Below are 66,440 nucleotides of genomic sequence, written 5' to 3' on the forward strand. Positions count from 1 at the left end.
TAACATTCACAATTTCAGAAGCAATTACCCTCTCTACTTTACGAACTGATTTTATTTAGCAAAAGTGAAGCTACTGCAATGTTTTTAAAAACCTACTTTTGATCATTTTAACCTTAAAATGTGCTGGTGTACAAAAATAACCAAGTATAGACTCTGTAAAATGTGGTATTCTGACCTCAAGCATATCTGGTTAGAAAGAATGACAGCGCAGAGGTGTTAAAATGTTTCCTTATTCCAGCACTGCTAAGAGAGATAAAGTGAGTCCAAGGGTACTGCCTGTGGTGATGGTAGATGGGGGAGGGGATGAAAAACAAAAACAAAAAACAGAAAAGTAGTCAGAGAAAGGTCAGTATAGATTACAAACTAAACAGTTTTAAGCTTACTATTTGAAACTAAAATTCTCTATATTTCCCCTAAGTCAAGGGAAGATTTATCTGTAAATACTAAGCCAAGGTATTAGTGCAGTGTTTCTGAAACTTCGGATGCCACTTGTGTAGGGAAAGCCCTTGGCAGGCCGAGTCAGTTTGTTTATCTGCCCCGTCCGCAGATCCAGCCAATAGTGACTCCCACGGGCTGCAGTTCGCTGCTCCAGGCCAATGGGGGCTGCTGGAAGCGGTGGCCAGTTCATCCCTTGACCAGTGAACCGCAGCCTGTGGGAGTCACAACTGGCCGGACCTGCGGATGGGGCACATAAACAAACCGGCCTGGCCCACCAGGGGCTTTCCCTAAACAAGTGGCATCCCAAGTTTGGGAAACACTGTATTAGTGCATATATCGTAACTGAAGATTTGAAGCAGGAACTCCAAATTTTTACTGAAGTGGGATATATTTTTCCTTCATAAACAAGAAAAGTTAATCTGATGGATTTGTTCCAAATAGCTACTTATAATAAAGATTATTTCTTATCTACCTCAAAAACAAGAATTCAACCTGTTAAGTTACTTAAGAAGATTATCGGCATGCCAGTGAAGCTTGCTTTTAAGGGGAAAAAAAATCACCCAATTGAGAGAAGAGGCAACTCTAGCCCTAGTCTACACTACAAGTTTAGGTCAGATTTAGCAGCGTTAGATCGATTTAACCCGGCACCCGTCCACACGATGAAGCCATTTTAAAATGGACTTTTGTACTCCTCCCCAATGAGAGAATTAGCACTGAAATCAACATGCCGGGTCAAATTTGGGGTAGTTTGGACACAATTTGATGGTATTGGCCTCCAAGAGCTATCCCGGAGTGCTCCATTGTGACTGCTCTGGACAGCGGTTTCAACTCAGATGCACTAGCCAGGTACATAGCAAAAGCCCCAGGAACTTATGAATTTCATTTCCTATTTGGCTAGCATGGCAGGCTCATCAGCACGGGTGACCATGCAGTCCCAGAATCATAAAAGAGCTCCAGCATGGACCGAACAGGAGGAACTGGATCTGATCGCTGTTTGGGGAGATGAATTCGTGCTATCAGAATTCCATTCCAAAAGACGAAATGCAAAATATTTGAAAAAAAATCTCCAAGGACATGATGGACAGAGGCTACAACAGGGACCTGCAGCACTGCCGTGTGAAAATTAAGGTGCTCAGGCAAGCCTACCAAAAAACCAAAAAGAGGCAAATGGTCGCTCTGGGTGAGAGACTCAGACATGCCACTTCTAAGATGAGCTGCATGCAATTCTAAGGGGGTCCCCGCCCACTCCGCCATAAATGTCTCCCCCTTACTCTCACAGAGATTGTGGAGCACACAGCAAGCAGCAATAATAATGGGAATACTGGTTTCGCTGAGGTCTAACCAAGTCAGTAAACTTCACCAGCGAGCTTTTAAACGTCCAAATACACATTCTACCACCATTCTGCACTTGCTCAGCCTATAGTTGAACAGCTCTTGACTACTGTCCAGGGTGGCTGTCTATGGCTTCATGAGCAACGGCATTAAGGGGTAGGCTGGGTCCCCAAGAATAAACTATAGGCATTTCAGGATCCCCAACAGTTATTTTCTGGTCCTGGAAGGAAGTCCCTTCCTGCAGCTGTTCAAACAGACCAGAGTTCCTAAAGATGTGAGCATCATGTACCTTTCCTGGACATCCCACATTGATGTCGGTGAAACGTCCCTTGTGATCCACCAGTGCTTGCAGCACCATTGAAAAGTACTCCTTGTGGTTAATGTACTGGCTGCAAGGGTGGTCTGTTCCCAAGCTACAGATACGCATTCCATCTATCGCCCCACCACAGTTAGGGAATCCCATTGCAGCAAAGTCATCCACTATGACCTGCACATTTCCCAGAGTCACTACCCTTGATAGCAGCAGCTCAGTGATTGCGCTGGCTACTTGGATCACAGCAGCCCCCACAGTAGATTTACCCACTTCAAATTGATTCCCGACTGACCGCTAGCTGTCTGGTGTTGCAAGCTTCCAGAGGGCTATCGCCACTCGCTTCTCAACTGTGAGGGCTGATCTCATCTTGGTATTCTGGTGCTTCAGGGAAGGGGAAAACAAGTCACAAAGTTCCATGAAAGTGCCCTTACACATGCAAATATTTTCCAGCCCCAGGGAATCATCCCAGACCTGCAACGCTATGTGGTCCCACAAGTCTGTGCTTGTTTCCTGGGCCCAGAATCGGCGTTCCACGGCATGAACCTGCTCCATTACCACCATGATGTCCAAATTGCCAGGGCCTGTGCTTTGAGAGAAGTCTGTGTCCATGTCTTCATCACTGTCGTGATCATGCTGTCTTTGCCTCCTCGCCTACTTTTGCAGGTTCTGGTTCTGCACATACTGCAGGATAATGCATGAGGTGTTCACAATGCTCACAACAGCAGCAGTGATCTGACAGGCTCCATTCCTGCCGTAGTATTGTCTGCAGGAGAGCAGAGTTGCAGCGGAAGCGGTGGATGATGACAGATGCCATGAGAACAGATTTTTATACCAAATGACGAGAGGACCTGCGAGGTTGATTCATGGCACCACGAGAGCACAGTTGCAGCAGAAGCAGTGGAGGACAAAAAGTTAGCACTGCGCACATTTCCTGAAGAACACACATTCCCGGGAGCCCATAACGACAACAAGGAGAAATTAGGTATCAAGACACGAGGAGGAGAGCAGAGTTGCAGCAGAAGTGGTGGGCGACGACAGGATGCTATGAGAATAGATTTTTATACCGAATGACGAGAGGACTTGCAAGGTCGATCCATGGCACGAGGAGAGCAGAGTTGCAGCAGAAGCAGTGGTTGGATGATGATGGTTAGCAGTCCTACTGCACCGCCTGCTGAAAGCAGTATGGTGTCTGCACAGAAAAAAAGCGCGAAATGATAGTCTGCCTTTGCTTTCATAGAGGGAGGGGTGACTGACGACATGTACCCAAAACCACCAATCAGGCATTGAGAGCTCAACTCAGAATTCCAATGGGCAGCAGAGACTGCAGGAACTGTGGGATAGCTAACCACAGTGCAACACTCTGAAAGTCAATGCTAGTGACGGTGCTGCGGATGCACTCCAACGATTTAATGCACTTAACGGGGACTCTCACAATTGACTGTATAAAATCATTTAGTAAAAATCGACTTCTATAAATTCAACCTAATTTCATAGTGTAGACATACCCTCAGCAAACAATCCTGAAAATCAGCTAAAAGCAAGGGTTGGAAAAGACAAAACCCTTTACCAGCGAATAAACCAGAGATAACGCAGTGACTGAAACAAAGTATTCGCCCACTCACCAGTAGCAGGTAGGTTGCATGGAGAAGGAGCTAACCACCAATTTCTGAAGACTGTAGGCTTTCATTTTAACATTTCTAGCTCTTACAATTGCAAAGATATGTTTCCATATGTGAACCAATTCAATACTTGTCTTTGAATCCAGAAAACAGCAGCAAGTGAAATTCAGTAGCTTGGTCAATTTCACTGCTGATTTACAAAACCTGAAAGCAACCTAAAAATAATATGAACCACCTACCAGCTGCTTGGGAAAGTGAAGAAACAGAAGTAGTCACTAAGGCCTTATCTACACTGGCAAGTTTCCGTGCAGTAAAGCAGCTTTCTGCGGTGTAACTCCCGAGGTGTGTATCTGCCAAGCCATGCAGTGCACAGAAACTGTGCAGTTGCAGTGCTATAAAAAACACCACCTTGACGAGAAGCATACAGCTTTCTGCACCAGGAGTACAGCGCCTTGGTACCAGAGTAGACACCATGGTCGATTACACGACTGAGACTGCTCTCCAGGGGGTGTCCCACAATGCCTGTTCTCACCTCTCTGGTCATCAGTTTGAACTTTAGTGCCCTGGCCTCAAGTGACCAACAGTGAGTCCCACCCCTTAAACTGCTTGGGAATTTTGAAAGTCCCCTTCCTGTTTCCTCAGTGACACATGGAGTGGTCTCAGCGCATCTTTCCAGATGGCCAGGCCTGCTCCATGCACCAGGCGATCCCCACTTTGGAGCTATGCTGAGCTGCTGGATCTCATCAGCATTTGGGGAGAGGCTGTCCCGTCCCAGCTGCACTCCAGCTGTAGGAATTATGATAACTAAGGACAGATTTCACAATACATGACAGAAAGGGGCCATGACTAGGCCACACTGCAGTGCACAGTCAAAGTGAAGGAGCTGCGGAATGCCTACCACAAGTTGCAGGTGGCAAACCGCCACTCCAGGGCTGCGCCCACAAGCTGCCGATTCTACATACTGCTGGATGCATAATCAGTGGCAAGCCAACATTCACTGAGAAGGCCACTGTGGACACTTTGTTGGCTTGCATGCCAGTCGAGATTGGACCGAGCCACAAGGAGGAAAACTTGGAAAAGAATGTGGAGGGGGTGGGGGACCCAGAGGCAGATGACTTGGAGGTCAGAGATGCATGCAGCCAGGAGCTCCTCTCTACCCCGGAGGAGGCTAGCCAGTCACAGCTAACGGAGCTTGGCAAAGTGCAAACAGGAGAGGAGGCCCCTGGTAAGCAGCTTTGATTTCGGGAATCGCTGAAGCGAGTTGTTGGGGGCAGGAGGGCTGCAGAAAGCAGGCTTCTGTCTCTGTATGATGCGCATACCACCACATGCCTAGTCTGAGAGGCAGAACAGGATGTTGATTGACTTCCTCACTTCATGGGAATCTGCCTCAGATCTCTACGAAACTCTCACGGAGATACGGGGCAATCCATAGCTTACACTAGTGGTCCCAAACCTTTTCCGTGGGGCAGGGACCAGACGAGTAGTCGCCAAGGACCGTGGCCACCAGACAAGCAGCTGTGAATCGGCCACTGAAATGCCACTGTAAAGGAGTGTCATCAAGAGGAGTTGCAGCTGAAATTCGGCGGGATTTCGGCAGTAGCGCTTCTTGACATTGCCACATCTCGGCAGCATTTCAGGAGTTGCTTGTCTGGCGGACAGTAGGCAGGCACACATGGATGTCCCAGCGGGTGCCACAGCGCCCGCAGGCACTGTTTGGGGACCCCTGGATTATACAAACTCAATAAAAGGTTAGTACTTTAGCAGTTAAATTTTCAAAAGACTATCTGTAATTATCCTATGTTCACCATCCATCTTCATACAGTTCCAACCAGACTGCACATGTACCATCCCCACAGAATAAATAAGCATGATCTATTCCAAGGCTGCAAGAGTAAGCAGAACTCTCCCTGAAATTGTTCCTCTTGGTGGCTGGGAGTCTGCTGTGCCAGGCACCAGAACTATGAACAGGGAGCTCTGAATCCCCCACTGCTGGTGCTCAGACAACATGGAGAAGGAACTAACTTGACTGGAATGCAAAAGGATGATGAGATGGAGGGAAAGTGAAGTGAGAATGAGATAGGAGCTGTGAAAGAAGAAAATGATTAAGGGGTCAGGATGTAAGGGTCTGTGACTATTAAAGTACAATCCAGAATTGAACCCAGGATTATACTGTTTCAACAGTCCTCTGCCAATCAGCAAATACAAGGCAAAGTGTGTGGGTCACCTCCTTCCAGTCTGGTCCACAAAGAAGATTACAACCTTTAGTCCCTTAGCTTAAGTGGCAGAGGTCTGTGCTTCAGAGCCAAACTCCAAAGCTTCCAAATCCTTAATAATGACCAATTTTGGTGTCATCATCCAATCCCTGCAGGCAAAAGGTGTGTGGGGGGGAGGGGAACAGAGCTGCATTTGTGCTGACTGTTACAGATGGATTTTTCTCTTTCATTTCAATGTGTCAGCTAAAACTATTCACCAGCATTTGTTGATTTAAACCAAATCCAGCCATGCCTAAACACAGGAAAGATGTGGACAAACCGGAGAGAGTCCAGAGGAGAGCAACAAAAATGATAAAAAGGTTTAGAAAACCTGACCTATGAGGAAAGGTTAGAAAATGAGCATGTTTAGTCTTGAGAAAAGATGTCAAATTAATAACTATATTAAGGGCTGTTATTAAGGGAACTGCAATCAATTGTTCTCCATGTCCACTGAAGTTCTGACAAGAAGTAATGGGCTTAATCTGCAACAAGTGGGATTTAGGTCAGATGAAAGAAAAACTTTAAAAGGTAGTCAAGCTCTGGAATAGGATTCTAGGAGAGGTTGTGGAATTCCCATTGCCGGAGGTTGACTTGGTCCTGCCTCAGCCAGTGCTAAAACATCCTCCCCCCTTCACCACCTCATAAAAGCCTCAGCAGTTTCACAGACATTCCAGCAGAAACAACTTCTTGTTAAACAAGGAGAACCAAGTCTTCACCATTGGCTCCATCTTATGGCAAGGACTAGAAAATGGTATCACCATCAGGGAACCTATGGGATTTTCCCCAGTGAATTGGGGAGCAGGGGGAGAAGGAGAAAAGGTTAGACTTCTCAAGATCCTTTCCAGCCCTACTTTTCTGTGATGTTTTTTGCCCTCCGTTTGCTTTAAAAAAAATTAGGAAATTTCTTCCAAAAAAAATTAAAAAGCTACTTTACGACAATTTAAGTTTCCAAAGTTAGGAAATGACAGAATTAAGGTTGCCCATGCAGCCTTAATTCAGACCCCTTGTGGGTATGCCTTTTGATATATAGCCTTTAATTACATGATCACACACTTTTTTCTTCACATGACATCTGCTTAATTCAGTGCACCGGATAGGCAGTGTCCTAGAAATGAACCAGGGTTGCATACAAAATGAGGCTATTGTCTGCAGGACTTCTGCATCATTTGTTTCAGAGAAGCTGTAATGAGTGAATAAAGCAGAGGACTACAGAAAGACAAGATAGTCTCATGAAAAAATCAGTTAAATGCCACCCTGGAGAACTGACTTCTATCCCCCCTCCCAATCTCCTACAGGGTTTCTGTATGATGCTGGACAAATCACTTAAGCCTCAGGTAGTCAATAGGCGGACTGCGGGTCAAACGCAGACTGCCAGATACTTTTGAATGGACCATGAAGTCTTTTTCCATATGTTTCATCATTACTGTTATTGCTGTGTGAAAAATATTTCTCTAGAGCCTGGACCTTGACTATGCCTTGACAAAAAATAATTTGACTACCCCAACTTAAATCAGTTTATTCACAGGTAGCCACTAATTGTTTGTTCCAAATCCTAATTGTTCAATCTGACACATTTGGGGGCCTGATTTGCAGAAGAGATGACCATTCACAACTACAATGGAAGTCAACACAGCTCTGTTCTGGACATGTAATATGTCAAATTCTCTGATAAAAATCCATCCCCTGATGCTTCAAACTGGGATCCCAAAATTAGCAGGCTCTGTCTACCTTAATCCCTTTGTGCACCAGTTCCTCATCTGTAAAGTGACAGTAGAATACCAAATTACCTCACTCAAGTGTTATGAAAATAAATTAATGTTTATGAAGTAGATTGATATTACAATGATGAGCTCTGTAAGAAAAGCCAATGAGGAAATTAATTCTGTATTCAAAGCAGAGCAAGGGTGTATAATAAGTTAGACATGTGAAGACAAATCAAATGGTGAGGATAAAACCAAACATTGAATAGCTGCTACCCATGGAGTTAATTAGAACCCATTACGAGCACAGGATGAGGCAAGGGACCTCTGAAAAGATAGTCTTTAATTACATGACCACATGATATCTTAACACGTACAACAAATGGGCTGAATTAAAGTTGAAATATGCAGCATTAATTCTGTCATCTTCTAACTTTTTGAGTGGTTGACTTTACAACCTTAACATTCTTTAATATTTTTAATGTAATACTTATATTTTAATTTGAGGTGGAGGTAATAGACATATTTGCAATTCCACTTAAAGATGATCGGAATTTGAAAACTATACTGTATCCATAACTACAGTATCTCCTCAACTTGATATCTGAATACTTGAAGACTAAATCATTGTCATAAGTGGAAAAAGATTATCTGAAGAAAAACTATCAAAATACTGAAAATAATCATTTAAATATTCCTTTCCTTTAAAGGAACATAAAATATTTTGCACAAAACAATATTCTTAATTGGAAGAAGGCAAATACAAAACAAAAAGCTAAAATTTACCTTCTTTATGAAATCCAAATATAAACGGTGTACTGAACATTGATTACTGCCCTTTCAAAATTCATTTTGAAAGCAACTGTTCTTCAAATCACCTTTAAATAAAGACGGATCTGAACTATAAATTGTATTTCCTGCTACTCAGTTTCAAATTAACACTAGCACATTGTGTCATTTACTTCCATTTTATGATAAAATATCAACATGATGTGCTAACAATTGTCAAATTATAGGGATTATATACACTGGCACAATTTAATGATTTGCAAAGAGAAAGTAATGTTGTAAGTATTTTTTCCTATCTACAGAGTTTTCACCTGAAGCAAGTGTTTTGTGTTTATATATAAAATTTGTGCTCAAACTTCACTCTGGACAGAACTGTCCAAGAGACTCAGTGAAAACAAAAATTTCTAAACGTACAAAATTAACATCCATCAATCCAGATTATACACAGTGCCTATTCTAAGTACGTGGAAAATGTTTTAAATGAATCTTAATTAACAAATGTAATATATTCAGTAAAACAGACAGCAAAAAGCAAACCAGCCATGTATTTTTACTTGAAGTTGACAAGAAAGTTTCCAACTACTCATGCATCGTCACACAAGCGTTTAGATCTGGAGATTCTATTATAACAAATTTTGATCCCATGAGTAATTCCCTAACACTGCTGTGACATCAACAATGGCATTAACATTTCAACAGGAAACAGTGTCATCCTAATGCCCCTGAAAAGCAGTTTTTCTAACTTTTAACATCCCCAGGTGTTTCATAGTTATTTTGTATTACATCAAAATTGATGCAAGATTGTACAAAATATCAGAAAGCTTTGAAAACAGGAAGTGTTTCAAAAGATAACTGTAGCAGTTTCCTAAAATTAGGTGGAATTAACACATCACTTTGATAAACTTTATCATAGGATTGAAAATAAGTGTTTTAGGCAAAGTACAGTGAACACATTTTAATGCCATTACCTAAAATTTCTATAATTTGTAAAATAACTGCAAATACATTGAAAGAATTAAACTATGCTTCTCCACCTTTTAGCAGCCAAAAGGGTGTCAAAACAAGGAGCTGTTTTATAAACACATAGTGCAACATGCCTGCTCCTTTTGCTTAATTAAATCTTGCTTTTGCTTCATATGCTGCGGACAGATCAAAGTATTTTCAACTAATTTATACTCTTTGCTTTGACTTCCACCCCAGGAATTTATTTATAACGTTGTAAAAGTTACTCATTGAGGCCATGGCTACACTGGAGAGTTGCAGCGCTGGTGGTGGGTTTACAGCACTGCAACTTAGTAACTGTCCACACCTGCAAGGCACATCCAGCGCTGCAACTCCCTGGCTGCAGCGCTGGCTGTACACCTGGTCTGCCTGGGGTGTAACGACTGCAGCACTGGGGATGCAGCACGGCTTGTCAAGTGGGGGCCACCAAAAGCGCTGTTATTGGCCTCCAGGGTATTAGGAGGTTTCCCAGAATGCCTGCTCACAACAAACTGGAAGCGTGGCTGGACTCCCGGCTCCCCAGAACTGCTTTTCTAAAAAACAAACAGCTTCTGTTTGCTGGAGAAGAGGCAGGGGAATTGCTTTGGAATGGTCACAGCTGTTTGCTAGAGTAGAGAAGCCACATGGCGGAGGGGAGACAAGTGGGGGAGGGGAGTCCATGTTGGAGCAGCTGTTTATGTGGTCTGAAGGCTATTTAGGAGTGCATAATTTGCATTTAGGGAATAAGAGAGGGGTGGGGGAAGGGCTCAAAACTTTTAAATTGATTACAGGTTGGTGATGTGTATCTTCCAGTCCTTAGAACTTGCAAGGCAGGGAGCTGACAGCTCCAAAAATCCCCTCTCTCTCTCTCCCCCCCCTCCCCACAGACTCCCCCTCATCCCCCCGTTTTGAAAAGCAGGTTGCAGCCCCTCCAAGGCTGGGACAGCTGCCCACAATGCACCGCTCTCAGCAGCCTGCAAATGTGGCCAGGCTGCAGCGCTTTCCCCGCACAGCCGTAGCGCCCAGCGCTGTCCAGCTGGGAGTGCAGCCAGACCCTGCAGAAAGTGAGCGCTTCCCTGAGCTTCCCGTGTAATCCCCAGTTCCTACACCGCAGGTTACGGAGCCACGTTCTTACACGGATCCACATGAAAGGCCCAGAAAGCCCAAAGCACCGAAAGGCGCTGGACGGCGCCACGCGATGGCTCTTTAGGGAGCCCCCGGCTGGGCTCCACGCCGGGCGCACCCGGCCCAGCTGACAAAGCCACTTTCCCCGGCCGGGGACGCGGCGCACGGAGGGGACAGGGCCCGGAGCAGGGGCACGGAGGCGGCTGGCGAGACTCCGGCTCCTCCGGTCCCCGCCTGCAGCGCACACCGAGCCGGCGAGCCCGCCTCTGGGGGCAGAAGCATCGTGCTCCAAACGGCCCCGGGGACAGCAGCGCGCCGAGGCGGCGCCGGAGCCTGGCCCCGAGCGGCGGGGCAGAGACACCCCCACATCAACCCCCCCCCCCGGGCTCACCTGCGCAGCACAGCAGGAGGCTCCCGAGCAGCACGGCGAGCGGCAGCAGCTCCATGGCGGGAAAGCGCCTCGGCGTCCTCCTCACGGCCGCGCCCAGCAGGTGAACGACGGCCCGTCACTTCCGGCCGCCCACAGCCCCCCGCCCCGCCCCGCCACACACCGCACAGGCGCTGCCCCCTCCCCCGGGAAACACAGTCCAGGCAGTGCCCAGCCCCAGGCAACACGCACCTCTTCCCTCTCCCTCCAGGACACACACTCCGCACAGGCGCTGCCCTCTGCTCCGGGACACACACACAGTCCAGGCAGTGCCCAGCCCCAGGCACCGCGCACCTCTTCCCTCCCCCTCCAGGACACACACACCGCACAGGCGCTGCCCTCTGCTCCGGGACACACACACAGTCCAGGCAGTGCCCAGCCCCAGGCACCGCGCACCTCTTCCCTCCCCCTCCAGGACACACACACCGCACAGGCGCTGCCCTCTGCTCCGGGACACACACACAGTCCAGGCAGTGCCCAGCCCCAGGCACCGCGCACCTCTTCCCTCCCCCTCCAGGACACACACTCCGCACAGGCGCTGCCCCCTGCTCCGGGACACACACACACACCCACACACCCTCAGGTAACGTGCACCTCTTCCCTCCCCCTCCAGGACACACACACCACACAGGCGCTGCCCCCTGCTCCGGGACACACACACACACACAGTGCCCACCCCCAGGTAACGTGCACCTCTTCCCTCCCCCTCCAGGACACACACGCCACACAGGCGCTGCCCCCTTCTCCGACACACACACACACACACACACACACACTGCCCCCTGCTCTGGGACACACACAGTCCAGGCAGTGCCCACCCCCAGGCAACACGCACCTCTTCCCTCTCCCTCCAGGACACACACATCACACAGGCACTGCCCCCTCCCCCGGGACACACACCCCGCACGGTACACACACTGCTCCCTGCTCCGGGACACACACACAGTCCAGGCAGTGCCCAGCCCCAGGCACCGAGCACCTCTTCCCTCCGCCTCCAGGACACACACACCGCACAGGCACTGCCCCCTGCTCCGGGAGACGGACGGACGGACGCACACACACACAGCGCACCTCTTCCCTCCCCCTCCAGGACACACATACCACACAGGCGATGCCCCATCCCCCGGGGGACACACCCCGCACGGTACACGCACTGCTCCCTGCTCCGGGACAGACACAGTCCAGGCAGTGCCCGCCCCCAGGCACCGCGCACCTCTTCCCTCCCCCTCCAGGATACACACACCACACAGGCACTGCCCCCTGCTCCGGGACACACACACAGTCCGGGCAGTGCCCGCCCCCAGGCAACGCACACCTCTTCCCTCCCCCTTCAGGACACACACTCTGCACAGGCGCTACCCCCTGCTCCAGGACACACACAGACACACACACACACTGCCCCCTGCTCCGGGACACACACAGTCCAGGCAGTGCCCAGCCCCAGGCAACACGCACCTCTTCCCTCCCCCTCCAGGACACACACACCGCACAGGCACTGCCCCCTGCTCCGGGACACACACACAGTCCAGGCAGTGCCCACCCCCAGGCAACGCGCACCTCTTCCCTCCCCCTCCGAGGACACACACACCACACAGGCGCTGCCCCCTGCTCTGGGACACACAGACACACCCCACACGGTACACGCACTGCTCCAGGACACACACAGTTCAGGCAGTGCCCACCCCCAGGCAACATGCACCTCTTCCCTCCCCCTCTGGGGACACACACACAGGCGCTGCCCCTGCTCCGGGACACACACAGTCCAGGCAGTGCCCACCCCCAGGCAACGCGCACCTCTTCCCTCCCCCTCCGAGGACACACACGCTGCACAGGCACTGTCCCCCTTCCCCCATGATACATGGGCGGCTACCACCTCCCCGGCACTCCCCACCCCCAGAGCAGAGACTAGAGAGAAAGACAAGGAGGAAGCCTTGTGGCACCTTAGAGACTAACCAATAGATTTGGTCATAAGCCATCCTGGGCTAAAACCCACTTCATCAGGTGGCCGGGAAAGCTTATGTCCTAATAAATTTGTTGGTCTCTAAGGTGCCACGAGTACTCCTTGTTGTTTTTGCTGATACAGACTAACACGGCTACCACTTTTAAACTAGAGACAAAGAGTTGCTGGCACCGACCCACCAATTACTCACAGCTACACGACAGCCCCAGAACCAGCGATACACCACCCATCCTGCCCCCTGCACAGAGTTACTGGCCCCTACTGCCCAGATATGCTCCCAAAGACACCCAGCTACAGCCCCAATAGCTGCACCCTCTACTGCCCTCCTCTCCAACAGGGGCACCCGCCTCCTCCCAGCACAGTTACAGACACACATAAACACTTCCTCTCCAGTGCAGCCTGGCAACTACAGCTAATCTGCCCAGCTACTGCTCTAGTTTACCCCCTACAACTCGGTCATGCTAAATTACTCACCTAGCCCCTTCAGAGTCACGTACCCACTCACCCCTCTGGCCCTGGCTGCAGCAGAAGGGTGACTCCAACTGAAATTACTTGGGCTGTGTTAACATCAGTGTTTCCCCGCCCTCTCCGCTCCCCGTTAAAAGTTCCCACCATTATTTTGCAGCATCAGTTCAGATCCATGCTGAGAGCACTAGTGTAGTGCTGTGGTCCCCCTGTGGCATCTAAAAGGTCCTTTGAGCAGGGTTAGGTGACAGGGTCACTGGTTAAAACATGGAGCCCTATATACAGTAGTTATCATTGTTACCATCACTGAAGCAGCAGTGGTAAGAGATTTTTGCCAAAATGCCTTGGCTGAGGGGAGATCTGATAGACTGTCGCTACATGGGTAAAAACAGAAGCCATAACCAACACCTCTGGTAGCAACTGGGGAAGCTGTAGTAGAGTGTAGTGTAGACCAGTCACAGATAAACTTATCCATGTCATGTAACTCTTTTTTACCACTAGTAATGAATTGTTGGTCCCATTTTTGCCCATATAGATGATGCCATATAGGACAATCATTACCCAGTACTGTGAAATGATACTGAACAACAAACATACCTTTACAATCAGCATTTCCCCATTGACTTTCAGACATCACCAATTCCATAAATATATAGTGTATGTATTTTCCATATATAGAACAACCTCATATTTTCACTCTGAATGATTTACTTTTGATTAAAGGAAACGAGAAAATAAGAACAAACAAAAGTAAAGTTTCTGTGAAAGAGTACAACATGTGTTTCTTCTGTAATACACTTCATCTGTGCTGAACACAAAATGGCAGCTGCAATGAGTGGACAGCGACTCCTAGAAAATAAGATTTGTACTCCAGAGGAAACAAGACCATCGTAGTTACATAGCTGTATATAGTACAAGATAGAGTGAGGTGCAGTGTATGGCCCACCCATAGTCCAGTGGTCGAAGCATCTAACATATAACTGTGCTTTAATACATATTAATATTTATTGTTGATTTAACTATATCAGTTTACTTAAAGCAACATAAACACCTAGTACGGACACAGTTATTCTTATATAAAGGTGCTTCTACTGGTGTACTTTATTCACCTACAGCCAACAGGAAGGAGAATAAACTATACCAGTAGAAGCACCTTTATACTAGGGCTTGTCTACATCAGAAAGTTGCAGCGCTGGTGAGGGAGTTACAGCGCTGCAACTTAGGAGGTGTACACATCTGCAGGGCACCACCAGCGCTGCAACTCCCTGTTTGCAGCGCTGGCCGTACTCCCGTTTTGTCTCGGGTGTAGAGGATCCAGCGCTGGTGATCCAGCGCTGGTAATCAAGTATAGTCACTTACACAGCGCTTTTCTTGACCTCCGTGGAATAAGCAGGTATCCCAGCATACCTGAGGAAGCCTCTGGTAATCAAGCTGGTCTCCTTCCCCGGCTTGCTCTCGCGTTCCCCGAACCCCGAGCAAGCAGGTCTCCTTCCCTGAGGTTTGCTGGGTGGTTCCGGGAAGGCGAGAGCAAACCGGGGAAGGAGACCAGCTTCGCCGCGGTTTGCTCTCGCGTTCCGCGAACCACTCTGCAAACCGCAGGGAAGGAGACCTGCTTGCTCGGGGGTTCGGCGAACGCGAGAGCAAACCGGGGAAGGAGACCAGCTTCGCCGCGGTTTGCTCTCGCGTTCCGCGAACCCCCCTGCAAACCGCAGGGAAGGAGACCTGCTTGCTCGGGGGTTCGGCGAACGCGAGAGCAAACCGGGGAAGGAGACCAGCTTCGCCGCGGTTTGCTCTCGCGTTCCGCGAACCCCCGAGCAAGCAGGTCTCCTTCCCTGCGGTTTGCAGGGTGGTTCGCGGAACGCGAGAGCAAACCGCGGCGAAGCTGGTCTCCTTCCCCGGTTTGCTCTCGCGTTCGCCGAACCCCCGAGCAAGCAGGTCTCCTTCCCTGCGGTTTGCAGGGTGGTTCGCGGAACGCGAGAGCAAACCGCGGCGAAGCTGGTCTCCTTCCCCGGTTTGCTCTCGCCTTCCCCAAAACCCCTTGAAGCCGCCCAACAGCGCTGCAGTGTGGCCACATCTAACACCACTTGCAGCGCTGGTTGCTGTAAGTGTGGCCACTCTGCAGCGCTGGCCCTATACAGCTGTACTAATACAGCTGTAACAACCAGCGCTGCAAAATTTTAGATGTAGACATGGCCCTAGTATAACTGCATCCACACTAGGGGCTGTAGCAGTATAACTATTTCTGAGAGAAAAAAAAACCCACACCCCTAAATGAAATAGTTATGCTAGCATAAAACCTGTATGTAAACTAGGCCTTACACATCCAGGAACCACAGATTTGAATTTTGGCAGGAGTTCAATTAAAGATATTTATTCACCTTCATAAAATATTTCAACATATTATACAATTTGTTGTGTGTGAATCTTTCAGATAAGACCTTAAAAACCAAGGTCATTTCTGCCCTGGATATATATTACTAGATCTAATGGGCCACTATTCAAAAGGGTTTTCTCCTACCTGTTAGCTAACAGGGCATGTTATTCAGCCACCAGTGCAGTTGTGCCACTGTAGTTCTAGTGGAGACGGGAGAAGTAATGTCTTTTATTTGACCCATTGGCATTGGTACTCCACCTACACAAGAAGCAATCACACTCCCATCTACATAGCACTGTCTATACCGAGGGCTAGGTTGGTATATAACTATGTTCCTCAGGAGTGTTGAAAATCCTGAACAATATAGTTATGCCATCATAAATTTGTAGTGTAGACCACAGCTTTGATCACTGATGTGATCCATGAAGTCTACATTTCTGCTGGGATAATAACTGTAAGAATATGCACTGGCATATTTTGAAATGGTCAGTCACTGTAAATAAAGCTACAGCTTTTACCTGCCAAGGGTGAGTCTCTGTGTTCTTTGTAAGGTTAGAGAGGGTTAAGCGGATGCAAGTCATTTTCTCTGAGTACAGTTAACATTTACACTATAAATACGTGACAATTCACATTATCTAATACTTGTTTAGATTCCCCTTCAAGATGATCTTGCATAATTAGCATAGCCTTTTAAATCAGGATTTTTTCCCTGCAATTTATTTAATTATACAGATCAGAACTATTATCTATTCCACGAAAAAAAAATCTAGCATTAATGCAATATTAAAGCAGAGAAAGCAATAAATTAAGAGCTTAAAAGAGAGAAAATTCAGAGTTAAAGTTGAAAGCTCAACCCTCAACTTTATTCCTTTTGTTTATACAAGGGATCGGCAACATTTGGCATGCAGCCCACAAGGGTAAGCCCCCTGATGGGACGGGATGGTTTGTTTACCTGCCGCGTCCGCAGGTTTGGCTGATCATGGTTCCCACTAGCTGCAGTTTGCCGTTCCAGACCAATGGGGACTGCATGCCAAAGGTTGCCGATCCCTGGTTTATACCTTAAATATGGTTTCTCTTTGTAACATACTAAATTATCTATCAATAAAACAGATCATGTAATACAAATCAGAATTTCTAATATTTTTCAGAAATGTAACAGTTTTCAAACTTAGTCTAATTTTTCAGTCTTAGGTATTATCTATACAAAAAGGTTGCATCTCTTGAATTCAAGATTATTTAAAACGTGTCATGGTAAATCTGTATAAACATGTAATGTCGATATATTTAGCCAGTTTAACCCCTGCTTAAATTGCTTTATTTTGCATCTGTAATTTAAGCAATGGTTAAAGTGGTTTAAGTGTATGTACAGTAAGGGTTAAATTGATTTTTGTATCAATTTACTTAAACTGGTATAGATAAAACCTTTAGTGAGATCTCCAAGGCAAAACAAATTGGAAAAGAATATGTTAAGTAGTTTCTCAGAGAGTTGCAATAAAATCTTTACTAATCTAAAACACTAGAGACAAACTGAAAATCTTTGCATACGGTGGATTTCATATAAAGCATGTTTACAGTGCCTTGAAATATATTTGTTTTGTCTTGTTTTCCTCTGATTTGTTGTTCCGTTTTGTATGCACTGCAGACTACTAGACCCTACTTTAAAGGTTAATTGGACTTTAGTATCATAGACTGGGTGAGTGAAGTCTTTCTTGTATCACCTCTTGTGTCAACACAGACATTATATACCATGAAACATATGATGAAGTAATTATATGTATTACAGAAAAAGAAAATGATTCATTGTTAGATTGGAGATCCTCACCCTTATGTGGAACAAACTAGCTAGTAATTAAGTGAAATACTGTATAACATTTAGGAAATCTGAAGTCCACACTCTGTCTAGTCTCCATAGGGCCAATCCTACTCCCATTTAAGTTTATATCAACACTGCTAAAAAACTGGGTCTTAAATCAGAAAGTTTTAAGTGTAAGAGATGATGTGTCAGAAATCTACATTCTTCAAGAAATATTCTTGATTAAATGGATCTCAATAAATCACTAAAATCCATGTTGAAAAGTCATAGCTCATAACTACGATTAATTTCAAAAATCTACCAATTTATCACAAGGTGTGACACCCTGTAAATTCTGAGATTAACGAAACTGGGGAAGCAGTAGGTGTAGGTGACTATACTGCTGAAAGTGAGATAAGATCTGGTGAAACAGGAGGCCAGAAGCACTTTACTGACAAAGAAGGAACAAAGGCTCTTAGTTAGAGCCCTCTGAAGTGAACAGAAATGCTCCCTCTGAAGTCAATGCTTTGAGATTTGGATCAAAGGAGAGCATCCAGGATGGGAAGAAAAGTCACTATTGGGAAAAGGGAGACATTGGAGCAAGGAACTGTAATCTAGGAGTTGCATTTCACCAGCTCACAGCAGCTTAGCAAAATGAGGTTTTTTATTTATTTGTTTTTTGTTATGGCTGTCAGCTTGTGCTCCAGCACCTAAACTTCTATTAAAAAATTATTAAGTTTCTAGCCCAGATGATTACAAAGATCATCTTTAAAATGTGAACCAGTGCAGTGATGTCACCCTGAGTTTGCAAACAGCTTGAAACAAAACTCTGTAAGGTATGAAAGGGAAGTTACCTTTCATAACTGGAGTTCAAGAAGTGTGGTCTCTACCCGTATTCAACTACAGGTCCATATGTGCTCCATGCACCTGAGACCAGAGAATTCTAATCCGTTGGTCCATGCCTGCCTGCACCATTGCTCTCCTCATACTCTGTGCTGAAGGTTTAAGGGTGATGTCTCTCCAGTTTTTCCTGCTAACACAAATCAGAGAGGATCTGAAGCAGAGAGGGAAAGAGGGTGGATAGTGGAATACAGATAGAGAGCACACATCTCAAAGAACTCCAATTGCAGAAGGTAAGTAATTTCCTTTTTCGCTTTGAGTGCTGATCACTATGGATGTGATCTGTGAATGACTGATGATTTGACAAGCAAGTACTCAGAGAGATGGAGGGGAGGGATAGCTCAGTGGTTTGAGCATTTGCCAGCTAAACCCAGAGTTGTGAGTTCAATCCTTAAGGGGGCCACTTATGGTTCTGGTGCAAAATCAGTACTTGGTCCTGCTAGTGAAGACAGGGGACTGGACTCAATGACCTTCCAGGGTCCCTTCCAGCTCTGTGAGATAGGTATATTTCTATATATTATGTAGGTATGTTGCTGCTCACAGAACCACTTTCCCAAAGGGTGCATCAGTAGAGGCTTGGACCAAGGTATAATGTGTGAATGGAGGTCCATGTTGCTGCCTTGAAAATATCAAGGTACTTCTTGAAGTGATGCCACTGAGGCTGCCTGGCTCTCATAGAATGAGCCTATATCCCATGTGGGAGAGGAAGGTGTGCCAGCTGATAAAGTAGGATACAGACAGAGATAAACTTGGAAGTCCTTTCAGAGGAGACAGCTTGACCTAGGGCTTGTTCTGCTGTGGCATCCATAACTTTCTGATCTGTTTTGTTCTCTGTAGGTAAAATGGCAAAGTTCATCTCATGTCAAGGGAATGAAGTCTCTTTTCTATGCTGGAGGCTTGGTGCTTCAGGAAGAACACAGGTAAGTGAATAATCTTGTTTATATGGAATTCTCAGGGCCATCCAGAGGATTCAGGGGACCCCCACCAATGAATTGCCACCAAAGACCCAGCACTTCAGCAGCAGGTCCCAGGGAGGAAGGACCCCCCGCTGCAGGTCTTTGGAGCACTTTGGCAGCGGGTCCCAGAGCAGAAGGATCCCCTGCCACGGGTCTTCAGGGCACTTCAGTGGCGGGTTCCAAAGTGGAAGGACCCCCCGCCGCCAAATTGCCACCGAAGACCTGGAGCGGAAGAAGCTCCAGGAGACCGGGCCCCCACGAGAGTTTTCTGGAGCCCCTGGAGCAAGTGAAGGACCTCGTTCCACAGGCCCTGAAAAACTCTTGTGGGGGCCCCGGGCAAATTGCCCCACTTGCCCCTCACCCTCTGGGCGGTCCTGGGAATTCTGAAACAAGGGGTTAATTGGTGAGATCTTATCTTTATGAAATATTGTGTAACGTGCATCTGCCATTGGGGCTCCCACTTCACCTACATGTCTGGCCAACGTATGATGGCAAGAAGAAAGACAACCTTCATAGACAGGTAAGACATCAAGTGGCCAGGTATTAAAAAGGAGGCTTGGTAAGTGTTGAAAGTACAAAAGTAAGGTCCCATTAAGAGGTTGGTCTTCTAACTGGTGGAAAAGTTCTAATTAAGACTTTTAAGAATTCTAGAGGTGATTGAGTGAGTAAAGACTGTCCATTGGAGGGCTAATTGCCTTTGGGTGAACCCATATCAAGCTAAGGGAAAGATCCATTACTCTGAGGGGAAGGAGGTAATCCAAAGTAGCTGGAATATCTATTGTCTCGGGAGACATATGGTGCTGCTGGGCCCAGGTAGAGAAATGCTTCTACATAGGATTGCAGGAGTCCTTCCTGCTATTAGTAAGAACAGCCTGTACAGTTTTGAAACAGGATTGTTCTAGGTCCAACACCCCATCCAAATACTCAGCTGTAAAGTGAAGAACTCTGGGACTGGGATGTCAGACTGTGACAGGATCCCACTGGGTTGCCACTGAGCCCCTGACACATCAGCTTGGGCTCCCTGTACACAATACTGCTGTGACCAGCCTGACAAGCCCTCTGCCAGGCTCCAGCCTACACTTTTACCATCACACATACAGGTAGGGACACACCCTGCTGCAGTTACATACAGATGTGTGATCAGCTCTGCATGGGGATGCTTCAGCTAAGGAACTTCTCAGCTATTCAGGTACCACCTCAACCCCCTGGGGTTTAAACCCAAAATTATACTATCCTGAGCTGCACAGAGAACTGTGCAGAGAAATTTACCCCCTGTGGCAAAGTACCTGCTTCTCCTCTGCTGGCTCAGCCCCTTGCCACCTTAGAGCCACAGGCTTGGGCAAGGCAAAAGCCCTTCCCAGTCACACAGGGTCTGGCCAATCCCTTGCTCATTTTTTCTCTCCTTCTGGGGAGAGTGCAATCTGCCTTGCAGAAAGAGTTTCAGAGTCCTGCTGCAGTTACTCTACTTCTCTCCTCCCCTTGCTTCCCTGCCAGGGAGGGTTTAAAAAGGTCCCCAGCAGTTGGGGCCAGCAGAAGCTAATTAGTTCCCTGGTAACCCCTGTTCCAGCTGAGCCTTGTTCCTCCGTGGCTATCTCCCCTCAATGGATAGGGAGAGGCCTTTTAACCCCTCTGGGACTAATTGCTACCCCTCTCCTGGTAGCTAATTGTCCTGAGCTTGCCACACCCCTTACTCAGTGTGGAGTGGAAATATACAAGAGCTTTTTGCTCCGAGTTCTGACTCCCACCCACACTGCTTTTAGACAAAGCAAAAACAAATGTATTAACTACAAAAGATAGAATTTCAGTGATTATAAGGGATAGCAAACAAATCAAAGCAGATTACCTACCAAATAAACAAAACACATAAACTAAGCTTAATATACTAAAGAGATTGGATATGAATAGCAGATCCTCACCCTAAGTGATGATCCAAGCAGGCTGCAAATTCTTAAGGGGCAAGCTGCACTAACTTACAGCTTGGAATCCCCAGGTGTTTCATTCCCAGGCTAAAAATCCCTTTAGCCTGGGTCCAGCACTTCCCCCCCAGTTCTGTCTTTGTTCCTCGGGTGTTTCCAGCAGTCTTCTTGGGAAGGGAGCCAGCGAAGAACCACAATGATGTCACTCCGCTGCCTTAAGTAGCTTTGTTTCAAAGCTTTGTTTCCATGCCAGTCAATGGAAAAACACTGGTATCCCAAAACGGAGTTCAGCACCAGGTGACCAGGTCACATGTCCCTGTAGTGTCACAGCAGACATAACTCGGAGGCTGTCTGTAGTGTACTCAGGAAGGTTCCCTGGTGGGAGATAAGCTTCTTCCAAGGCCTTTTGTTTTCTCCTAATGGTTCATTAACTAGAATGGCCCTTCCCAGCCAGCCATCTAGACCAAGTCTTTTGTCTAGTGGGCATTCCCCATGTGTAAACACATTTGTAACACTGATACATAGTCATCTTCCTAACTTCAGATACAAAAATGATACATGCATACAACTAGGATAATCATATTCAGTAAATCATAATCTTTTCAATGATATCTGATATGACCTATCTTGCACAAAATACATCAGAATTATGCCATAATTATATCAATAATATCTCTATGAAGAATATGGTGTGCAGTGTCACACAGACCTTGCCATTCTCTTGAGTCAATAAGTCTGGAAAGGAATGAGTGCTAAAGAGTCCCCAGGCTAACATATGCAGGAGACCTGGGAACAAGAACTACCTGGGCCATTTGCACACTTTGAGATTGACTTGTGCTCTGTCCTGTTGAATAATCTGCAGTACTTGAGGAACAAGTGGGACAGGAAGAAAAGCATAGTTCAAATGGTTTGTGCAAAGGAACAAGAAATCATCACCTTTGAGGATTTGTGCAGTTCTAAACTGCAGCACCTCCCCACCAGCTTCTAACTCAACCCTCAAGCTGTTCTCACCCTGCCCCCACACCACACAGGGAGAGACACAATGATGTGAAGGAGCTCCAATGGGGCCTGATCTGATAGGTGTGCTCAAAGGCATTGCAATGTCTAAGTCCTTTTGTGAATTCAGACCAAAGCGACTTTCCTTAGATCACACAGGAAAGGCTGTGGCAGAGCCTGTAATAGAATCCAGCTCTGACTCCTAGTCCTATGCTTTCCCACAGAACCATCCTTCTTTATATTCTATAATATGGAATTTTACTTTATTTATTAAGCACATTCTCAGTATTTGATAGATAAGTGATACAAATAATGATAGGATAAAGAAAACTCCCATCTCATTCCATAGTAGTAGCATGATAGGAAAGCTCTGCTCAGAAGAACATTGGGCAAAAATCTTGTCTACACCAGTAGCTCTCAACCCTGTACCCCTGGGGGTATGCAGATGTCTTCCATAGGGTACATCAGTTCATCTAGATATTTGTCTAGTTTTATAATAGGCTACATAAAAAGCACCAGTGACGTCAGTACAAACTAAAATTTCATACGACTTGTTTATACTGCTCTATATACTATAAACTGAAATGTAAGTAGAATATTTATATTCCAATTGATTTACTTTATAATTATATGGTATAAATGAGAAGGTCAGCGATTTTTCAGTAATAGTGTGATGTGACAATTTTGTATTTTTATGTCTGATTTTGTAAGTAAGTAGTTTTTAAGTGAGGTGAAACTTGGGGGTACGCAAGACAAATCAGACTCCTGAAAGGGGTTCAGTATCCTGGAAAGGTTGAGAGGCATTGTTCTACACTACAGAATTCTTGCAAAATATTCTCACTGTTACTAATTGTGATTCAACTGTACTAGTGTTAGCAACACTGGGAGCTCTAGTGTACATGGCTCTCTGGATCTGGCAGCTATTTCTAGCATTATGTCAATTAAACCTACTAAGAGCAAATCTAGCCAGCACATCATTGAAAATGGCTGCTGGAACCAGAGGACTGTCTCCATCAAGAGCTTGTCTACCCGTGAAACACTATAGTAGCACCGATGTAGCACATCAACATAAACATTACCTGTGCTGACAGGAGGGATTCTCCTGAGGTAATCCAGCTTCCTGAAAGGGGATAGTCATATCAACAGATGAATTCTTCCATTGACTTAGCATTGTCTACACAGCGGGCTAGGTCAGTTAACTACATCACTCAGGGACTGGATTTTTCACACCCCTGAACGATGTAGCTGGGTTGACCTAACTTTTTAGTGTAGACTAGGCCTGAGCTTCCCAACTTTGCTACCACTCGTTTGGTTGAATCAGTGTTAGCAACAGTGGGATTCTTTGGTAAATATTTACTAGTAAAAAAAGGAAAAGAAAAGAAAAAATCCCCAAAACCAAAAGTCTACATTGCATTCACAGTTCTTCCTCTAGGGAGAGAATGAGAGAAAAAACTAACTATATGCAACAGATGTTAGACACGTAGTTTTATGCACTGAGGGTAGTACAAGAACATGTGTAGAATAGAACAGAATGGACAAGGCTAAAGGGTCTGTTCTCTCCCATATCCTCTTACCGCCCCCCCTCCCACACCGCCAAAATGCATAGGCCCTAACTTCTTTTTTAAAACAGTGTTTTGTTAGGTGGCCATTCTTCTATAATGGCATCATTTACATTGTTCTATTTAAATCAATGCCTCATTGAGGAGAATGGAAGGTTAAAAGGAATAATTTAAAGGATAAATTGGCCAAAATCAACTGTTTTTTTAAAAAGTGTAGTAATTCCAGCTGAGTGTTTTTCTTATATTGCCATTGATTGAAGTTAGTATATAAATAGTATGACCAGCTTTCAAAATTAACAGCTCACTCTGGTGATAATTGTTTGGGAGTCACAGGTCATACTTGGCTAACCACCTTGTAAACTGGAGTAATAGAAATAGGATGAAATACAATAGTGAAAAGTGCAAGGTCATGCATTTAGGAATTAATAATAAGAATTTTGGATATACGTTGGGGGCGCATCAGTTGGAAGAGACGGAGGAAGAGAAGGACCTTGGGGTACTGGTTGATAGCAGGATGACTATGAGTCGCCAATGTGATACGGCTGTTAAAAAAGCAAATGCGATTTTGGGATGCATCAGGTGGGGTATTTCCTGCAAGGATAAGGAGGTGTTAGTACCGTTGTATACGGCGTTGGTGAGACCCCATCTGGAATACTGTGTGCAGTTCTGGTGTCCCATGTTCAAGAAGGATGAATTCAAACTGGAACAGGTTCAGAGACGGGCTACGAGGATGATCCGAGGAATGGAAAAACTGCCTTATGAAAGGAGACTCAAAGAGCTTGGCTTGTTTAGCCTGGCCAAAAGAAGGCTGAGGGGGGATATGCTCGCCCTATATAAATATATCAAGGGGGTTAACGTTAGGGAGGGAGAGGAATTATTTAAGTTTAGTACTAATGTAGCCACGAGGACGAATGGGTATAAACTGGATATTAGGAAGTTTAGACTTGAAATTAGACGAAGGTTTCTGACCATTAGGGGAGTGAAGTTCTGGAATAGCCTTCCGAGGGAAGTAGTAGGGGCAAAAGACTTTCCTGGCTTTAAGACAAAGCTTGATAAGTATATGGAGGGGATGTTATGATAGGATCGTTAATTTGGGCAATTGATCTTGAATTACCACCAGACAGGTCTGCTCAATGGTCTGCGGGGAGATGTTGCATGCGATGGGTACTGAGTTGCTGCGGAGAACTCCTTCTTGGGTGCTGGCTGGTGACTCTTGCCCACATGCTCAGGGTTAGCTGATCGCCATATTTGGGGTCGGGAAGGAATTTTCCTCCAGGGCGGATTGGCAGGTGCCCTGGAGGTTTTTCGCCTTCCCCTGCAGCGTGGGGCACGGGTCGCTTGCTGGTGGTGTCTCTGCAGCGTGAGGTCTTCAAACCATTTTTGAGGATTTCAATAACTCGGTCCTGGGATAGGGGTTGTATAAAATTGGATGGGTGGGGTTCTGTGGCCTGCCTTGTGCAGGAGGTCAGACTAGATGATCAGATTGGTCCCTTCTGACCTATGAGTCTATGAGTCTGGAGACAGCTTTCAGCAAAACGCTTTAACAGGATAACGTTTTACCCTCTGATGCCTTTGCAATAGTAAAATATGGAAACAATTTGCTTAAAATAATAATTTTGTATGTAATGTTTATTTAAAATCAGTGGCTCACATAAAGCAGAACATAAAAACCATTGAAACTGGTAAAAGCAAGTAACATGAAGGCCCATACTCTCTGCTGGTGTTTATTAAAGTGTGACTCAAAATTAAGAAAATTGTATCACACCATATTCCCTAAAGAGGAACAGAAAAAGTTTTATAAAAAATTCTGGAAAGCTTGTCTAGAAAAGGAAAAAAAATGTAGTTCTTCCTTGTAAAAATGTTAACACTATATTTTTCACTTTGTTTATTGGTTTGTATTTTTCAAATGTAATTCATGTTAGACATTCCTTTGCATATTTGCAGGGTAAACAATGACTGGGTTCATTAACATGCAATAAGCATTAATAACATTTATAAAATGAATAAAATTAATAATAGTATTGTATTTTAACAAACTCTAAGAATGTTCATCTCATTAAGGTGCTGATGTGGGAAAACATCCTTATTCATGTTAAGTACTTTTATGTATCTTCACTAACCGACAGTATAGGTGAAATCACCAGTGGTAGCAACCGTGACTGTTGTACTGCAGCCAACAGTTAGGCATTTTTACAGCCAATATGCTTCTACCCAGGGCCGGTGCAACCATTTAGGCCACGTAGATGGTTGCCTAGGGCACTAGGATTTGAGGGGTGCCATTTTCTTCAGCAGCGACCACAGCAGCCAGATCTTTGGCCACCCCAGTCGCCGCCGGCATTTAGGCAGATGGAGCTGGGGAAGGGGAGCGTGGGGAGGGAGGGCCACCTGCAGCAAGTAAGGGGGGGTGCGGCATGCAGTGGAACTCCCAGCCCCAGCTCACCGCTGCTCTGCCTCCTCCCCAAGCACGCCATGGCTGCATCACTTCTCCTGCCTCCCAGGCTTGCGGTGCCTAAGCTGATTGGGAGGGGGGAGAAGTGAAGCAGCGATGGCATGCTCGGGGTGGAGGTGGAGCAGGGGGGAGCTGGGATGTGTGTGTGGGTGCCTCAGGGTGGGGGGTGGGGAGCTGCCACAAGGGGGGCACCTCAGGGCGGAGTTGAGGAGCTGCCATGGGGGGGACCTCAGGGAGGGGGTGTGAGGGGGGAGGGCGCAAGGTGGAAGTTTTGCCTAGGGTGCGAAATATCCTTGAACTGGCCCTGCTTCTACCAGTGACAATTTACTAGTGATGGTAATGTAGGTTAGTCCTAAGAATCTGATCCAGCAAACACTTACAATTGTGTGTAGTCCCACTGAAGCAAATATGTCAATGCCCAATAATAAAAAATTGATCCTTGCACATGAATGAATTCAGTTACAGTCTCGGGTCCTATGTCTGGCAATAAGTCTTTCCAGGATCAAACTCTAAAATACTAAAAAATCCATATACTCAGTATAATCATATATTACCAACTCTTGCAATGTTATCTTGAGTCATGGGATATTTGATGTTTTTCTTAAACACCTAGCTCCTGCGTTCATTAAAAAAATATTCTAGTCCTCATGTTGGGGGAAAAAACCTGGAAAAGTCTCAAAAAGTAGAAAGCTAATAAAAAGAACCCCAGATTTATTATTTTTTAAAAATCTCATGATTTACAGGGGCCTGACTCACGTTTTTATAACACTTTGGGCTGGCAATACTATATGGTGGTGTAAAGAATTATAACCCCCTACCCTTTATATGTAGCTTTAGTGCCAGCCAGGTCAGGCCTTGTTTAGCCACTGCCTCTAAAGGTTTGCTGTTACTGGTATGGACCCCGCCCTAGGGTTCTGGTCGGAAAATAATGCATGAACAGTACTCTTGTGGAGGGTTCCCAACAGTGATATGGGCATCTGTGGTCCTGATATATAATTGAATACTTGTAGCTTTCTGTTCTTATAGAACATTGTTCAGCCACTGCCTTTAAGATCTTGCTGTCACTGGTGTGGCTCCTGCCCTACGGTTCTGACTGAAGACCATGTATGATCAAGTACCCTAGTGGTAGGTCCCCAACAGTAATATGGGCATCTACGGTTCAAATATAATTAAATACTTGTAAACTTTTGTTCTCATAAAATCTTGTTTAACCAGTGTTCTTTTAAGAATTTGCTTCACTGCCACGGATACTGCAGCGGGACCCTGATTGAAATAATAAAGCAAATCAGTCCCGACTGCAGATCCCTGACATTGATATAAGCCTCTGTAATTTTAATATAATATTGTAATAATTATAAATGCTTTTAGCTTTATTGGTTTATAGGCCCATATATCCAGGCCTAACTTGCTTATCAGTAATGTCTCGCACTGGGTGGGGAGGAAACAAAATATTGTGAAATAGGGTATAATATACTGACAAAAGAGGAACTGGGTAGGGAGAGACCAGGGGTCTTTTCCTGCCAGTCTGGCTTTAAGCAAAATATTGCATAATAAGACTTCTTGCTTACAGAAAATTGCCAGGTGGCATTGTCAAGTGGCCAGCTTAATCACTGCCAAAATGTGTGACCTATGCAATATGCTAATAGCTTGTGCAATATGTATTCGCAATCAAGAAGTCATAAGACAATGTAATTGCAAAAGCCCCTAACTGGAAATACCCCAAGCTGAATTTACAGTAAATAACCTGCTGATCTGCAATATTAACTACCAAAATAAGCAAATAACTTGTGTAATCAATATGATGTTTTGCGGTTTTAGCCTTTATAAGCTGGGTGAAATTTGTAAGGGACAGAGCAGTTTTTCCCTTGCATGGGATTTTCTGTCTCTCCCTGTATGCATACTTGTACTCCTCTTTTATCAATAAAGGTGCCTCGACCTGTCTGACCAAAATCGAATGGGTGGTGGTCTTTTCCACAACAGTGGTGTCTCTGCTAGAGTAACATCAGGCTGATCTTTTCATGTTAGTACTATCCTGCATGGTCCTGCAAGATGTTAAGTGCACTGAAAAAGGTGCAGCATTAATATATTAGCCTTTACAAAAAACATACAAACCTAACCACAACTGGCTTGCACTGATGGGCTCGCTAATGTTGAATCATAGAATCATAGAAATGTAGGACTGGAAGGGACCTTGATAAGTCATCTAGTCCAGTTCCCTGCACTGAGGCAGGACTAACTATTGTCTAGAGACCACTCCTGACAGGTGTTAGCCTGACTTGTTCTTAAAAACCTCTAAGGAGGGAGTTTCCACATCTCCCTAGGTAATTTGTTCCAGTGCTTAACTACCCTTACAGTTAGGGAGTTTTTCCTAATGTCTAACCTGGGGTCGGCAACCTCTGGCACACGGCTCACCAGAGTAAGCACCCTGGCGGGCCGGGCCAGTTTGTTTATCTGCTGCATCAGCAGGTTCGGCTAATTGCAGCTCCCACTGGCTGCGGTTCACCGTCCCAGGCCAATGGGGGTGGCGGGAAGCCATGGCCAGCACATCCCTTGGCTTGCAGCGCCTCCCGCTGTCCCCATTGGCCTGAGACGGCGAACTGCAGCCAGTGGGAGCTGCAGTCCGCCAAACCTGCCAATGTGACAGGTAAACAAACTGGCCTGGCCCGCCAGAGTGCTTACCCTGGCGAGCCGCGTGCCAGAGGTTGCCGACCCCTGGTCTAACCTAAATTTTCCTTGCTCCAATTTAAGCCCATTGCTTCTTGTCCTGTCCTCAGTAAATAAGGAAAACAATTTATCACCCTCCTCTTTATAACAAACATTTATATACTTGAAGACTGTTATAATGTCACAGCTCAAGCTTCTCTTCTCCAGATTAAACAAACCCATTTTTTTTCAATCTTTCCTCTTAAATCATGTTTTTTGTACCTTAAAACATTTTGGTTTCTCTCCTCTGGGCTTTCTCCAATTTGTCTACATCTTTCCTAAAGTGTGGTGCCTAGAACTGGACACAGTACTCCAGTTGAGGCCTTATCAGCGCTGACTAGAAGTGAAAGTATTACATGTCATGTCTTGCTGAAGAGCTCGGTGGAAGCTTGACAGCTTGACTTTCATCAACAAAAGTTGGTCCAATAAAAGATATTACCTCATCCACCTTGTCTCTCTAATTTAGTTTGTGATCCACTATAATTTCCAGATCCTTTTCAGAAGTACTCTTTCTTAGGCAGTCATTTCTCATCTTGTATTTGTGCAATTGATTATTCCTTTCTCTGTGTACTAATTTGCATTTGTTCTTACTGAATTTCATCCTATTTATTTCATACCATTTCTCCAGTTTGTCAAGATCATTTTGAATTATATCACATCCTCCAAAGCACTTGTAACCCCTCCCAGCTTGGCCACAGATTTTATAACTGTACTATCTATGCCATTATCCAAATTATTTATAAAGGTATTGAATAGAACTGGACCCAGGACAAATCCCTGTGGAACCCCACTCAATATGCCCTTCCAGCTTAACTATGAACCACTGAAAACTCGTCTCTGAGTATGGTTTTCCAACCAGTTGTGCACCCACCTTACAGTAGATTTGTCTAGGCTGTATTTCCCAAGTTTGCTCATGAGAAAGTCCTGTGACAGTATAAGAAGCCTTACTAAAGTTGAGATATATCACAGTACCCTGCCAAAAAAACAGGTAGATAAGGTTTTGTGGCTTTCTACATTTTTATCACCTTGTTAATTGTTAAGACACCTTTTGTAGTTGTCTCTAAACTACTGGACACTAGGTAGAGGAGATGTTCTGGAAGAAAAGACTGCATGGCCAGACCATTTGTGTGCTACAGCAATCCCTTGTGGCTAAAATGGTCCAGAGAGAAGTAATTGGCAGGTAACACCATTTATATACTCTGCTCTAAACTATCCTGGAGATCAGGTAGGGATCTAATCCAATTCCCATTCAAATCAGTGGAAGATTTTAATGACAGTTGCATCAGGCCTTAAATACAGAAGCAGCCCAAGGATCAGGGGGATGTGAAACAAACAGTTCCTTTGCCCTATCCCTATCACTTTCAGTCAACTGCATAAAAGAGCTTCTGGTCTTTATTCCAAGTCAGTTTCAGATGCAGTTTCCCCACCCCCAGGAGCCACTGCCAGACATGCTGTGTGCCACTGATAGCCCGGAGTCGCTTGAGGTAAGCAGCACCAGGCTGCAGCCCACACCCTGAACCCCTCCTGCACCCCCCACTCCAATCCCCTGACTTGAGCCCCCTAACCCCCTGCCTTGAGTCCCCTGCTGCACCTCGCACCCCTCCTGCCCCCCAACCTCCTGCCCTTAGCTCCCTCCTGCACCCCAACCCCTTGCCCCAGCCCTACATTCATGGCCCTGCATACAATTTCCCCACACAGGTGTGGCCCTCGGTCCAAGAAGTTTGCCCACCCCTCGCCTAACAAGTAAGAATGTCTGCACTGGCAAGACAATACATGTACCATGACATAACATGCTGTCCCCAAACAGGGAATGAGTATAGTCAGGCCTTCTGGTGTCAACCAATTCTAAACACAGGTGCTTGCTACTTCCAACTCAATGCCTGGTCTACCTCATGCTCTCAACTGCAGCTCATTGTAACACTTCCATTGCTGTAACAGCTGAGCACTGTGAGATAGCTGTACAAACTATGCATTGTAATATTAAACTGTATTGTATTCATAATAGCCCATCTCCAGTTCATACCTGAGATTGTTACAGCAAATACAGGTGTCGTGAAAAAGGAAATACAGTATTTGAAAATTGCAAAGGCTACCTTATCATTAGTACGTAACAGGCAGATTGAATTGCTTGAGCTTGATTTTAGGTGCATTGCTTGCATTTTATGCTGCCATAGAGGGACAGCAAAACCATCAGAACCTCAAGGCTGCTGTAACTCATGCTACTGATCAGATAGATCATTGGCCACCTCCAAAATCCAGAAGAACACAAGATTTCTACTGCCACCTTTCTTCTTCATCTTCCTGAGTTCTGCCAAGGTCAGATCAGTCTCAGCTTAGAATTAGTAGCAAAATGTAGCTGGGTAAAAAGTTAATATTAGGGCAATTTCACAGAAAGCTGTTATCAATTTAGAGAATTTTTCTTTCTTGTATTATCCAGGAGTAATCTAGATAAGCAACTGCAGTGACCTCCTTTATGGCCTTGACAAATGCAGTCATGTCCCCTAAAATCTATTATAAATGCTGCTGCAAAAGTCATCTTCCTAGCTTGTTGCTTTGACCATCTTAGCTCCATTAGCTCCTTCTTTCCACTACATGAAACAGAAAATACTTATCTTCATTTCTAAGACCCTTCATGATCTAGCCCCACCCTAGATAACATCTCTTATCCTGCTGTCCATGCATTATTCCCCCCACCTCGACTTTGCCAACAATGCCACCCTTTATTGTCCGTTAGTCACATTTTCCCAGAAGCATTTCTGTGCTTTATCCTTTGCCACATCTGATGCATGAGAGAAGCTCCCCATACAAATCTGCAATACCACTACATTTTCCTCCTTCAAATCTACCCTTAAAGCTCATCTCTGATGCCTACAAAAAACTCAACAATGGCAAGGCAATCAGTGTGCTGTTGCTACTGCTTATTACACTTACTGGAATAATCTCACTGTTACCTTGTATGGTCCCTCATCTGTTTGTTGTATCCACTTATTATCCATTTTATACAAGATTTTAAGCTGTTTGGGCTTTTCTTCACTAGACTTTTTATTAGACTATAGATCTACACTATATTTTGTTTATCTCCATTACCAATTAACTCATACTTAAAACATCTGTGGAGGCTGGCGTAGTCACTCCCCATATGCTTGATCAGGGCTACAGGTTTGTGTACAGTGCACAGTTAACCCAAGCGCTTACCCAGGTTTTAGCCTTAACCCTTCTCCCCTGTCATCCACACAGGAAAACCTCTGACCTAGGTTTAGAGTGGTGTTAAACTCAGGCTAGCTTACCTGGCTGAGGTAGTGGGTTAGTACTTAGGTTCCACTTTCACTTGGGCTGGAACTAGGCAGTGATGAGCTGCCAAAGTATTAACAACAGGTTCCCTCCTCCTCACCCTATGAGGGGGTCATGCCCCCCCCGGGAGTCATGCCCCATCCAATCCCCCATGCTCTTTGATGCCCCCCCAGGACCTCTGACCCATCCACCTCCCTTCCCTGTCCCCTGACTGCCCTCTGCCGCCCCTCCTCTCATGGGACTGTGTGAGGAGCTCGCCCGCACCGTCTGGCGCAAGGACACGATATTGAGACCTGCCCTGATGGTGGAAAAGTGGGTGGCTAGTGCAATGTGGAACCTGGCAACTCCAGACAGCTACTGATAGGTCGCTAACCAGTTTGGAGTGGGAAAGTCGACTGTTGGAATCGTGTTGATGCAAGTTTGCAGGGCCATTAATTGCATCCTGCTCAGAAGAACCGTGACTCTAGGTAACATGCAGGACATTGTGGCTGGCTTTGCCCAAATGGGTTTCCCTAACTACGGTGGGGCGATAGATGGGACACATATTACAATTCTGGCACCAGCTCACCTAGCCTCCCAGTACATTAATCGGAAGGAGTATTTATCTATGGTTCACCAAGCGCTTGTGGATCACCGTGGGCGTTTCATTGACATTAACACAGGCTGGCCTGGAAAGGTGCATGATACATGCATCTTTCAGAACACTGGCCTGTTCAGGAAGCTGCAAGCCGGGGATGTCTTCCCAGACCAGAAGATCACCATAGGGTAAGTCAAAATGCCCATTGTGATCCTTGGAGACCTCACTTACCCGTTAATGCCATGGCTCATGAAATCTTACACAGGGAGCCTTGACAGCAGCAAGGAGCAGTTCAACAACAGGTTGAGTGGGTGCAGAATGACCGTGGAGTGTGCTTTTGGCCATTTAAAGGGCCGCAGGCGCTGTCTGTATGGGAAGCTAGACCTCACCGATAACAGGATCCCCGCCGTTAAATCCACATGCTGTACCCTCCATAACATTTGTGAAGGGAAGGGTGAACGATTCACTAAGGCATGGAACTTGAACATTCAACACCTGGAGACTGAATTTGAACAGCCAGAGAGCAGGGCTGTTAAAGGGGCCCAGCACGGGACTGCAAGGATTAGGGATGCCTTGAGGGAGCAATTTGAGGCTGAAAGCCACCAGTAATGTCTGGTGCCCTGCATGGGAGTGAAGTGCAGTGGTTCCAATGTTAGTAGGAATCTGTGTTTTCTACGCCGACTTGCAGTGCCTGTTTCTTTCCTAGGCTAAGGTATCTTTTACTTTATGCAATAATAAAGAATGTTTTCAAAGCCAAAAAAATTCATTTATTGAAAAGAAACACAACTGCTTGGGAAACAGAAAGGGCAAGGGGGTGGGGTGGGAAACGGTACAACGACAGATTTGCATATGTCCTGTCTGGAGTGGTGTGCAATGAGTGCTGCACTTCAGGATGGCTATACTACATGGTGATGGGGGTTGAGTGCAGTGGGTAAGGGTCATGGTTTTCAGGGCTGGGTGGTGAAGCTACCAGTGTTGGAGGCAGCTGGTGGTGGTAAGAACCCAGATGTTGGGGAAAGTGGGTTGGAGATGAAATGAGGGCACAAAGGAAAGAATTTTGGGACAAGGGCTGCAGGGGGGAGTGGGCGCAGTAGTGCTCTGCCTGCATGGCTACGAGCACCTGGGTAGAGTCTGCTTGGCACTCCATTATGCTTATCAGCCGATCCATGCTTTGTTGTGCAAGCACCGTGCTTTTGTGCCGGTGCTCCTTGTTCTGCTGGTGGATCCTCCTTTCACTCTCCCACCACTCCTGAACTTTTTGATTTTCATTACTTGAATGCTGCATTACCTCATGCAATATGTCTTCCTTGCTTCTACGTGGCCTCTTTCTGATTCTTTGGAATCTTTCAGCCGGTGATAAGAAGGATGGCTGAGATCTCAAGGTTGCATTTATAATGGCAAAATGCAACATTTAACAGAGACAGCATTGTTCACACTAGACAGAGTAATGATTCCCCCGCACAGTCTACACAATAGCATAATTTGCCTGTCCCAAAGCGAGCATACATAAACCCACAAAGAGCCCCAAAATGGTGTGTAAGCACAGGGGCAAGTGAGACTGATTGCTTCATGGCTGTACTGTCCTCTGGGTTTCTGTGCCATGGAGAGAGCCAACAGCTGCAGGGGGCCCCTATACTGAACACTGTCCCCACATTTTCCACAGGAGTTCGTCCTGGAAGATATCTCGCTGCTGAGGGTGACCTGGGAAGCAAGGGAGGGTCTTCTACTATAATGTGGTTTCTGCTCTGGCCCACATACAACATAATCAAGGCTTTTAGGGTGCTACTGCAATACAAATAATTAATGAGAGTATGTTTTGTAATCTGGACTGACCATGATCTTGTGCACAGTGGACTGCTGTGAAGCCAATTATAGCGTCATCATTATCATAGTGTGCTGTGCCAGTCCCAGGCATCCCAAAATCACTAATCCAGCCCCCACCCCCCATATCATGAGATTCTTTTTAGAACAATAAACTCTGGGAAGAGGCTGCAGGAGACCTCAGGTGAGAGTGGTTCTGGTGGGATGAAGGAGGCAGGATGGAGTTGGAGGGGTGCATCTGGAGGGGCAGGGCTTTTAGAGGAGGTGGGGCCTAGGACTGTGTCAGAACTAAGTGGGGGCCTAGGAAGAGTAGGGTGAAGGGGGTGTTGAAGTCTGGGAGGGAAACAGGTGGCATTGCAGGGACAGTACTGAGTGGTGTGCAGAGGGCATGGCAGTTGGTTGGGCTGTGGGGGCCATATGAAAATGAGAGACAAATGGGCAAGAACTGGGTGGGGTCTGATGGGACGAAATGAAGCGGAGACGAGAAGCCATGGTGTGATGACCCACAAGTGGCCAGCAGAACAGAGCTCCTCCTCTCTGCTGCACTTTCTGCCAGTTTTTCTCCTCTCCCCTTCACATCTCTGCTCACTCTCCCCCTCCTTCACCATCCCTGTTTGCCATCCAGATGCCACCCCCCCCCCAACACACATACAGCTGTTTGTCCCTTGCTGTGTCTCCCAGCACGGTTGCTTATTCCACCTTGGCTCCCCACAGTGCTGCTGCATTGTGACTGGGGGAAACCAAGAGTGATGTAGGGGAGGATGTGGAGAGGGAGTGACGGGTGCATGTGGAGAGGGGAGGAATGTTTTCAGTGGAGAGGCTTGCTGGGAAGAATGAGGGGCATACAGATGGTACCTTGGGGGTCTAGGCAGCATGCTTGTCGGCACTCGAAGGGCTCTTCATCTGCTGCTGCCTTGACTCCTGAGTGCATTGCGCTGGCAGTACTGTGGGGAACCCCTGGTACATCACTGCCTCTGCACAGAAGCACTTGGCTCCTCTGGCTCTGCGCAGCATGGTGGGCCAGAAAGCAGAGGATGGGCTTCCCCTTTTCCTTCCCACCTAAGTCTTCCTGCTCAGTGTCAGATCCCTGCACCCCAACTCATCCCTATATATCTCCACACCTCTCATGCACCCAAAGCTTCCTTCACTGGCTCTGCCTCCTGACCCCCTCGATGCCACACATGGGCTTCTCCAGAGCCCACCCCCATGTTCCCTGCCTTCCCACAGGCTGTGTGAGGAGGAGAGCTAGTGAGTCAGGGAGCGAGACTAGCAGCAGCCCAGAAAACAGAAGCACTTGAAGGAACTTGCCCAGTGTTGACAGCGCTGCAGCATTTAAAGCGTAGACATATCTTGACTCAAAGAGGGAGGGAACGAAGAGATGTACCCACAAATCACCAAAGCTCAAATGCTTCCAGAGTGCCAAAACTCAGTGTCCCCTACACTGTCCCACTTCTGAAAGCTCCAACTGGCCCCTCCTCCACTGTGGAAACTTCTAATTCCCCCCTCTGCCAACATCAGCTATACAATTAGGTTTTTGCCATACAAATATCTGCAGCACATTGAAAATGTAGGGGCAGTATAAACCCATTCAACACCATACACTACACATTGGATTAGTTAGTAAGAAGCCTCTGTTTTTATACTTACCAAAAGAACATAAGAACGGCCGTACCAGGTCAGACCAAAGGTCCATCTAGCCCAGTATCTGTCTACTGACAGTGACCAATGCCAGGTGCCCCAGAGGGAGTGAAGCTAACAGGCAATGATCAAGTGATCTCTCTCCTGCCATCCATCTCCATCCTCTGATGAGCAGAGGCTAGGGACAACATTTTTTACCCTTCCTGGCTAATAGCCATTTATGGACTTAGCCACCATGAATTTATCCAGTTCCCTTTTAAACATTGTTATAGTCCCAGCCTTCACAACCTCCTCAGGTAAGGAGTTCCACAAGTTGACTGTGCGCTGTACGAAGAACTTCCTTTTATTTGTTTTAAACCTGCTACCTATTCATTTCATTTGGTGACCCCTAGTTCTTGTATTATGGGAATAAGTAAATAACTTTTCCTTATCCACTTTCTCTGCATCACTCATGATTTTATAGACCTCTATCATATCCCCCCCTTAGCCTCTTCTTTTCCAAGCTGAAGAGGCCTAGCCTCTTTAATCTTTCCTCGTATGGGACCCTCTCCAAACCCCTAATCATTTTAGTTGCCCTTTTCTGAACCTTTTCTAGTGCTAGAATATCTTTTTTGAGGTGAGGACACCACATCTGTACACAGTATTCAAGATGTGGGCGTACCATAGATTTATATAAGGGCAATAATATAGTCTCAGTCTTATTCTCTATCCCCTTTTTAATGATTTCTAACATCCTGTTTGCTTTTTTGACTGCCTCTGCACACTGCATGGACATCTTCAGAGAATTATCCACGATGACACCAAGATCTTTTTCCTGACTCATAGCTAAATTAGCCCCCATCATATTGTATGTACAGTTGGGGTTATTTTTTCCAATGTGCATTATTTTATATTTATCCACATTAAATTTAATTTGCCATTTTGTTGCCCAATCACTTAGTTTTGTGAGATCTTTCTGAAGTTCTTCACAATCTGCTTTGGTCTTAACTATCTTGAGTAGTTTAGTATCATCTGCAAACTTTGCCACCTCACTGTTTACCCCTTTCTCCAGGTCATTTATGAATAAATTGAATAGGATTGGTCCTAGGACTGACCCTTGGGGAACACCACTAGTTACCCCTCTCCATTCTGAGAACATACCAATAATTCCTACCGTTTGTTCCCTGTCTTTTAACCAGTTCTCAATCCATGAAAGGACCTTCCCTTTTATCCCATGACAGCTTAATTTACGTAAGGTGCCATAGAAGCTTGAGTTTGCGACACCAGAGAACCACAGAAACCAGGGACACTGGCAACATAATTTAGATCAAGTTGCTAGAAAGTACGTTGGCTTTTCAAATGCAACTGCAATGTGATTCTTTTCAAAATTAGATAGGATTATTTAAGTAGTCGGCCTGGGCATTTTGAAGTTAACCCTTTGGAAACAATGGCTAAATGATATAAACACTCAATGACTTTCTCCTCTTATTCTGGCCCCCACTCTGGTTTCTCTCTCTCCCTTCTGATCTTGGCTTCCCTTTAACACTTTCATATTCACTACATGAGATTTGCACAGCACTTTAACCACATACAAACTCTATCATTCCTAAGTATTGGTGATATGTTTCTTAGAGGCAGATGTACCTCATCCTACCTTCAAACTTGTGTCCCCCATTATAACTTTCCTTCTGCTTTTACGCTCCATGATCACCTCACCTTCCAAACCCTTTGGTCGTCTCCATATCCTGTAGTGTTTTGTGCAACTTCAAGGCTCTACATTCTTTTCTCCAGTTCTTCACCTCATAGGTGCATTCGGTATTTGTTGTGACAACCCAAAGGTCCTGTGAACCTCCCTTCCTGGCTTCCTAGAGGAAAACATACCATTTTAATCACTCCCTAGTTTATCTTTCCATAAATTGATCTTTCTTCTCTGATGAGTGCACTTTACATGACAGTTCTTTTCCCTCCACTGGATTTTTACCATAAAATACTTCTGTGTCAGTGGCACTTTCAGTTTCCTGGTCTAAAATAAACCATGTTGCACACCACATTATTGGATTCTCAACCTGTGGTCCATGGACCATTGGTATTGTATGGAGAGTTGGTTGGTCGCATGGTGCTGGCCTTTCCTAGTCTCTAGCTATTAGATCAAATTAGAAACACGTAAACAGTCATCCAAATACATTCTTAATATTACACTTCCACGTTACACAAGGATGTCAGGCAGTTATGAATGGGAAGTGGAGGGGGTCCACTTGCCAGTGAATGGGAAAAGAGGTGTGCATGAGGCACTGTCTGTCAAGTTGTGGTCCACACAAAGACCTCAGCTGAGGACCCTTGACTCACAGGGTGTCACTAATGTAATATATTGTACTCAGCAGTTCCCAGGATCTGTTAGGAAAATCTTCTCTTCATTAGCATGCAGGAGTGCCCTAGCGCAAATCACTACCAAAGCTAGTAGATGTCATTGTCCTTTGTTAATGTTTGTAAACTCTCCAAAGATATAAGGCACTCTCTAAATGCTAAGAGTTGTTATGTTATTGCCGGCAGACACACAAACCACTGGCATTGGAGCGTTCCAGCGGGTTCCTCTACAGCCGGGAATTTGTAGTAGATTGAATGGTAAGAAATAAAGCTTTTAGTATGAAATAAGACTTACGGGTCTCTCACATCAGTAGCGCCTCCCCTTTCTGAATCCTTTCTAGAACAACTGACAGAATTGGCACTCGGCTACCTTTCCCCCGCAGTATCTTCCTGATAATCAGGGATTATAATGTACTTATTTGCCCTGCAACAGTGAGCCATCACTCAGAGTTTAGGGCCTGATTTTCTATTGGTCTACGCCTTGTGTAATTATTTACACCAGTGAAAAGCATGTGTAAACCTCAACCACTCAGATTTGGTGGCATCTTAACCCCCCTTGCACGGGTATAAATGACTGCACAAGGCAGAGAGCAATGGCAAATCAGGCACTTAGTTAGTAGTCAGAGTTCACAGGAAGCTGACTGAGGCATCACTAGATCATGTAGTGAAGAATCACCAGCACAGACAGGGTTCTTCTAGCTCCCCTACCTTCGTTCTAAGCAACAGGGACAACATTTTCCTGTGGTGGTTTATACTATTTACACCTAAATCCATATTTACGCAGCTTAACAGAAGTGGCTTCTTCAACTCTGCAAACCAGACCACTCATTTTGGTGCCTGACTGAAGAGCCTTGCATTTGAAAATGTTGTGACAGAGGGCTGCAGTTTCATGCACTGTGTCGGAACCTGCAGTGGTGCCCTGTTCACACCATCATCAAGGCTAGAATTCAAATTCAAGAACCTAGTGGCAGAGACTCTAACCTTGTTCACTACACAACTCTCATTTTCTGCTAAGAGACACTTCAGAACCCGCAAGGCCTCACCCAATGCCCACTGAAATCTTCTGTGGATGAGGGCCATAGTGAAGGTACACGAGTACTTATAGCACTGGGACGGCCCCCAGTCTGAGCCAAAGGAGTCAAATTACAAATCCCATGCTGATTAGTTTGGAATGATTTGTCATATTCATTACATTCTAATTGTTATGCAATCAGTTGAAAATGCTGACTAATGGTGGTTACTACACATCAGCCCTAATACACCTACTACATTCTTCACTATATCACCTCACTTTCCCTCATTTCTCACGTAACTCCTAACCGAAGTTCACGCATATGGTATCAACTAACAGAGCCCATCAGCAGAGATTCCTCTTCTCTGGCAGGGTAGCATAATTAAAACACCCACGATAGTAAGTGTACAGGAGTAAAGACATAAGGGTAAGTTTTAATATTCAGTTAAGTCTCCAGTGCTCTAGTAGCTGCAATATTTCAAGTTAGCTTTATCACTCAGGCTGCCATTCTGTCATATCTCCAATAAGCAGGCCGGAGCCTGGGCAATGCTAAGGATGAGAGATGGTCATGGGCAAATAAAAGTGGGATTTTCTAATGTGCTCTGCACACTAGCCTAAACTCTGTTCCCACTGAAGTCAGTATTAAAACTCCCACTGGCTTCAGTGCTGAATGCTTCTGAAATCCCCCCTCAGAATGCAGCTGGAAGTGGTAATGGTGATTTCAGGAAGTGATGTTCTTCTCTCCCAGTCTCTTCTGAACCAACACCTTTGAGTAGCGCTAGGGGCCCTGTGTTGCTGGAGATGCTCTTTCTGAAGGGACAAATATCCTTCGACACTTGTGGTCACTAAAAATCCTACTACACTTTTCACCAGAGCAAGATAGTTGGCACCAGCATCCTGTCTGTCTAATTGGCTGCAGCCCCTGTGCTGCACCCTGTGTGTGGGGGGTCTGGTCACTGCAGTCCCCCCACTGCACCCTGATGGGGGGGTCTGGTCACTGCAGCCCCCCTGCTGCACTCTACTGAGGGGGTCTGGTCACTGCACCTCCCCTCCCTGCTGCACCCTGGGGGGGAGGTCTGGTCACTGCAGCCCTCCCCCACTGCACCCTGCCAGGGTGGTGTCTGGTCATTGCATCCCACTCCCTGCTGCACCCTAGGGGGGGGGGTCTGGTCATTGCAGCCCCCCCACTGCACCCTTCCAGGGTGGTGTCTTGTCATTGCATCCCACTCCCTGCTGCAGCCCCTCCACTACATCCTGGGGGGTCTGGTCACTGCAGACTCCCTGCTGCACCCTGGGTGGAGGGTCTGATCACTGCACCCCCCTCCCTGCTGCACCCTGGGGGGTCTGGTCACTGCAGCTCCCCTGCTGCTCCCTGCTGGGGGGGTCTGGTCACTGCAGCCCTCTTGCTGCACCCTGCTGGGGGGGGTCTGGTCACTGCCCCACCCCCGCTGCATCCTGGGGGTATCTGGTCACTGCAGCCCCCCTGCTGCACCCTGCTGGGGGGGTCTGGTCACTGCAACCCCCCATGCACCCTTCGGGGGGGGGGTCTGGTCACGGCCCCCCCCCGCTGCACCCTGAGGGTATCTGGTCACTGCAGCCCCCCTGCTGCACCCTAATGGACGGGTCTGGTCACTGCAGTCCCTCGCTGCACCCTGCTGGGGGGTATCTGGTCACTGCCCCCCTCCCTGCTGCACCCTGAGGGTATCTGGTCACTGCAGCCCCCCTGCTGCACCCTACTTGGCGTATCTGGTTACAGCAGCCCCCCTATTGCACCCTGCTGGGGGGAGTCTGGTCACTGCCCCCCCTCCCTGCTGCACCCTGAGGGTATCTGGTCACTGCAGCCCCCCTCCTGCACCTGGGGGGGTCTGGTCATTGCAGGCAGCCCCCACCCTGGCACTCAAACACCGGAGCCTGGGGGAAACTTTCTTCTTGCGCTCCGATTGGTCAGGGCTCTGTCTCCTCTTCCTATTGGCTGTGCCGGGAGGGGCGGAGCTTCCCGGGGACCTCACGTGGCCCCAAGGCGCTCGGGAGGTGGCTGCTGAGCGGCACGTGGCGCAGCCTGGCGCGCGAGCGGGTAAAGTGGGGGGGCGAGATTCCTACATACGCCCCGCCCCTTCCCCAAATACTCCCGGTCCCCCTCTTCTAGGCCCCACCGCCAAACACCCCCCAGCCCCCCTCCTCTAGCCCCTAGTCCTGCCTGTGCCCCCCCCAACACCTATCCTGGCCCCCCAGCACTCCCCCATTCCATGACCCCTCCCCTTCCTCCATCTGTAACCCCCTCCCCAGCACCCCCCCGAGCTCGACCAGCCTGGCCTGGAACCCAGTGCTTTGCAACCTTTTCCATTTGGGGTCCCTCCCAAGCATTTCAAAGGGAGGTGCAGACTGTGCTGGACATCTCAGACATGCTCTGCAGACCCCCAGGGAGCCACGTACCATAGGGGGAAACCCACTGACCTAGCCCCCCCCCCCGAACATCTACCCCAGCTCCTCTGTCCTGGAGACCCCCTGCCCACCCCCTCTTTCCTGCTCTAGCCTTCGGAGATGAAAGGGGTCTCGGGGCGGGGCCTCTGCCATCACCCCTGGTGGCTTGAGGACAGGCTGGCCCATTGCAGGGAGCTCCCAGTACAGTTTAACCAGCCGAGACTGAGGTGGAAAGGGGGAGAGCCATGGTGGGTGAGTGGAGCAGGTATGGGGAGAGAAGCTGGACATCATGGCATAGTGGGGGGTTGGTAGGAAGGGCTGGGGTTGGATGTATGGTGTGGCATAGTGTAAGGCGAGGGTCTGTCTGGCTAGGAATTAATGTCAGTGTAGAATAGAGACATCAAGAGCCAAATTCTAAACGGCTGTGTACTGTACACACCTTCCCAGAAAACAGAACCATAGGGTGTGTGCCTGGCTCGCTCCTCTGAATGTGAAGGGCCTGTGCCGCAGGAAAGGTGAAAGAACATCCTGGTCTCTAAGGAGTGAAGGTTATATGTGTGTAGCTGAAGCTGCATAACTTAGATCAGTTCCCCTTCTCCCCCCGCCCAGTGTAGACCAGGTCATAGAGAATTGCCAGTTTAGGCCCACAAGGTGGCCAGCTGACTGCTTGTCCCTTCCATGTCTTTAATACATCAGGCAAAACAATAACCCCCTCTGAGCTCATCAGTGTCACCCTGGATATACCTTAGTGCCCCTACACAATGGCTGGTTTTCCTGGCTACTTCCCCTCAGAGTCCGAGTCCTCCTCAGAAATCTGTAGACACAACCTACCTGTGTTAACTAAAGGGAGAGTTCAGTGGCCCTGTATTCTCTGCTTTTTTTTTTCCAGAAAAGGGATAAAAATAGTTTTGTTTCTCTTAACTCCTCCTCCTCTCTCTTTCACACTGAATTCCTAGCAATTAACTGAGGTTTTCCGCCCCCCCCCCCGAAACGTGAAGTGTCATGTTGTAACTGTATTACTTTGAATGCTGTATTACTGCTTATCTTTTAAAACCAAACTCAAAGAGCAACCTAGTGAGCCCCATTATCTGGTTGCCAGTAGAGCGCCCTGGCTAGGATTTGCTGGGTATAGCTCTTGTATATGTACATAGCTTCAGATTTCAGGGACTGAAGTTTGAGGTTTTGGATTTGGGTTTTGAAGCAAGTTCTCTTTGCTAATCTGTATATTCTGGGGGCAAAGAATAAAGCAGTATTTATGACTGACCTGTCTTCAGACTTTCCAGAAGACCAACTTTTTATGTTTATTTTCAGATTTTAGATCTGTTGAGATGAGATTATTGATTGTTGTCAACAGGTAATACAAGTTCATCATGAGACAAGACCTTTGTAGAGTTAGTCATCAAGAGAGCTAATTGTTAAAGCAACCTAAAAAGTATTGATGAAATATTTTATGCACGAATGCACATTGGGCAATGCACTTCCCTTATCTTGTGATTGGAATTCTTACTCTGCGATGAACATATGAGAAATAATATTCAGCCTTTTGCAGTGCTGGATGGAACAGCATAAGGATAGGTTACCCACAAAAATAGAGAGGAAAATGTTGAATTGCTTAAGTAGGACCATCTTCAAAGATGTCCTATACCTTAAAGTGACACCATTAACTTAAAACTCACCTTCTGTCTGAATTTACAACTGTTTACATTTGTTGCAAGTAAAATTATTGTACTGAGAGACTATTGAAAAAATACTGAATACTGTTTTCTGTTTGCTTGCCTTGGCTATTCAAAAAGTTATATCAAATATACAATTTCATTTTGATTATAATACTCCCTATCTCTTCTATAGCTCTTTACATCAGTAGATCTCAGAGGAGAGCAGGAGACATATGGGGAAACTGAGGCACAGAGAGGGGGACGTGATTTGCCCAAGATCATCCACCAGGCCCTCAGCAGAGCCAGGACTAGAACCCAGATCGCCCTGAGCCCCAATGTAATGCTCTAACTGCTTGGCCATATAGCTAGTTTCTTCTGTTGTTTGTGTGAGTCTTTCACAGAGCCACGGGAAAAAGAAAAACACCTTTAAAAACAGGAATATGCAACTGTAAACCATTAATTTTGGCATAGGGATTCAGGGCCAGGGTAGTGTATAAAACTTATTTGAACCTGTTTTTTAAAAAATTGGTAGATTTCAAATTGACAGTGTCTCTTTAACAAAGATATGGTTCTAGAGCTGGGAACAGGGGGTGCACTTGGAGAACTGCCAAGAATGATGCTGTTAAGGGGGAATCTGTAGAACTTTTGACAGTGATTGAAAGTTTAAAAAAAAAATTCTAAAGATAAAATATAAAGCATTTGTTTAAAAGGGAAAGTGTATCTCATTTGTATGGGTCACACTGGAATTAACTAATGTAAGAATAAGTTGCTAATTACCATGGCAGTTCAGTTGAGCTGAATATCATATACTGATTATTACAGTGTGTTTCCAGACAGATTATACTTTTCTTTGTATTGCAGTAGCCTCCCTGTGTCCCCCCACTGCCGCTCGTCCAGTCTGTCCTCTCCTCCAGCTCCCTCCCTGTGTCCCTTCTCCCACTCGCCCAGTCCCTCCTCTCCTGCACCCCTCCCTGTGTCCCCACTGCTGCTCGTCCAGACCCTCCTCTCCTCATCCGCCCCTCCCTGTGTCCCCGCTGCCACTCGCCCAGTCCCTCCTCTCCTGATCCACCCCTCCTTGTGTCCCTGCTGCCACTTGTCCAGTCCCTCCTCACCTCCACCGCCCTCCCCATGTCTCCCCGCTGCTGCTCGCCCAGTCCTTCCTCTCCTGCACCCCCCTCCGTGTTCCCCCTACTGCTCGCTCAGTCCCTTCTCTCCTGCACCCCCCTCCTCATGTCCCCACTGCTGCTCGCCCAGTCTCTCCTCTCCTCCACCCCCTCCCTGTTTCCCTCCACTGCCCCTCGCCCAGTCCCTCCTCTCCTCCAGCCCCCTCCCTGTGTCCCTTCTCCCACTAGCCCAGTCCCTCCTCTCCTGCACCCCGCTCCGTGTCCCCCCTGCTGCTTACCCAGTGCCTTCTCTCCTCCACCCCCCTCCCCATGTCCCCACTGCCGCTCGCCCAGTCCCTCCTCTCTTCCACCACTCTCCCTGTGTCCTCACTGCGCTCGCCCAGTCCCTCCTGCACCCACCTCCCTGTGTCCCCACTGCTGCCACTTGCCCAGTCCCTCCTTTCCTCCACCCCCTCCCTGTGTCCCCCCACTGCCCCTTGCTCAGTCCCTCCTCTCCTGCACCCCCTCCCTGTGTCCCCGCTGCACGCCCAGTCCCTCTTCTCCTCCAGCCCCCGCCCCATGTCCTCCCACTGCCGCTTGCCCAGCCCCTCCTCTCCTCCAGCCCCCTGCCTGTGTTCCCCTGCTACCACTCGCCTAATCCCTCCTCTCCTCCATCCCACTCCCTGTTTGACCAAGTGTCATGAAGTGGGTCTGTTCTTAATGTTTTCTGTGAATACTGTGTGGGTGCCTCAGTTTCCCCTTTGTCTTTCTTAAGTGTCTAGGTGGGGGGATCAGGGTGTGTGATTGTTGCAGAGCCCTAGAGGGCCGGTGTGATGGTGTCTGTACAGAGAATGGCCAACACCCTGTGTCCTGGCAACTAATGGCCTGGGCTCCTTCCCTGCAGGTGCCACCTGAAGGTGTTGGAGAACAGAGGGATCAGGGGATTCCTGGTCAGGGAAAGACACAAACTGGAGAGTCTGGCTGGGGAAATGGAGGGAGACCCAGCCCAGGCAGGGCACTGGGCTCCCTGCCCCCCAAGATGGACCTGGCTAAGGGGTCCTGTTTCCTGTATCTACAAGCTCTGTTTTAGACCATCTTCCTGTCATCTAATAAACCTGTTTTACTGGCTGGCTGAGAGTCTCAGAGAATCACAGGAAGGGGGGTGCAGGGCCGTGACTCCCCCACACTCCGTGACACCAAGTCACCTGTTACTGGACGCTATGATAAAATTACCAGTGTTTCTCTATTGAAAGGAAAGTCCTGGAGTAAGGGGACAGGGTGGGGATGCTGCTCTCCAAGACCAACTCGCTGGCCAACCTGTGCTCCGGGTCCGATGGGGAACTGCACCCAGCCAAGCTACAGCCAGGTGAGGCTCAGTTGGGTTCAGTTTGGTTTGGATGGACCGCAGGGGTGGGGGTCTGCAGCGGGGGGGCCCGGAACAGGCCAGGATCAGTTTGGGAGGCGCCCTGTCCTGCTAGGCATTGGAGAGGCTCATAGAGGAGTCTGATTCAGTTTGGGTTGCAAGGAAGTCTGATCTGGTTTGGGGGAGGGATGTGGGTCTGGTCCGGTTTGGGGGGGTGGGGCATGTTCTGAGGAGGGATGGGGGTCTGCTCTGGTTTGGCTTGGGGAGAGATGTGGGTCTGCTCTAGTTTTGGGGTGGGGTGGGGGTTCGTTCTGAGGAGGGATGTGGGTCTGGTCTGGTTTGGCTTGGGGAGGGATGTGGGTCTGGTCCGGTTTGGGACGGGGGGTCATTCTGAGGAGTGATGTGGGTCTGGTCTGGTTTTGGCGGTGGGTATCGTTCTGAGGAGGGATGTGGGTCTGGTCCGGTTTGGCTTGGGGAGGGATGTGGGTCTGGTCCGGTTTGGGACGGGGGGTCATTCTGAGGAGGGATGTGGGTCTGGTCCAGTTTTGGGGGGTCGTTCTGATGAGGGATGGGGGGTCTGCTCCGGTTTGGCCGGGGGAGGGGTGTGGGTCTGGTCTGGTTTTGGGGGGTGGGGGGTCATTCTGAGGAGTGATGTGGGTCTGGTTTGGTTTTGGGGGGTGGGAGTTGTTCTGAGGAGGGATGTGGGTCTGCTCCGGTTTGGCTTGGGGAGGGATGTGGGTCTGGTCCGATTTGGGGGATCGGGGTCATTCTGAGGAGGGATGGGGGTCTACTCTGGTTTGGCTTGGGGAGGGATGTGGGTCTAGTCTGGTTTTGGGGGGTGGGGGGTCATTCTGAGGAGGGATGTGGGTATGGTCTGGTTTTGGGGATGGGGGTCGTTCTGAGGAGAGATGTGGGTCTGCTCTGTTTTGGCTTGGGGAGGGATGTGGGTCTGGTCTGGTTTTGGGGTGGGGGGGTCTGGGGTTGTGCTCCAGTTTGGCTTGGGGAGCGATGTGGGTCTGGTCCGGTTTTCGGGTGTGGGAGGTTGTTCTGAGGAGGGATGGGGGTCTGCTCCGGTTTGGCTTGGGGAGAGATGTGGGTCTGTTCCGGTTTTGGGGGGTTAGGAGTCGTTCTGAGGAGGAATGAGGGTCTGGCCTGGTTTGGAGAGTTGGCCTGGTCTTTTGAGGACACAGCTGGGTCTGATCCTGGTGTCTGTGCCTCTCTGCCTGCAGGGAAGGAGAAGGAGCCGCTGGAGAAGCTGTACCAGGTGGGCCCGCTGCTGGGCAGGGGTGGCTTTGGTTCTGTCTACTCGGGCACCCGCCTGTCGGACAGCGCCCCGGTGAGTAGAACCTGGACAGGGACCCCCCCCACCCCACCCCACCCCACCTCTGAAGCCCGCTCCCCATGCTGCTCTATAGAGCTCCACCTTTGGTGAGAGACCCGTCCCTTACCTCGTTACATCTCCTTTGCTTTGCCCTGGCATAGCCACCATCTTGCCTCCTCTTCACTGGTCCCTTGTTTGCCTTCCCTCTTTCTGGGGTTGCCTGACCCGATTCTGATTGGCTGGTTCTGGTTGTGTCCTAGGTAGCTATCAAGCATGTGGACCGGGACTGCGTTTCTGACTGGGGAGAGCTGGTAAGTGTCTTGGGCAGGGATATCTGCTGTGGCTCTGCATTGCATGGTCTTGGCTCTGTAGTGAAGGTGTCATAGGTAGCTGTCACGGAGTCCCCGGGCGATGCTCTGGAAATGCTCCCCACAAAGCCAATCAGGACTTTGGGGAGCCTCCTCTCCCTTGGAGCAGACTTTAGGGCAGGAAGCTCACACGGAGCATTCAGCAGGTGCCCCTCCATGTGCTTCCCCCAGCGAGTCCGCCCAGGCAGGGTCCTGGGGAAGCCACAGGGTCCTGCACCCCCACTTTGCAGTCAGACGTGACTCTCAGCCAGCCAGTAACACAGAGGTTTATTAGATGACAGGAACACAGTCCAAAACGGGTCTTGCCAGTACAGACCACAAGACCCCCCCTTAGTTAGGTCCGTCTGGGGCCCCAGGGAGGCCACAGCCCCGCTGGGAGGCTCGAGCCTCCTTGGGGCTCCCCTCCATTTTTCAATCAGCTTCCAAAAACTCCCAAACCCCCTCCAGCCCCTCCTCTCTGGGCTGTTTCTCTTTCCCGGGCCAGGAGGTCACCTGATCTCTCTGTCTCCAACACCTTTAACATCCCGTGGCGGGGGGAAGGGCCTGGCCATTAGTTGCCAGGTGACAGAGGGTCGGCCAGAGCTGAGCCCTCCCACAGTAATCAGAGGGAACCTTAAAACCTGTCCCACTTCATCACACCTCTCCCCCCTTCGAGACTGAACTGAGCGGGGTCACTTCAGCCAGTGACCTGGGGAAATTCGAACCTACCTACATTCCCATGGATGCCCCAGCGTCCCCCCCCTCGTGGGGGAAGAGTTACACCAGGCCCTTCCAGTTTCCTGCCCCCCTTTAGGTTGCGGGTGCTCGATGGCACCCGTAGTCTGCAGTGGGAAGGCTTATGTGGCTCATGTCCTTTCCCCACCCTAATACCCCTGGGGTTCAAACTGGGCTGAGGTCTTCTCCCTGCGTTCCAGTCTGAGGGGCTGTGATTCGGGCTCTCTTGGTTCAGAGTCCCCCCTTTTGACCCTGGCTCCCCTCTGGAAAGGCTCCTCTGTGCTGGGCAAGGGTCCTACAGCCATTTTCTCCTTGTCTCGGGCCTTCCCCACCCCTCCGGCAGGGGTCACAGGAGCGGCAGTGCAGCCAGACATGAGTAAAGACCGCAGGCCAGTAAAAGTTGCGTAGCAGCTTCTGCTGGGTACGCCAGGTTCCCTGGTGCCCTGAGAGGGGGATGTCATGGGCCCGGCACAGCAGCTGGCGGCAGTACTTCCGGGGTACCACCAGCTGCCTCCTGATCCCCCCTGACTCCATTTTCCCTGGGGGAGCCCATTGTCGGTACAGGAACCCCTTCTCCAACAGGAACTTTTTCCAGCCAATTCCTCCCATGGTCTGTACCACACTGAGGTCGGCCAGGGCCCTTATCTTCCACAAGGAGGGATCTTTCTGCAACTCAGCCTGGAACTCAGCAGCTGGGGCAGCAATGGGGACCTGCTCTCTCTCACCGGCTGGGTCTGAAGCTGCAGCCTCCTTGAGCTATGTCTCTGGGCATTCCCTCCCCACCAGGGCAGGGTTCTGCTCCTCGGGCAAGGTACCCTTCCCGAGGTCAGGGCACAGTGTTCCATGCAGGCTTGGGCTACAGGTCACGACCAGGGCACCCTGGGGGTTGCTTGGCCAGTTCTCCATGTCCCCCCCCTTAACACCTCAGTGGGTAAATGGAGGTGCATTCCTACTTTCTTGGAGCCCTCCTTGTCCCCCCATTTCAAGTGTACTCTTGCCACAGGAACCTTGAATGGGGTCCAACCCACCCCCATCAGGGTCAGATAGGATGTTGGGCATCACCTGATCTGGAGCTACCACCTCGGGCCGGGCCAGTGTTACCTCAGGGCCCATGTCCATAGACCTTCCTCCCATCCACCTCCAGGGCAACAAAGCACTCGCTCTGCAGGGACAGCCCAGTGCCCACCCTGTAAACGAAAAACCTGATGTCCGGAGCATCCAGCTCTGTGGAGGAGGTGGCCTGGGGCCCTCCTCCCTCCTGAACAGTTGATAAGCTGCCAGCCCCCATTTCCTGGGAAACCTGCCCCTTGTCCAGCTGGGCCGCTACCCAGTTAACCCTCTGTGGGTTCAGTTTGCTTGGTCTGTACCTGAGCCTGGGGCACTGGGTCTGTTTGTGCCCTCTTTGGCCACAGTGATAGCAGCCCATGTCCCACTGGTCCCCTCAAGCTGGTCGGTTGGCCCTGATGCCGGATGTTCTCCTTGGGAGGGGGTTCTCCACGTTTTCCTTATGGGAGGTCCCAGGATCACTCTCTTTCTGCATCGCGGTGGGCCTGTTCCTTTGGGACTCCTCCCTGCCACCCCCCCGACTGGCTCTTCACAAACTCATCGGCCAACTGCCCTGCATGTCGCGGGTTCTCTGGCTTTTGGTCCCTCAACCACAGCCTCAGGTCGGATGGGCACCGCTCATACAGTTGCTCCAGTACCAGCAGTTTAACCAGGTCCCCCTTCGTCTGGGCCCCATCTGCCCACTTGCTGGCGTATCCCTCCATGCGGACGGGTAGCTGCAGATATGAGACCTCAGGGGTTTTATCCTGACTCCGGAACCTCTCCCGGTACATCTCAGGAGTCAGCCCAAACTCCTGCTTGAATAGTTTGTAGTTCCCTTTCTCCTCCTCTCCCAGCTGGCGGTACAATGCCACGGCCTTGGGGTCCAGTAAGGGGGTGAGAACCCGGAACCTGTCCGCAGGATCTACCTGGTGCAGCTCGCAGGCCGTCTCAAAAGCATCCAGGAAGTCATCCATGTCCTCCCCCTCCTTACGCTGGGCCAGGATGCACTTATCCAAGCTCTGTGCCATCCTGGGCCCCCCCTCGCTCACCGCAGTCGGGGGCCCGCTGCCCCTCAGCCTCACCAGTTCCAGCTCATGCTGATGCTGTCATTCTTCATGTTCCCTCTGTCTCTCTTTTTCCTCCAGCTCCCATTGTCTTTGTCTCTCCTCATGCTGCCTCTGTTTCTCACGATCCTCCAGCTCTCTCATTTTTAGCTCTCTCTCTCACTTCAGCCACTTCTGCTCCACGGATGCCGAGCGTCGCCGGGATTATCCCCTGCTGGGGGGTGAGCTTTGCCGGGAGGATCCCCTGCTGGCTGGGGGTTTCACGGCGCCCTCGGTATTCGCTGGGCTCCTCCCTGCCCTTCCCCTAGGCATAGGAAGAGGGGGTCTCGGGAAGCCCTCAGCCGCCAGCTGACCACTCCCACACAGGTGCCTGTGCTGCATCTTCCAGGCTGCTTCCCTCAGAGACAGGGATCAGTTCATTCAAGCGATCTCTCTACTCCAGCTGGGCAATCAGCTGGTCTTTGGTGAGCCTCCCCCTGCACAGCCCCCTCTGCTTGCACAGTTCCACCAGGTCGCCCTTAAGGCGCTTGGCATACATCTTCCTGCTGGCCACTCGCAGGCCTGGGTGCTCACCGCTCCCCATGGTTTCCAGGGAGACCCCAAGCGTGCCAGTCCTTGAGGTCATCACCTCTCTGCCAGGGTCGAGTGGCAGACTCCTCTGCCCGTAGGACTGCTCGCTGCGATCCCCCAGGGGACCCTGTTCCTGCGAGAGCCTTCTCTCTGGTCACACACTCCCAAAGGTTAATCATCCCCTAAAACTGTCTCTCTCTGAATCTTCGGCATGCCTGGGCCCCATCAATCCCCTTCGTTTTACTGCTCCCCAGTCACTTACTGCAAGAAGCGCTGTCCATGGGGTGCAGTAGATCCCACCCCTGCCACCAGTTGTCACGGAGTCCCCGGGTGATGCTCTGGAACTGCTCCCCACAAAGCCAGTCAGGACTTTGAGGAGACTCCTCTCCCTTGGAGCAGACTGTCTTTAGGGCAGGAAGCTCACACGCAGCATTCAGCATGTGCCCCTCCATGTGCTTCCCCCAGCGAGCCCACCCGGGCAGGGTCCTGGGGAAGCCACAGGGCCCTGCACCCCCACTTTGCAGTCAGACATGACTCTCAGCCAGCCAGTAAAACAGAGGTTTATTTGATGACAGGAACACAGTCCAGAACGGGTCTTGCCAGTACAGACCACAAGACCCCCCTTAGTTAGGTCCGTCTGGGGCCCCAGGGAGGCCACAGCCCCGCTGGGAGGCCCGAGGCTCCTCAAGGCTCCCCTCCATTTTCCAATCAGCTTCCAAAAACTCCCAAACCCCCTCCAGCCCCTCTTCTCTGAGCTGTGTCTCTTTCCCGGGCCAGGAGGTCACCTGATCTCTCTGTCTCCAACACCTTTAACATCCCGTGGCAGGGGGGAAGGGCCTGGCCATTAGTTGCCAGGTGACAGAGGGTCGGCCAGAGCTGACCCCCCCCCCAGTGATCAGAGAGAACCTTAAAATCAATCCCACTTCATCATACCTCTCCCCCCTTCGAGACTGAACTGAGTGGGGTCACTTTAGCCAGTGCCCTGGGGAAGTTCAAACCTACGCACGTTCCCAGGGATGCCCCAGCATCCCCCTCTTCATGGGGGAAGAGTTACACCAGGCTCTTCCAATTTCCTGCCCCCCTTTAGGTCGTGGGTGTTCAATGGCATCCATAGTCTGCGGGGAGGAAGGGCCTGGCCATTAGTTGCCAGGTGACAGAGGGTCGGCCAGAGCTGAGGCCCCCCCCACAGTATTCAGAGAGAACTTTAAAACCAGTCCCAGTTCATCACAGTAGCTGTTGACTTTGTGGGTCGATTTGCCTACCTCTGATGGAGCTCTCCTTTCTCTCTCTCTGAAGCCTTGCGGGAGCAGAGTGCCCATGGAGATCCTGCTCCTGAAGAAAGTGGGCTCAGGCTTCCGGGGAATCATTCCACTCTTGGACTGGTTTGAGAGACCGGACAGCTTTATCTTGGTTTTGGAGCGACCGGATCCTGTGCAGGACCTGTTTGACTTCATCACGGAGCGGGGTGCTCTCCCCGAGGAGCAGGCCCGCAGCTTTTTCCGCCAGGTTGTGGAGGCGGTTCAGCACTGTCATAGCTGTGGGGTATTGCACCGAGATATCAAAGATGAGAACATCCTGGTTGATCTGAACAGCTGGGAACTTAAACTCATAGATTTTGGGTCTGGGGCATTACTCAAGGACACAGTGTACACTAATTTTGATGGTGAGTGTCTATTTCCATCCCCTTCTATTTTATCTGCATAGGGACGGAATCCAGGGAAATTCATCTTTGAAATGAGTTGTTCTCTGCCTGTAAATGTTCAGTAACTTCCCAGCCAGGGAATGGTTTGTTCCTCCTCCCCCTGCCATTCTCATTTGCTAAATATACTCTTGTGTGATGTGCAGCTTTGATACCTTTGGGGCTTTCCTCCCTGCCTTGTATCTAAAAAGCATTTTACAAATGTGTTTGCCCTTTTGTTGGGTGTTAACCGGTGGTAGCTGCCCATGTCATGCAGGGGCTGGGGGTGGGGGCACATGGCAGAAACCAGGTGTGAACTCACAAGCATCAATCTCTGGAGTCCTAGTGAGCAATAAGAGGAGAAAGTTGGGCTCTGGTTCCAGTGATTTGGTTTTCTCTAGGTCCATGACATCTGTAGCATTTCACCAGGGGTCTGGCTGGTATTCCACCCTCCAGGGGTGGTGCAAACAGGATCTGCCTCACCTCCTAGTTGGGGAAAGTTAAACCTCTCTGCAGCCATGGCTGCTCAGGTGTTGGATCCTACCCTAATCTACCAGCTAGAATGCAGGGGAGGGGAAGTCCCCTCCTCCCAAGGATAAAGAAGAGGGCTCTTGTGCAGTTTCTTTCTGTGGGGATGGATGGACATCAATATGGGGAGGGGATCAAGAGGAGAAGCTGCTGTCTCCGCCATCTCACTAAATTATTCATTTCATTGGAAAGTTGTGTTTTGTTATGGGATGAATGTTGTGAAATAGGATCGGTGGGAGATCTGCTTACAGCTGGCTCCCTTTCCTCTGCTCCCCAAAGGCACCTGAGTCAGATCTTTGGGGAGGGGGGAGCCAGACCCAGGGAGGACTGTTTGACATTGGAGCAAGGATGCAGGGATCTGCGTGGGGGACAAATAAACAGAGCAGCAGGAATTCTTTCTGATGCACTTGAAAGGCACATTCAGGATAGGGCCGTTGACTTTCAAAAAACCAGATCACTGTTTGTTGTTGAGGGTTTGTTCTGCTTCTGCCCTGCAGGATGGGTGCTGCATTTTTTGTTTTTAATGTAACGGTTGATGACAAGGGATGGGTTTGCCCCTCCCAACCACCCATCTCCTGCAGAATTTCCCAAGCTAGTGGTGCCTCTGGTGGAACATCAGGTTTCTTTTTACAACCCAAAGTTTGTAAACAACAGTCACGTGGCCAGAAACCAGACTAGGAGCTCTGACCTCAGTCTCCTCTTCCTGCCAGAAGGGAAGAGATCAGATACAACAAAGGCAAAGGGCGTAAGCCTCTGCAGAGGCCAAAACCAGGGTTCCAAGCATAATTATCACATGCACAACGGTACAAACTAAAACCACTCCCTTGAAGTTGTACAACAAACCTTTGTCCCCAGCTCTGGAGTAGGCAGGCTTTATCCCTGGCTGACTCAACAGTAGTCAGTGCCAGAAAAGGAATAAACTCTTCAAGATATCTGCCCTTCTTTGGGTTAAGCAAGGAAACCCTTTTATGTAGAAAGGACTATAAGGCTGTCTGGGGTCCTTGTTGTGCAGTAGACAAGGCCGCAGCCCCTCCCAGAATGCTTTGGCTGCACTGGGTCACCATGGACTGAAGTATCTGCAACCTGCCTCTCTCTTTACCTCACTGAGAAATGGTTACATTGACAGAGATGAAGTCAGGATAACGGTGGCCTTAAGAAACCTGTTACTTATTGTGGCTTGTATTGCAGCTGAAAAACATGGTTGTTTGCACTCCATTTGGTTCTGCTTCATTTGTAGTCTAAGCACCTAGGGGTTTAAATCCCAATCAAAGTGGGCTGAAAGTTAAACAATGCTAAGATATTGCAACCTAAATTGGGGGCTGAAGTACCTGACTTGGTCTCTTGGTCACCCTGATAACACCTGAACAAATCATTAATAAATGGTTGCTCTACTTAGGGTAAGAGATGAAATATTTCTGCTAACCGTGCTCCTCTGATCTCCTCTACAGGGACCAGAGTGTACAGCCCTCCAGAATGGATCCTCAATCACCAATACCATGCCACGTCAGCCACAGTCTGGTCTCTGGGGGTCCTGCTGTATGACATGGTCTGCGGGATTCTCCCCTTTGAACATGATGAGGAGATTATTAAGGGCCGGGTCTGCTTTCGGCGGCGCATCTCTCCAGGTGAGCACACTCTTTTGTAGTGTTAGAGCTGGGCGAACAACTGCTTAGCCTGAATGCCACACTGACAGAGCGATAATATGATGACTTAGAGGTGCACTTACCATCACTTCATGCAACCAACGAGACATGCAAGGCATAGTCTGTGATCTAGTGGTCCCTTCATGTCTTGAACTCAATGAGATGCTTCATGCTATTGAATCCCAGGGAAATGCTGGGGATCCCGCTGTCTTCCCTGCCTTAGACAGCTGCTTCAGGGCTCACTGTTGTCGTTCACTTCAGCACTTGACTCTCCTGCCACTCGCTGGGGTCTTTAATGTGGCTACTGCCGCTGGCTGATGAAGCAGTCTTACAGAAAGTGGAAATGACAAAACAGCATGAACCGAATAGCTCTCCAGTTAAATCATCTCACCGGGGAAGGGAAAGTTGATTTTTGCTATTAGCCTGCGTATGAATGGCGGGGTAGGATGGCCTGCTCATGGACTTGCACTGCTAATTTGGTCCCTTGTGTATTTTTGGAGTCTCCATCCAAAGATGGGACCTGGTTCACCTACGTAGTAGGGTGCGGGAAGTAACTAAGAAACCACATCTAGGGCAGGTCTACACTCCGGCTGGAATCGATGCTGTGAGATCGAGCTGGGGGGGGGGTCGATTTATTGTGTCTAGTCTAGACGTGATAAATTGACCTCTGAGCGCACTCCCGTCGACTCCTGTACTCCAACACCACAAGAGGCGCAGACGGAGTCGATGGGGGGATGGCAGCTGTCGACTCACCATCATAAAGACACGGCAGTTGCGTATCCTAGATCAATTCCCCCCCTCCCCTAGTGGAGACCAGGGCCTAGCCACAGCCATGGTCATCTGTCCTGTGAAGCAAGAAAGGCAGATCCCAAAGCAGGCTTGCAGGTGGTAAAAGAGGGAGGCTTGCAGGCTTCCCAGACATTACTCAGCAGCACATTCTCACTGACTGCTTGTTTTCTCTCCCCAGAGTGCCAGCACCTCATTAAATGGTGTCTGGACTTGAGGCCTTCAGAGAGGCCATCCTTGGAAGACCTTCTAAATCATTCATGGATGCAAGACATCCCTTTGCCACAGAAAACAGCAGAGATGCACCAGCACAATCGAATTCCAGAGTCTGGCAAATAGCAGTTCCTCTCATCCATTGGGTGTGAAAGAGAAAACACTTGCCAGTGGCTGCCTGCCTATTACATGGGAACATTCATATCTCATTCCAGAAGCCAGCTAACTGGCAATTCTTCTGAGAGGCTGGAGGTTAAGCCCTGCCTTACTTGATGTCTTGCCCAGGGGCAGTTCCAGGCCCCAGCACACCAAGCACGTACTTGGGGTGGCAAGCCGCGGGGGGAGCTCTGCCAGCGCCGCAAGGGGGGCAGGCAGGCTGCCTTCTGTGGCACGCCTGTGGAAGGTCCGCTGGTCCCGCGGCTTCAGAGGACACCTGCGGGAAGTCCGCCGAAGCTGCGGGACCAGCGGACCCTCCATTGGCAAACTGCCAGAGGCAGCCTGCCTGCCGTGCTTGGGGCAGCAAAATTCCTAGAGCTGCCCCTGGTCTTGCCAGTAGACTTTTTGTTTTGTTAATATTGTAAAGGGGAATTCAGAAATCCTGTTGTGGTTTTTTTATATATGCAGTTTTAAATAAAAATGAATCACTTGACTTAACCTGAGACCTTGTCTCTTTCGGGTGGAATAAAACTGTCAGTTTGACAGCGCGGAGAAGCAGTAAACATCAGTGCTACATTGGGGCTGCAGTATGTTACCCATGGACGTGGCACATCGGATGCTGACCATCCGTGTCAGGGCACAGTGTGTTTCAGTAACACGGATTCTGTGGGGTGGGCTCTGGAGACACTAATGCTTCACATCCGTGAAGGGATTGTTAATAATTGCCTGTTACGGATGTCTGATTCGTTAAGTACTATCACCATCTACAGCCGGGTTGGGACTGGCCCAGAGCTATGGGGGCTGTTGGGGTCCAGGTTAGGAGACCTTGGTCGTTTCCACACTCTTCAGCATAAACATGCTGGGCTTCCCCTCATTAGACTAAAGTGCCCACACCTTGCGGGCAACTGCCTATCAGTATGAACAGTGACTTGTGCAGCACTGAATCTAATGCAAACTTTAAAACTCTGCTTTACCCTGGTGGAGCCAGGATCTATTCTTTCCCTGTTCCGTTTCAGGCTGCCTGCCTGTGGGCTGAATGGAACAGCACGCTCCCCCTGTCTATAATCTTCATGGCATTGCCTAAAACCGATGCCGTTAGTTCATGTGTAGGGCTGTCTAATGTTCAGAGATGGCGCATGACTGCAAGCATTGTTTGCAAAGTGCATTTCTTTTTAAGACCTTGTTGTTGGAGCCTCCCAGGGAAATATTTGACCTTCTCAGTGCACTATCCATTTGCTGCTGCTAATCTCCAGCAAGTTGCTTGCCACCAAGTGAGCGCTGGAGTTGCCTGGAGACTTCTAGGATGGGGCTGGAGTACTAGCATGAGCAGCAGGATATAGGAGTTCTATTCCTGCACCGCAATTTCCTTGCCATGTGCCTTGGGCCAAGTCATTTTCTGCTCTATGCCTCAGTTTCCCCACCTGTAAAGAGCCCCCTGTGCAGTCCTTGCAGGTTCCTTTGAGGAAAGGCAGTAGTGAGTTCATTTTTCAAACATCACCGTGGTGGGTGGAACAAGACAGCTCAGCTCCACATCTTCAGAGGCTGGGGCCTACTTCGCGTTGTGGTTTCCGTTTAACCACAGGCTCTTGTGCTAAACCAAGACAAACTTTATAGCTCCTTGTTTTGAGAAAGTCCATCTCACCCGTTTATAGCAGCAGATGAGTCTCTCGCGGTGAGTGAAATTTAGCTGGGCGCAGTTACCGTATCACAGCAAAACTGCTCCCCCACTGCGTGCGGGCTCTCCCTCCTTCCCCTAAACACTGCTCAGGTGCTACTCCCCTCCTTAGAAACCTCACCACAGAAAGGCCAAGTAAGATCAGAGGGACCAATGTGATGATAGCCACTATGCTTCCTGCTGCAGCTTATGTTGCTTGCCCGGCCCAGCCAGCTCAGTAGGAGGGAAATGCTGTCAGGGAGACATGACATCCAAATGGCACAGAGTACCTAATCCGGCCCTTTGCCAGGTAGGCAGAACTCCTCACTGAGCTTGGGAGTTAAATCTAAGAGCCTGGTTCAGGAAAACACTTAAACAGGTGCTGAGGCCCTGGGAAGTCAATGGCCCCTAACTGGTTACATTTACACTGCAGCTGGGAACACCCTAGAACAGGGGTAGGCAACCTATGGCGTGGGTGCCGAAGGCGGCATGGGAGCTGATTTTCAATGGCACTCACACTGGCCAGGTCCTGGCCACCGGTCCGGGAGGCTCTGCATTTTAATTTAATTTTACTTCTTAAATATTTTAAAAACCTTATTTACTTTACATACAACAATTGTTTAGTTATATATTATAGACTTATAGAATGAGACCTTCTAAAAATGTTAAAATGTATGACTGGCACATGAAACCTTAAATTAGAGTGAATAAATGAAGACTCAGCACAGCACTTCTGAAAGGTTGCCGACCTCTGCACTAGAAAATAGCAGTGTCGACATCTTGGTACCGGTGGAGGACCAATGGTAACATGGTTCCGCAGTAGTGGGGACGCAAGCTGCAAGCGAACGCAGGCTTTCTATATAGTGCGTATCATGAGATCAAATTAAAATGCAAAGCCACTTTTTTGAGTGGGCAAACTTTTTGGCCCGAGGGCCACATCAAGGTTCCAAAATTGTATGGAGGGCCAGGTAGGGAAGGCTGTGTCTCCCCAAACAGCCTGGCACTGCCCCCATCCAAGTCCCACCCACTTCCTGCTCCCTGACTGTCCTGCTCCTTGTCCCATGACTGCCCCCGCAAGATCCCTCCCACCACTGCCCTGGGACCCCACCCTGTTCCCTGTCCCATGACTGCCCTGACCCCTATCCACCCCACCCCCCTGCCGAGTCCTGACAGACCCCCAGAACTCCCACAATCCAAGCCCCCCGTTCCCTGTCCCCTGACCACCCCTACCCCATCCAACCCCCACCTTGCTCCCTGTCCCCTGATTGTCCCCAGGACTCCCTGCCCCTTATCCAACCCCCTCGGCCCCAGCCCCTTACCATGCTGATGAGTATTTGCTTCAGGTTGGGGGGCTGTCTGTAAGTGAGGACTGGCCTGTCTCCCAAGATCTGTAAGAGTGCTGGATCATCCTTCAGGATAGGTTGTAGATCTTTGATGATGCACTGGAGAAGTTTTAGTTGGGGGCTAAAGGTGACAGCTAGTGCGTTATGTTATTTTCTTTGTTGGGCCTGCCCTGTAGTAGGTGAGTTCTGGGTACTCTTCTGGCTCTGTTAACCTGTTTCTTCACTTCAGCAGGTGGATATTGTAGTTTTAAGAATGCTTGATAGAGATCTTGTAGGTGTTTGTCTCTGTCTGAGGGATTGGAGCAAACACGGTTGTATCTTAGAGCATGGCTGTAGACAATGGATCGTGTGGTGTGTCCTGGATGGAAACTGGAGGCATGTAGGTAAGTGTATTGGTCAGTGGTAATTAAGAAATGAAGCAAAGTCATAGGGTTTTTTGGTAAAATTTATACCCATTTCGCATGTAACTGCACAATATGTTTGTTGCACCACTAGCACAGAAAGCAAAGGAGAATTCTGGAGAATTTTAATAAAACTAGAGATCCCAATCTCGGTGCCAATGAAGGGAAAGTTAACACTCCAAATAATCCCAGTGTTGGGACAGCAGGACTGAAGTTTACAGGCTGAAGTTTTCAGTGTAATATGTCAGCATTATCTGAACAAAAGTATTCCTTGCCTTCCAAAGACAAGTTGACAGCAAATTGACGCAGGTTCAGTCTACCTGCTTTCTTCATTCCTTTCAGGATATGTGCTACTCCTTAGGTATGCCCAAACATTTGCAACTTTGCTCTCAAAAGATTTCCCTGAGAATTGTTTACAAGAGAAAACAGTCATTTGAGTGCAAACATGGCATGTACATTCATCTGAGACTCAACGTGGAGTTAGAAGGTATGAGCTGTACACGGCAGACCTATAAGCAGGGTAAACCTACATCAACAATGCATCATTCATTGACCAGTCACAAGACAGGCATGAATAAATCGCAGGCATGGGCATAATATTTCCCCATGCTTATCCTCCCCCCGTCCCCCCAGTTCCTTACATCTTGTCAAGTGCTGGAAATGGGCCATTTTCATTACCATGACAAACTGTTCTTTTTCTCTCCTGCTGACAACAGCTCACCTTGACTGATTGCTCTCCTTATAGTGTGTATGGTAACACTCATTGTTTCATGTTCTCTGTGTATATCTATATCTTCCTTCTGTATTTTCCACTACATGCATCTGATGAAGTGGGTTGTGGCCCATAAAAGCTTATGCTACAATAAATGTGTTAATCTCTAAGGTGTCACAAGTCCGTCTGTTCTTTTTGTGGATCCAGACGAACATGGCTGCTACGCTGAAACCTGTCATACACCTCTCAGTATCACCTCATGTCATAACATTTCTTCCCAGATCTGGACCTTAGCATCCAAAATATGGGTGTTAGCATGAAAACCTCCAAGCTTAGTTACCAGCTTGGACATGGTATCGCTGCCACCAGCTAAGAATTATACAGTGCCTAGCTTACTGTGGTCTCCCCAAAACCTTCCCTGGGGGACCACAAGACTCAGATTCCTTGAGTCTCACAACAAAGGGGAATAAACCCCCTCCCCTTGTTCCCTTGTTACTTCCTCCCAGGCTCCCCTCCCTGGACGACCCTAGGAGATTCCCTGCTTCCAGTCCTGGAAACACAAGTACCGAGAGATCTAATCTCTACCCCTCACCCAGAGGGTATGCAAAGTCAGGCTTAGTAAATCTAACACAAAGAGATTTTCCCCCTGACTTCTTCCTCCCACCAATTCCCTGGTGAGCTGCAGACTCAATTCCCTGGAGTCCCCACTAAAGAAAAACTCCGACAGGTCTTAAAAAGAAAGCTTTATATAAAAAGAAAGAAAAAGGACATAAAATATCTCTGTATTAAGGTGACAATATACAGGGTCAATTGCTTAAGAAAAAAAGTGAATAAACAGCCTTATTCCAAAAGAATACAATTTAACACATTCCAGCAACTACACACATGTAAATACAAAAAAATATATAAACCTATTGTCTTACTATCCTTGTACTTACAACTTGGAAACAGAAGATTAGAAAGCTAGGAGATAGAAAGATCACTCTCAGAGACGAGAAAAGGAACAGACCAAAAACAAAGGACTCACACCCAAAACTTCCCTCCACCCAGATTTGAAAAGTCTTGTTTCCTGACTGGTCCTCTGGTCAGGTGTTTGGTTCCCTGTGTTAACCCCTTACAGGTAAAAGAACATTAACCCTTAGCTATCTGTTTATGACACCTCATTCTCAGCTATGCCCTTCATCGGTCATTTTACTGTAATTTAACTAATCAATCCAAACATAATGTCACTTGATTATTTAACAAATTAGATCCCACCACTTTCATTGGTTTACACCCAGCAAAATTACTTCATCAGCAAAAAAAAAAAAAATCAACCAACCAGGCAGAGACCAGACAGATAAACAATAGCGAAATGGGGACCAATAAAATCACCATGATTACAGGCATGCAAACCATTTCAGAAATGCCTATGCAGTTATTGTAAAGACTCTTGATTATCCCACGCAGTTGAATGGCGGTGGTGTGGCACTGGGCATAGGGTGTCCGAGGGGTGGTGGGCATGGGGCTTGTGCGGGTCTTTGGGTGTAGGGATGCTGGGCGTAAAGGGTCTGAGGGGTGCTGAGGATGGGTGTTTTTATGGGTCTCTGGGGGTTGTGGTGCCGCACGTAGGAGGTTCGAGCGATGATGGGCGGGGGGGTCTCCAGGTGGCATGGTGCTGGGCATAGGGGGTCAGAGCGGTGCTGGGCAGGGGAGTTTCGTGGGGTCTCTTGGGGGTGTGGCGCTGGGCGCAGGGGGTCAGAGGGGTGGTGGGTGGGGGGTTGTGGGGGTTTCCAGGGGGTGTGGTGCTGGGCATAGGGGGTCAGAGCAGTGCTGGGCAGGGGGGTTTGTGGGGGTCTCTGGGTGGTGTGGCACTAGGCGCAGGGGGACTGGGTGGGGGGTTTGTGGGGGTCTCCAAGAGGGCGTGGCGCTGGGTGTTGGGGGTCAGGGGGTTTCTGGGCAGGATGATATGTGAGAGTCTCTGGGGCTGTGGTGATGGGCAGGGGGGTAGCATGGTGAAGCACAGGCCCTCCCCCAGGGAAAGAAGCATGATGGAAGTGCAGGGCCGGGCTGGCCAGTGTGCGTCTGGCGGCTCCCGGTTGTGAACAGTGCCCTTGTACTGGGCTGGGTGGAGCGGGGCTGTCCCTGCCATGCCATGACCCATCTCCCATTGCCTCAGGCAGCCCCTCGCTCTGAGGACTCTGCCCTCCCACCCCATGTCCCTTTGCCCCCATGCGGGCCCACAAAAGGTTAATCCAGCCCTGTTTGGTGTGCAGGCTGTGGGGAGTTTGGGTGAGGGGTGCAGGCTCTGACCTAGGGCAGGGCATTGGGGTACAGGAGGGAGTATGGACATTTGGGCTCGGGGAGGGAGTGTCTGGTCAGTATTTCACAGCGTTCAGTCTCCTGGCTGCACTTGTATAAGCTAGAGAGGAGCTGCAGTGTCTAAACATTTTCAAAGATGTATAGTTTAAGACAGGGTGACTCACAGACTTTAAGGTCAGAAGGGACCATTATGATCATCTACTCTGAACTCCTGCACAATGCAGGCCACAGAATCTCACCCACCCACTCCTGTAACAAACCCCTAACCTATGTCTGAGTTATCAAAGTCCTCAGATCGTGGTTTGAAGACCTCAAGCTGCAGAGAATCCTCCAGCAAGTGACCCGTGCCCCACACTGCAGAGGAAGGTGAGAAACCTCCAGGGCCTCTGCCAATCTGCCCTGGAGGAAAATTCCTTCCCGACCCCAAATATGGCGATCAGCTAATCAGTTCTGGAAGCTACTGAAGTGAATAAAACTGGGGAGGAAGATGCAGTCCTAAAACCAACCTAAGAAGCTGTTTTTAGAACAACCTAAGAAGCTGTTTTTAGAACAAGCTTCTGGTTGTGGTGAAGTGAAGGAAATATTACTAAATCCATTCTACTGTTTGATAAAGCCTCAATTCTGTCAGGTACTAACAGCATTGTCTGAGCCCATCTATAAGGCCAAATAGTGTTTTAACCATATTGGGAATTAATGTGAAACCAGGTCCTCCACCACAGCAGCTTCTTTGGTAATCTAGCCTGGTCCACACTTGGAACAGATCTGTACCAATTACACTTCTGTTGATACACAGCTGTTATCAAAGTTTAACCACATCTCCCCGAATGTGGTGGGGTTGGGTTTTGTTTTAGGTGAACAGTTGAACGTAGTGGTACACTGCTAAAAAGTTAGTCTTCAAGAAAACTCACTAGCACAATTTCCAGGGAAAAAAAATCACTGTCCACACTGACTGACACCCTGCTAGTTACACCCATATCAACAAGCATGGTTTAGTGTGGTTCTGATCCCTGTACATAGGATACAAGCCAACCTACGCTTAAATGAAAATGCTCTGCCTCTAAATGTTCTTTAAATGCATTTGTATTTGAAAGTGGACAGTCATGCTGTTCCAAATGTCACGTACACATGAATACAAACGATTGAAACAAATTCATTTATTTCATAAATGACAATTGAGTGAGGCAGCAGACATACTTAATAAAAATCCAGTCCCTCCTCCTAAATGTTTATAAGTTGTTTTGATAGTTCCTCCCCAAATTTAGCTGTGTGATTTTGGATATGCAACAAATATGTGAAAGGGACAGAGCAGAAGAGAAGCTTTGTTTGGAGTATTAAAGAACTGAAAAGAGGAAAATTGGCTCAACTGAATCTCCTAAAAAAAATAGTATGAACACACACTCTGCAACAGATTTTAGAATTCTTCATTTCAATTATGTAATTGAAATCCCATCTTTATGTCAACAAAGAGGTTTTTTACATGTCATAGCATCAGAAAAGCAAAGCAAGGAGGCTGATGTAAATTTTGGTGAAGTAGGACAGTGAAGTAAGTTTTGTATAAGGGCTGTCAAACGATTAAAAAATTAATTGTGATTAATCGCACTTAAACTTTAACAATAGAATGCCATTTATTTTCAATATTTTTGGATGTTCACTACATTTTCAAATACATTAATTTCAGTTACAACACAGAATACAAAGTGTGTAGTGCTCACTTTATATTTATTTTTATTACAAATATTCGCACTGTTAAAAAATTGGATTTTCAATTCACCTAATACAAGTACTGTAGTGCAATCTCTTTATCATGAAAGTTGAACTTACAAATGCAGGTTTTTTTGGTACATAATTCTACATTCAAAAATAAAACAATGCACAAATTTAGAGCCCACAAGTCCACTCAGACAAATAAGGTTGGTTACAATTTGCAGGTGATAATGCTGCCCGCTTCTTGTTTACAATGTCACCTGAACGTGAGAACAGGTGTTCGCATGGCACTGGTGTAGCTGGCGTTGCAAGATATGTGTGTGCCATATGCACTAAAGATTCATGTCCCTTCATGCTTCAACCACCATTCCAGAGGAAGTGCTATTTCTTTTGCTTACCATTTTTACAGTGCATATATTTGTAATTAAAACTAATAATATAAAGTGAGCACTGTGCACTTTGTATATGTATTGTAATTGAAATCAATACTGAAAATGTAGAAAAACATCCAAAAATATGTAATAAATTTCAATTGCTCTTATATTGTTATAAGTGCAATTAAAATTAATTGTGATTAATTTTAATTGTGATTAATCACAATTAATTTTGAGTTAATCATGCGTGTTAACTGTGATTAATTGACAGCACTAGTTTGTATGTATTATGTTTGTGGTGTGGGTATTAATAAACATTTACACAACAAACAGAACTTATTCTTGGTTAAATACACCTTTGTCTGGCAGAATTTTGGAAAATCTAGACTATTCAGTCGGAAGGTCTTACAATATTGTAGACCTGTCCAGCGAGGTGAATAGGTTGGGTTTTAAACCATGTTAGCAAACACATTTTTAAAAATACAGTATTATCCAGGACTTTTCACCTAGTGGAGACAGGGCAAGATCTGTCTCCATGTGTTAGGTAGTCATGGGCAACCCTAAACTCCTGTTTTTCTACTCCAGACAGAGCCTAAATGTTTTCTGGACTCTAGGTCTGATTTATTTACACAGCTGCAAGTCCATGTCAGAGGTCACGCAGGTTGAAATTTCAAAGTGCCAATAATTCCACCAAACTGAGAACAGAAAGCACACCTATATCAAATCAATCAAATATCGGTGTGAGAGTCTCAGAATATATGTATACATATGCACACACGAACACAAAGCACCAATGAAATGCAGCATCCTCTAAGGTGAGAGTGTGGTAACCAACCAGTCTACTGCACAGTGCACCACAGCTGCAGATGGAAAGTTTAGTCCAAGCACACCAGGAAAAATCACTGCTACTTCAAGAAGTGTAATTGTGTCTTTAATGTTTATGGAGGGAAAACAGGACCTTGTTTTAAAAAAAAGGTTTAATTTAAAATAAACTATTTAAAAATCATTTTAACCAGGGCTAAACAAGTTTTGTTAAACTCTTGGCCACATATTCACAGACACCAACACTGCTAGATGTGATCAAACCCAGCACCAGAAGAATCCATCACTTGCACTAAGGCAAGTCTAGGGAGTTGGCTTCACTGCAGAGTTAACGGTGTTCTAAGTTGCGTGTTGCCCCCAGATTAAATCCCATCCACACACAAAATCTCTGAACTCAAGCATGAGAGTGCTTTAACTTGATTTGGCTGGCCGGTCAATGAAGCTCAAGTGAACACAACTCAGCAGGCAATTCAATCACTACGATCTGAATGTTATTTCACTGTGTAGCTGCTCTCATCCGAGTTAGGCTAATTTGAGGTGTCAACTGCAGTGAAAACCTGGGTTAGAAGCTAACACACTGTACAGCGGTGGACACGTGAAGTAGGCTCTCTTATTACTGGAGCTAGGTGGGAAATAGTTTTCCCATCCCATGAAAGTTTTAAAGATTCTGAAATTTATCCTACACAAATTGTGACAAATTATAAATCTCATATTTTTATGAACTGAACCTGAATTTTTTTTTAAATTAGGTAAAACGAAATGTTTCTTGTT

The 66,440-nt window shown here is 48.0% G+C and overlaps 1 protein-coding gene across 1 annotated transcript; it reads left to right on the forward strand.

Moving 5' to 3' along the window:
- Positions 1 to 46,191: 46,191 nt before the first annotated feature.
- LOC127033797 (serine/threonine-protein kinase pim-1-like) lies at positions 46,192 to 56,328 on the forward strand. Its single transcript, XM_050921984.1, has 6 exons — positions 46,192 to 46,273; positions 47,500 to 47,606; positions 47,852 to 47,902; positions 52,651 to 53,017; positions 55,009 to 55,185; positions 56,171 to 56,328. Exons 1-6 carry the CDS (start codon positions 46,192 to 46,194, stop codon positions 56,326 to 56,328), a joined length of 942 nt encoding a protein of 313 aa, XP_050777941.1.
- Positions 56,329 to 66,440: the final 10,112 nt, after the last annotated feature.

This window comes from Gopherus flavomarginatus, chromosome 13 (genome assembly GCF_025201925.1).
Source record: "Gopherus flavomarginatus isolate rGopFla2 chromosome 13, rGopFla2.mat.asm, whole genome shotgun sequence".
NCBI lineage: Eukaryota > Metazoa > Chordata > Testudines > Testudinidae > Gopherus > Gopherus flavomarginatus.

Excerpts from the sequence above, each read along its gene's own strand:
- LOC127033797 (XM_050921984.1), top strand. The coding sequence starts at position 46,192 with ATGCTGCTCTCCAAGACCAACTCGCTGGCCAACCTGTGCTCCGGGTCC. Across the intron at positions 46,274-47,499 it reads CCCAGCCAAGCTACAGCCAG|GGAAGGAGAAGGAGCCGCTG; the intron begins GTGAGGCTCAGT and ends CTCTGCCTGCAG. Across the intron at positions 47,903-52,650 it reads TTTCTGACTGGGGAGAGCTG|CCTTGCGGGAGCAGAGTGCC; the intron begins GTAAGTGTCTTG and ends CTCTCTCTGAAG.